The 70,947-nt window shown below is 48.8% G+C and overlaps 4 protein-coding genes across 5 annotated transcripts in view; 3 read left to right on the forward strand and 1 right to left on the reverse strand.

Moving 5' to 3' along the window:
• The window catches only part of nucks1a (nuclear casein kinase and cyclin-dependent kinase substrate 1a), a 14,739-nt gene extending 10,327 nt beyond the window's left edge, over positions 1–4,412 (forward strand). For both annotated transcript variants that reach the window (XM_084464352.1, XM_084464353.1), the window contains exon 8: positions 2,477–4,412. In XM_084464352.1, coding sequence (XP_084320478.1) covers positions 2,477–2,799 — 323 coding nt within the window. In that variant the 3' untranslated portion in view covers positions 2,800–4,412. The remainder of the gene's footprint in view (positions 1–2,476) is intronic.
• Positions 4,413–14,854: 10,442 nt separating this feature from the next.
• LOC311338292 (uncharacterized protein) lies at positions 14,855–17,457 on the forward strand. Its single transcript, XM_084463515.1, has 4 exons — positions 14,855–14,959; positions 15,444–16,174; positions 16,238–16,836; positions 17,260–17,457. Exons 2-4 carry the CDS (start codon positions 15,500–15,502, stop codon positions 17,426–17,428), a joined length of 1,443 nt encoding a protein of 480 aa, XP_084319641.1. The 5' UTR covers positions 14,855–14,959; positions 15,444–15,499; the 3' UTR covers positions 17,429–17,457.
• A 5,432-nt stretch (positions 17,458–22,889) lies between these two features.
• elk4 (ETS transcription factor ELK4) lies at positions 22,890–51,279 on the forward strand. The gene is made up of 6 exons (XM_084464248.1): positions 22,890–23,044; positions 31,161–31,376; positions 40,674–41,510; positions 44,927–45,142; positions 48,563–48,682; positions 51,154–51,279. Exons 2-6 carry the CDS (start codon positions 31,170–31,172, stop codon positions 51,250–51,252), a joined length of 1,479 nt encoding a protein of 492 aa, XP_084320374.1. The 5' UTR covers positions 22,890–23,044; positions 31,161–31,169; the 3' UTR covers positions 51,253–51,279.
• A 4,323-nt stretch (positions 51,280–55,602) lies between these two features.
• The window catches only part of slc60a1a (solute carrier family 60 member 1a), a gene marked incomplete at both ends in the record, with an annotated part of 25,794 nt that continues 10,449 nt past the window's right edge, over positions 55,603–70,947 (reverse strand). The window contains 8 exons of the mRNA XM_084463516.1: positions 55,603–55,739; positions 56,477–56,597; positions 60,254–60,324; positions 62,511–62,658; positions 64,861–65,034; positions 65,707–65,822; positions 66,793–66,934; positions 68,375–68,629. Of these exons, the coding sequence (XP_084319642.1) occupies positions 55,603–55,739; positions 56,477–56,597; positions 60,254–60,324; positions 62,511–62,658; positions 64,861–65,034; positions 65,707–65,822; positions 66,793–66,934; positions 68,375–68,629 (1,164 nt within the window). The remainder of the gene's footprint in view (positions 55,740–56,476; positions 56,598–60,253; positions 60,325–62,510; positions 62,659–64,860; positions 65,035–65,706; positions 65,823–66,792; positions 66,935–68,374; positions 68,630–70,947) is intronic.

The following is a 70,947-nucleotide window of genomic DNA, read 5'->3' on the forward strand; positions in this document are numbered from 1 at the left end:
GTTGTTGTACGTTAGTGGTGTTGTTGTGTTATGTTAGTGGTGGTGTTGTGGTACGTTAGTGGTGGTGGTGTTGTGTTACGTTAGTGGTGTTGTTGTGTTACGTTAGTGGTGTTGTGTCTGCTAGAGGCCACTGGTACGTTAGTGGTGTTGTTGTGTTACGTTAGTGGTGGTGTTGTGGTACGTTAGTGGTGGTAGTGGTGTTGTGTTACGTTAGTGGTGTTGTTGTGTTAAGTTAGTGGTGTTGTGTCTGCTAGAGGCCACTGGTACGTTAGTGGTGTTGTTGTTGTACGTTAGTGGTGGTGTTGTGGTACGTTAGTGGTGGTGTTGTTGTGTTACGTTAGTGGTGGTGTTGTTGTGTTACGTTAGTGGTGGTGTTGTGTTACGTTAGTGGTGGTGTTGTGGTACAGCATCTTACTGTAACACATCATTACTGTAACACGGCATCATTACCGTAACACGTCATTACCGTAACACAATCATTACCGTATTACTGTAACACAGCATCATTACTGTAACACAGCATCATTACTGTAACACAGCATCATTACCGTAACACTGCTTCATTACGTAACACGGCATCATTACCGTAACACGGCATCATTACCAAAACACTGCATCACCACTGTAACACTGCATCATTACCGAAACACTGCTTTGAGTCACTGGTCAGTAAGGTGCTTTGAGTCACTGGTCAGTGAGGTGCTTTGAGTCACTGGTCAGTAAGGTGCTTTGAGTGGTCACTGGTCAGTGAGGTGCTTTGAGTCACTGGTCAGTAAGGTGCTTTGAGTCACTGGTCAGTGAGGTGCTTTGAGTCACTGGTCAGTAAGGTGCTTTGAGTGGTCACTGGTCAGTAAGGTGCTTTGAGTCACTGGTCAGTGAGGTGCTTTGAGTCACTGGTCAGTGAGGTGCTTTGAGTCACTGGTCAGTAAGGTGCTTTGAGTCACTGGTCAGTAAGGTGCTTTGAGTGGTCACTGGTCAGTAAGGTGCTTTGAGTCACTGGTCAGTGAGGTGCTTTGAGTCACTGGTCAGTAAGGTGCTTTGAGTCACTGGTCAGTAAGGTGCTTTGAGTCACTGGTCAGTGAGGTGCTTTGAGTCACTGGTCAGTGAGGTGCTTTGAGTGGTCACTGGTCAGTAAGGTGCTTTGAGTCACTGGTCAGTGAGGTGCTTTGAGTCACTGGTCAGTGAGGTGCTTTGAGTGGTCACTGGTCAGTAAGGTGCTTTGAGTCACTGGTCAGTAAGGTGCTTTGAGTCACTGGTCAGTGAGGTGATTTGAGTGGTCACTGGTCAGTAAGGTGCTTTGAGTCACTGGTCAGTAAGGTGCTTTGAGTCACTGGTCAGTAAGGTGCTTTGAGTCACTGGTCAGTGAGGTGCTTTGAGTCACTGGTCAGTAAGGTGCTTTGAGTGGTCACTGGTCAGTGAGGTGCTTTGAGTGGTCACTGGTCAGTGAGGTGCTTTGAGTGGTCACTGGTCAGTGAGGTGCTTTGAGTCACTGGTCAGTAAGGTGCTTTGAGTCACTGGTCAGTGAGGTGCTTTGAGTCACTGGTCAGTGAGGTGCTTTGAGTCACTGGTCAGTAAGGTGCTTTGAGTCACTGGTCAGTGAGGTGCTTTGAGTCACTGGTCAGTAAGGTGCTTTGAGTCACTGGTCAGTGAGGTGCTTTGAGTCACTGGTCAGTAAGGTGTTTTGAGTCACTGGTCAGTGAGGTGCTTTGAGTCACTGGTCAGTGAGGTGCGTTCAGTGGCCGCTGGTCAGTAAGGTGCTTTGAGTTACTGGTCAGTAAGGTGCTTTGAGTGGTCACTGGTCAGTAAGGTGCTTTGAGTCACTGGTCAGTGAGGTGCTTTGAGTCACTGGTCAGTAAGGTGCTTTGAGTCACTGGTCAGTAAGGTGCTTTGAGTCACTGGTCAGTGAGGTGCTTTGAGTCACTGGTCAGTGAGGTGCTTTGAGTCACTGGTCAGTGAGGTGCTTTGAGTCACTGGTCAGTAAGGTGTTTTGAGTCACTGGTCAGTGAGGTGCTTTGAGTCACTGGTCAGTGAGGTGCGTTCAGTGGCCGCTGGTCAGTAAGGTGCTTTGAGTTACTGGTCAGTAAGGTGCTTTGAGTGGTCACTGGTCAGTAAGGTGCTTTGAGTCACTGGTCAGTAAGGTGCTTTGAGTCACTGGTCAGTGAGGTGCTTTGAGTCACTGGTCAGTAAGGTGCTTTGAGTCACTGGTCAGTAAGGTGCTTTGAGTCACTGGTCAGTGAGGTGCTTTGAGTCACTGGTCAGTAAGGTGCTTTGAGTCACTGGTCAGTAAGGTGCTTTGAGTGGTCACTGGTCAGTAAGGTGCTTTGAGTCACTGGTCAGTGAGGTGCTTTGAGTCACTGGTCAGTGAGGTGCGTTCAGTGGCCGCTGGTCAGTACAGCGTTGTATGAATGCAGTCCGTTGACCTTGAAGCCTGGCGTGGAGGTGCATGTGGCCCTAACCGCTCCCCGTCTCCCCACAGTGACCCCCAGCCCCCTGAAGGGCAAGGGGAAGGGACGCCCCAGCGCCAAGGCCGTGGAGAAGAGCTCGCCCAAAGAGGAGGAGGACGAGGAGGAGGAGGAGGAGGAGCCCGAGAGCCCCCTGGAGGAAGAGGAGGAGGATGAAGAGGAGGTGGTGAAGGCCAAGCCGGCGGAGAAGAAGCCGGCCAGCTCCCCGGCCCCCAAGAAGACAAAGGAGGCCCCGGCGCCCGCCGCCACCGCCACCGCCGCCGCCGGAGAGGAGGACGAGGAGGACGACGAGGAGGAGGACGGCTCGGAAGAAGAGGCGCCCTCCGGAGAAGACTAGAGGAAGCCGACGACTCCGCCCTCCAGACCCCCCTCCTCCCTTTTTCTCAGCCCCCCCCCCCCTCCTTCCTTCCGGTTTTGTTTTTGTTCCTTTTGTGTTGAGGTTTTCTTATTTGGTAACCGTTCTGTGTGTGGTGGCCTGGCTCAATGGTTTGGACTTCATGCTATTTTTTGCCCTCTCTCCCTTCTACTATTACTGGAAAGAAAAAACACAAAAAAAATTATCCTGAGTATGCAAAAAAAACCAACTGACCATGGTAGCTAAGGACAGTGCGCTCATGATATCATGCTGCGAACGAAACAGGCTTTTTATTACTCTCTTTTGTATTTTGTCAATGCCCCCCGCTCTCCCCCTTCCACAGGGCCCCCCCCCCCCCCCCCCCCCGCTCAGATACTGTTACACTTCATCTTACTATCGCTAGCGATCCGTCCTGAGCCGTTGCCTAAATAGTGCTTGATCTCCACCGGCTTGGGTGTGGCTGTGTGTACGCTTTACTTCCTTTCATATTTGTTCAGGTTAGTTTCTGTTCTCGTTGAACCCGTGGTCCAACAGCGCTTGGCTTCAGTGAGGCGGTGCCGTGCCCCAGACCCGTGTGTGTGTGCGCTTTAACACCGTATTTCTTCTGGCTTACAGATTCTTCTATTGTAGGTTCATGATTTTTAACAGGACCCATGAAATTGTTTTTTTTAAATAAATGAATTCCTTTAGTCAGACCGGTGACTATTGGGTTCCTGGGGGCCCCGGGCCCCATGTGTGGTCTATGGCCCCCATGTGATCTACAGCCCCCAGGCCTCATGTGATTAGGGCCCCCAGGCCCCATGTGGTCTATGGCCCCCAGGCCCCATGTGGTCTATGGCCCCCATGTGATTCGGGCCCCCAGGCCCCATGTGATTAGGGCCCCCATGTGATTAGGGCCCCCAGGCCCCATGTGATTAGGGCCCCCAGGCCCCATGTGATTACGGCCCCCAGGCCTCATGTGATTAGGGCCCCCAGGCCCCATGTGATTAGGGCCCCCATGTGATTCGGGCCCCCAGGCCCCTCTGCTTGTTGAGCTCCAGCTCTTGTGTTAGCCACTAGCTGCTGCTGCTGCATGTGAATCAGCGACCTTTGTAGATTTGTTACGGTTAAAGTCGTGTTAGAGCTCTGGTGGGCGGGGGGCTGCAGCGGTGTCCACCACAGACACCCGGCCTTTATGAATGTGTGCGTTTTTGATAAGTGTGATTTTTCGGGTACGCGTTTTACAAAGTGTTTGTGCATAGTTTTTTTAACGTCGCTTTCGTCCGCTGCTTAGCCAACTTAGTTAATGTTGTGTGTTGTTTTAAAGCCCAACATACATACTCTTGCATGGCCAATGCAACTCCTCACCGTTCAGACCTTAGCGCCAGGCATCCCTGTTCTGTTCTTATTATCAAACATTAACCAGCTGTTTTATTTTTGTTTTTTGGTTTATTTTTTGAAAGTCCAAAAGAAAATGAATGTTTTATTTTTTTCCCGTACTTTTTAGTTTTGGTTTATTGTTCTAATTCTCTATTCAGATTTTTTTTTTGTAATGTTTGTTTTTTAAGAAAAAAAATAAAATGTATCTTGATTTTAAAGAGAAAACTGGAACCCTATCCAATGTGTCCTGCTGGTCTGACTGGAGCTCCGGGGCCGCCGTCCCGTTTCCTCTCATTTCCCCCTCGTCGTTCTCATCACGAAGGAGCTGGCCCCGTGCCAACCGTCTCATGTTGGCAGCGCTGTCAGACGTCCATCCACCCCCAAGGCCCCGTTCACTGGTCCACGGCCGTCATGATTGCGTGTGTATATATTTATATTTTGACAACCCTGACATTTTTCATTCTAATGTGGTTCTGAGGTACAGGAAGGAGTTATGTTAAACCTAAAAAGGGCAGCTCTGTCTCTACCCCAGGGATAACTCAAGGGTTTCTCCATCTTGTTTTTTGCCTTAAAGTCTTGGTTGTCTTATTCCAGTGCAGGCCACCGTAGTTCACCGCGTTGTCCGCGAGCGCCGCTGTGAGAGAGGCTCCAGAATGTAATCTATCCTATCTTTTTTAGGCTGCCAAAAAGTGGGCTGACATGTTGAGGTATGAGTAGATTGTCCAAAGCCATCGATGAGCTGGACCCCGGTGGATCTGAGGCCAGGTGTAGCTCATCGGATGGACAGTCTTTTTTATACTGACCGGTGTTGGAGCGGTTAAAAAGAAATATCCAAAATCAAATCTTCTCATCTATTAAAAGTTTCCCAACAACTGCGATTTCTAAAATGTTCCATCCCTTTTGAAATACTCGTGTTTTGGTTCCAAAGCACATTTACACGTCCCTCTCCAGTGGGGTTGTGGATTCTGTCTCTTACTGCCCCTCTGGAGGACCCCTCTGGAGGAGCTCCTCCAGAGGGGCCCCTGGAGGAGCTCTCTGGAGGGCCCCCGGGCGGACCCCCCTGGAGGGGCCCCGTCCCCTAGCTGTTTTATACCAACTGAGGGCTACAAACGTTTTGGGTCAAATGTTACGGGGACAATAACACATGAATGGCCCACATTATAAACCTATCATTGCTCAAATATCAAAATGAATTATGCATAGGTTATTATAAGAATCAACATTAAAAGTTTGTTTCTGTTCAAGTTCTTCCAAATTTCTCTTCAGAGGCATAGTATTAGAACTAAAAATGAATGAACTGAAAGCAAATTACTTCACATGCATTAGTAGCAAACAACATTTTGAAATGTTGGCATTCCTCGATTTATTTCAAATCTTCCAATTAGTTCAATAACATGCATAATTCAAGGGCTTTGTAATGACCTATTATAACGAAGTGGAGTTGTTCTTCAGAAGCCCGTCTCATGTCGGTTAGTAAGGATGCCTCTTAAGGCCTGATAGGTGTGTTGGTGTCGCGGCGGGTGGGATAACGCCGTGTCTTAGAGCCACGTAGGCGTCAGTAGTCCAGTGTCACGTGACCGTTTCCTTTGCTTTCTGGTAGTGAGTGGTGGATGATCTTCAGGGTGCAGTTGGAGTTGAGGGTGTGCGGTCGGTAGATATCACCCTAAGGTCAATACCGCCCCGTCCATGCTGTCATCACACTCGAGGCACGCAGCCCACCAAGCTATGGGAAACACTGTTTCCTCCATTGTAAATTCATTTTTATTAGATTGACTAGTTTTTTTTTCTATGTACCTTGAATTGTACTGGCAATGTAAATGTGAGCAATGGTGTGAATCCAGGCGGACCGCAGGAGGGCAGGAGGGGCTTTGGTCAGTTGTGTGGATAACAACGCTGAACTATTCAATTTGTTTTGCATGTCGTTGGGCGGGGGGGGGGGGGGGGGGGGGGGCTGATTAGAAGTGATGAAGATGATGATGATGGTGATGATAATGGCAATATTGTGGTCTTTGGAGAAAAAAAAGTATTACTGACAACAATGTTGATAATGTTTTGGTTTCCCGGCTTCTAATAAAGGCAACCTACTTTTTATACAGATTTAACTACCTGTTCTGTGGCATTCTGCTCTCTGTTCTGCATTAGATGAAAACAGATGCAAACCCTAATGAGTGCACAGCACCAAACCCATTTCACAGTGTGAGTAAAAGAAGTCAATGTTAGAAAATAGAGTGGTGTCCATGGTGTAGAATGTGAATGTAGACCTTATATATTATATATTACATATGTATATTCTACATTATTGACAGTGTTACTTCCATGTCCATTGCGCTCATAGTGCAGTGCAGCCCCTGGTCGCTCTGTACCCTACAGGGGAGAGCAGATACGGCCACAAGTAGTGACATGTACGAAGGTCCAGGTGTAGACTCTAGAGGTAGGCTGGAGTCTGTAGACTCTAGAGGTAGGCTGGAGTCTGTAGACTCTAGAGGTAGGCTGGAGTCTGTAGACTCTAGAGGTAGGCTGGAGTCTGTAGACTCTAGAGGTAGGCTGGAGTCTGTAGACTCTAGAGGTAGGCTGGAGTCTGTAGACTCTAGAGGTAGGCTGGAGTCCAGGTGTAGACTCTAGAGGTAGGCTGGAGTCTGTAGACTCTAGAGGTAGGCTGGAGTCTGTAGACTCTAGAGGTAGGCTGGAGTCTGTAGACTCTAGAGGTAGGCTGGAGTCCAGGTGTAGACTCTAGAGGTAGGCTGGAGTCTGTAGACTCTAGAGGTAGGCTGGAGTCTGTAGACTCTAGAGGTAGGCTGGAGTCTGTAGACTCTAGAGGTAGGCTGGAGTCTGTAGACTCTAGAGGTAGGCTGGAGTCCAGGTGTAGACTCTAGAGGTAGGCTGGAGTCCAGGTGTAGACTCTAGAGGTAGGCTGGAGTCCAGGTAGACTCTAGAGGTAGGCTGGAGTCCAGGTGTAGACTCTAGAGGTAGGCTGGAGTCCAGGTAGACTCTAGAGGTAGGCTGGGGTTCAGGGGGAACGGTGTGACAGTAGAGGAGATTATCATCTTCAGCGAGAGGCTCTGCCAGTGTTCACAACCACATCATTGTAAGACTTTGTGGAGGGATCCAGAACATGTTATGGAGTAGTGGACTAATTCACGCCTCAAAGCATCTCAGAGTAGGAATCTGTAACACTTCTCTACAGTGAGGAGCTCAGGAGTTCTGTAACTATTAACTGGAATGCAGGAACTCAGGACTGTGTTATAAAAGACAATAGGAACAGTTGATAGTGTAACTACTATATAGTAGGTTTCCAGTGTTGGATGGATTTGGGTTTGATACCTTTAACCAGGTTGTCGGTGTGACTCCCAAAGTTACAAAGACCTATTGCTATCTAATAACTGCAATCATATAGTCAGCCCATCTGTTGAAACTGGATGGGCTTTGTAACCCTGAGTATACGTTGTATATGTTTAAACTACATCCTTATCAACTTTCCAGAGGATAATTATTTATACATATTTTCCAAAGACTATCCTTAAACTATCCAAAGACTCATCAATTCTCAGGTTGTCTAGTATGCGATTGTGGTTGTATTGTTTCTTGCCGTTGAGTATAGAAACACATCTTAAGTGAAATGAACAGATGTTCTTACCCACCAACAACACAGAACAGTTTACAGAGTCAACATGAGATGGCCCATTGCCTCACAGCTGAATGGAAAGAGTTTTCTCTTCCCTCCTTATGTTTACAGGGAAACCAAACCGTTCTTTGTGCCTTACACCTCGAACCATCCCATCCATACCAGCAGCATTCCAATGAACAGTAGACCTAACCCTGACCCACAGTCAGGGTAAAGCGTGACTCTGGATATGAAAGCATCATGCGTTTTGCTGAGCCGAGTTGGGGCTGTTTGCATCAACAGGATGAAGATCCGACTCACACAGGTATGTGAGCGGGGCCCTTCTCACTGATCTGTGGCCGTTGTGAACCTATGCTGAGACGAATGAATGATGAATGGTCCCTGTTCTATACACTAAGCAGTCCTCTGTCTATCAAAAAGAATTGATTTAGGGCTTTTAATAGTTGTTTAACTATTTATTTAAAATGATAACAGTTTCAGACTTTCTGAAAGCTTTAAAGTTATTGAAAGACAAAAGATATGCAATTGTAAAAGTGGCAGAGTGAATGTGGTGGTTACAGCATCAGCCACCTGTGACACATTGAGCAGCCCCCAGCCTCGTCTGGAGGCGGAGTCCTCCACAATGCCATCTCAAGTGCACGATGCAAACCCACCCTACCCTATGTAAGAATATCCTGCTATCATACACTGAATATGTCATCTCTATCCATGTATGTGGATGGTGCATTTCTATCTATGTTCATTGTATCTATATCATTTCATGGTTTACTACAACATAAATGATTTATTATAGTAATGTGTCGCTAGATGACAGCTTCATGCGGTCTCAGTGGCTTGGCAGGCTCCTGCTGTGTACAGTTGCTAAGGAACCGTTGTAGAGCTGCGCTCGTGCCCCTTATGTGCTGCAGTATGCTACAAGCAGCTCATCCATATGCTCTGCTCGGTTGTCAGGGAGTGCCTGCACCACTTGGTAACACGTCTACAATGTCTCAATGTTCCTCTATAATTAGATAGATTAATTAATTCAATAAAAATGAATTAACCAATATAGCATATATGCCATCAGAATGCTGAAATCATTCAACAAAGTAATTGGCATGCTCATAGGTGTTCGGAATGCTATAGCTATTTAAAATATAATTTTTATTGATATATTGATCTTCAATTGAACATTTACGATATTTCCAAGGATGGACGTTATATATCGCTATAGGCTTCCATTGTCCAATATCAGACCATTGAGACTTATTTTTCTTATTTTATTTGACACATTTTTACAGGGCATTTTATACAGATTGATTCAAATCAAAATCATTGCAGAACCTGAGGTTTTAAAGAAGAGAATAATATGAATATTTACATAATTATATCCAGGATGAGCGTGTGGATTTTGACTTGGACTCTTTGACCACAAGAGGTCCCCTTTTCACCACAAGAAACCCTTTTACAACAGCATGGCTGATCCAGCGCTGCCAGGACGTTTTCCCTTCCCTTCGGCGCTTTGGTGAGTAGATTACACTTTTAGAAGGCTTAGATGTACAGGCCATCTCACCGTACTGAAGGCTACTGAAGGTACTAGAAGGCTACTGAAGGTACTAGAAGGTTTAGATGTACAGGCCATCTCATGGCCTTACGCTGGATAGAACTATGACATGCATCTTTGCAAGAGATTTAGGCCTACTTTGTAGAAACCACAAATATTTACAAAACAACATGCATAATAAAAACCATATGGCTACATACATGCACTACATTTATATAGTCATATATTTACAGTCATATATTTATTCAGTCATATATTTAGCCTTAAAAATGTTTGACTGAGAAAAGAAGAAAATATGGAGTAAATCAGTATAATTATAAACCAAATATAATCAATAATTAACATGATATATGTAATGATACATAAAACAAAAGTGTGTGTGTGTGTGTGTGTGTGTGTGTGTGTGTGTGTGTGTGTGTGTGTGTGTGTGTGTGTGTGTGTGTGTGTGTGTGTGTGTGTGTGTGTGTGTGTGTGTGAATGATGTCATTCATTCTTGCTATCCTGAACACAATGTGACCAATTAAATGTTAGCATGTGAAGGACGTGGAGGAGTATAATATAGGGTTCTGTTCAAGAGACCGTCTAGAGGAGATGAGGCTCTGCACCCCCCCATGTTATACACCTAATCTAACGTGTAATCACATCATGGATGCAAAGACGCTCATGTATTCTTCATGTCCTTCATTGGTTGAGATCCTGTGGTCCGTTGAAGCAGAGAGGACATAGAGGCTGAACCCCAACGCTTTAGTGTCATCCGTCTATTCACCAGTATTACACCTACACCTTCAGTGTATATACCATATAATATAATAATATACCATATAACAGTGTCCACATAGGGAATAATTAACATACAATATATAGATCACATTTCATTTTATTTGACAATTCTTTCATAATGCTGAACATGAATCTGCTGGTAGTTGTTAGAGAGAAGTAGGCAGGATGTAGTGTCAATTTGATATTACACAACCAGATGTTTGCCTATCATCAAACTAAATGAAAGATATTTCCAGTTCCAGGCCAGTTTGTTTAATCCTTATTTTAAAAGGTTGCTGATTTGAGGTCTGCTCTAAGGAATCTTGGCAATGTTGATCAGGCAGGAATGTTGGTCAGGAAGTTGGTTAACGTTCAAGAGCAGCTCTGTTTAGATACATTAGGAGCAGGCAGACTCTCACTGTTTGAAGGGCAGGGGCGAAAAAATAAAAAGGGCACATTGTGCACAACATGGGGGCCCCACCAGCACGCCTCATTAACATCAGCAAAGTAATTAATGATATTGACAATTAAAATATAACCACACCTCTATGATAAAACCACACAATGTTTATTCAGTAAGTAAAACACAGAGGGAACTATTAACATTTGTTTCACTAACACACAGGCGTGATAATGTCGATGAGAAAGTACTCTTGTTAAGTACTGTTTCCCCACCATCGCCCGACTTATTTGCAAAATCATCAACTCCTCCCTCAGCTTTCCCTCCGTTCCCCCTTCACTCAAACTAGCTGCTGTCACCCCCATCATCAAAAAACCCGGTCTAAACCCTGACATCATGAACAATTTCCGGCCCATTTCCAACCTCCCATTTCTGTCAAAAATACTGGAACGCGTCGTTGCCTCTCAAATCAAATCCCACCTCAACAATAATGACCTCTTTGAACAATTTCAATCTGGATTCCGCACCCAACACAGCACCGAAACCGCCCTCCTCAAAATCACAAATGACCTCCTTCTCTCCTCCGACTCCGGCCTACTCTCCATTCTCATCCTCCTTGATCTCTCCGCCGCCTTCGACACCATCAACCATTCTATCCTACTCTCCCGCCTGAAATCCCTTCTCAACATCACCGACACTGCCCTCACCTGGTTACACTCCTACCTCACTGACAGAAAACAGTTCATCTATGTCAACAACTGCTCCTCCACAACTGCTCCCCTGTCCCAAGGCGTCCCCCAGGGTTCTGTGCTTGGTCCTCTCCTCTTCATCGTCTACCTCCTCCCCCTTGGCCAAATCATCCGTCGCCCTGGTATCCATTTCCACTGCTACGCTGACGACATCCAACTATACATTTAAACAAAATCCATCACCCCTGTAACCCACTCCATCCTGTCAAACTGCCTTTCGGAAATTAAAACCTGGATGCAAGAAAACTTTTTACAACTAAACTACGACAAATCTGATATGATCCTCATTGGTCCAAATTCCCTCACCCAAACAGCTCAAGATTTCCACCTCACTGTCAACAACTCCACACTGTCCCCCTCCCCCCTCTGCCGCAAGCTTGGTATCATCTTCGACAATAACCTCAGCTTCAACCATCACATCAAACAAGTCACCAAAACAGCCTTCTTTCACCTCAAAAACATCTCCCGCCTCCGCCCGTCACTATCTTTCACTGCCGCCGAAACCCTGATCCACGCCTTCATTACATCCCGCCTCGACTACTGCAACAGCATTTTCTATGGTACAACCTCCAAACTCCTCCATAAACTCCAATACATTCAAAACTCCGCCGCCCGTCTTCTCACTCACACCCGTTCACGCGATCATATCACCCCTGTCCTCCAGAACCTCCACTGGCTCCCCGTCCCTCAGCGTATTCAATTCAAACTCCTCCTTCTCACCCACAAAGCCCTCCACAACCAGGCCCCCTCCTACCTCACTGACCTGCTCCACCACTACACCCCTCCCCGTCACCTCCGCTCCTCTGATGCCAACCTCCTCACTGTCCCTAAAACCAAGCACAGAACCTGGGGAGACAGAGCCTTCTCCGTTGCTGCCCCCACCCTCTGGAATTCCCTCCCCAAACACATCCGTGACTGCAATGACCTCATACTATTCAAATCACTACTCAAAACACACCTGTTCCACTCTGCCTATAATTCTTAACCACCACTTTCCTAATTCTGTTTTTGTTCTGTCTGACTGTTGTATTGTGCTGTTCTATTTACAATGTATCTACTTTTCTGCGTTTTCTTGTGTTTCTGTGTTTTTAAATGTATTTTAATTACTTATTTTTCATCTGTAAAGTGTCTTTGAGTGATTGAAAAGCGCTTACAAATAAAATGTATTATTATTATTATTATAAAGCTATGATTTGGGAGCTTAGTAGTCAGGGGACGGAGATGGTGGGTGGTGGAGTCATAGCAGAATTCTTCTTTTGGCCATGTGTTTGTATGTCAATGACCTCGTTATGGTCAATTGGGAGATCAGAGAACGATCGCTCTACTGCAGCAGTTGTCACCGGGATTGTAGTAATGTCAGACTGATTCCATATCGTTGTCTTTTAGGCACCTTAGCACAGCTTTCACATTGCTGGATGGAAGGGGCCCTATGGCGCGTTTCCACCAGCGGGGGCGCTTCGGCCCAGCACGCCTCAGCCCAGTAGTGAAGGTGCGGTTTGGCCCAGCTCAGTTATGGCTCGCGTTTCCACCACCGACAGTACCCTTATGGTGGGCGGGGTTTAAGACAGTACCCTTATGGTGGGCGGGGTTTAAGACAGTACCCTTATGGTGGGCGGGGTTTAAGACAGTACCCTTATGGTGGGCGGGGTTTAAGACAGTACCCTTATGGTGGGCGGGGTTTAAGACAGTACCCTTATGGTAGGGCGGGGTTTAAGACAGTACCCTTATGGTGGGCGGGGTTTAAGACAGTACCCTTATGGTGGGCGGGGTTTAAGACAGTACCCTTATGGTGGGCGGGGTTTACGACAGTACCCTTATGGTGGGCGGGGTTTAAGACAGTACCCTTATGGTAGGGCGGGGTTTAAGACAGTACCCTTATGGTGGGCGGGGTTTAAGACAGTACCCTTATGGTGGGCGGGGTTCAAGACGGATGGCAATAGCCACGGCAGCTACGTAGGCATGGTGACCTCATAGCAGCCGACACAGTGTAGCCTGCTAATAAATCCAAGGAAGAAGAAGAACGCGCACAACGAACAAAGAGCAACAATGTAGGACGTCCAAGAAGGACGGCAAACTTTTGTGCGTTTGTGTGTTTGTTTGTTATTATCCCCCGGTCGCACGGAAGGGACGATTCTGTCGACCAATCAACGGACGGCGTGTGTAGCTCAAACTTACCTGTGTTACACCGAATTCTGCGACCCACCGAAAAGTGTGACCCCCAGGGGGCGGGTCTTTCTTCTGACCCCAGGGGGCGGGTCTTTTTTTTCTTGATACAAACGTTAATTCTAGACAGCATTTTAAACAGTAGCCTATAACAGGAAATGCTCAACGGTCAATCAACGTCATTAACCACTGACTGCAGCATTTTATGGGGAAAGAAGCGACGGTGGTGGACCGACCAAACCCCCATCCATTGTGTGGGTCTGTAAAATGCTAATCAAATCAAATCTATTTATTAAGCACATTTAATAACAAGGTGAGGGGTGGGGGGAGATCTTGTGTTTTATTTATGTTGTTGTTATAATGCACACCGTTTTTTCGACTTCATGCCTGTCTACTTCAAACTCGTGCTGCGTGCATGTTGCAGAAAATGTGCAACAGCGCCCCCTGGGGTCACACTTTTCGGTGGGTCGCAGAATTCGGTGTAACACCTGGACCCTTTCGCCGCACCTTTGCAGACTGAACCGACCCGCACCCTGCACCCCCCCCCCCCCCCCCCTTATAATTGTGGGGGGGGGGGGGCCCTTATAATTGTCATAACATTTCCTCCCTATACGACGGTGCTGGCCTTCACTGTGCGCTGCAGGGGCTTGCGGTTGGAAGCAGCGCAGCTCCCGTAACACACAGTGATGCCGATCAGCTGCTGAGGGGTGTTGGATGCTGAACTAAAGTCTGTACAGCATTCTGACGCATTAGTTGTTGGTGTCCAGGTGGGTGGGGGCCGGGTGGAGATCCTCGGTGGATCTGTTACCTCGGTATGCTGACTGGTAGGGCTCCAGGGTGGCTTAATGTGGACCACGACCATAGCCTTTCAAAGCACTTGATGCTGATGGGGGTCAGTGCCACGGGACGATAGTCATGGAAAGTGGATGGTGAGGGCTTCTTTGCATTTCCAATGATAATTGCAATTAATATGTTTTGGTCCAATGTTTAGGCTAAATGTTGAAATTGGTCATATTTTCTGGATTACCCCATTAATGTCTTTCGATTACATGTAGGGTACCTTTCAGGTGGGATACTGTACTGCATGCTTCCCTTAGAGATAATTGTACACTACATTACAGTAGTTTAAACCCATTCCCATTGACATTCACTGCTTTCCTCGCTGTTGGCATTTCAAAATAACATAATCTATTATCGCCTATTAAACATATGAAGCTCGCGTTAAATCAAATCGAGGACAACTATGCAACATTGTATCCCGCGCTGTGATTGGTAACATTTGTAACAACACGAGGAAAAACAGAATTTATTGAGCGGTGACCAATGAAAACGCTGTATTTAGGGCGAGCCTCCGTTTGCTCGTCCAATCACAGAGGCCGAATGTGATCCGTGCCTCCGAGTGTACAGCGATGCGGTCATGTGACGGAGAATGCCAACATGGAGCCGCGTCAAGGACGGACTGGCGGTACACTGCTGTGAGACGACGAGGACCAACTTATTCCACGCGTTGTGCGGGTTTACTGGATTCTATTGCGGTATTATAAACGGTAGGTAGGGGGATCGGGTGTAGACAGCATGTTTGGGTCGTTTGGAGATATTTATAAATGGATTCGGATCCAACCCGAACTTGAGACTCGAACATTCCTGTTTTGGTAGTTAATTTATGTAGATCGCCATGTGATCCATGCACCATACGTGTTACTGAACACGCACAAAGTGTGATTCTCGCAGCGCACTTGTGGCTAGTGTGCTTCCCATGTGGGGATTGATCGCATCCCGTCGGGCCAATGTTTACGCTGCGCCTTGTTGTTGTGGTGCCCAGCGTCGGGCCTCCCGGACGTGTGCGTGGATGCGTGGTCGAACGTGGGTTCTCGCTCGGGAAAAAAATGGTTGCAATAATGTACTTTACGAACATAGACCACTATTTCCTTTAGTCTTAATTATGATTTAAACACTTGTGTCACGTGTACGGCCTGTGTGTTTGTGTTCATCTGGTGATTATGGTGTACTATGTACCATTGCTCGTGTCAGGGTTTCCTCGCCTGCCGTCTCCCTGCCGTCCTCTGTGCTGCCTCCGGCCTGGACCAATGGTGTCCGTCAGCAGCAGAGCGCTGGCTCTGGACGCTGAGGTGTTCGGCCCGTACTCCCTGGGCCTGGGCCAGGGCCTGGGCAGCGATGGGGGCAGCTCGGCCTCATGTTACAGCCCCGAGGCCGGGGAGCTAGGAGCCATGCTCAGCTCCAGCCCCGGGGAGCAGGAGGAGGAGGAGGAGGAGGAGGAGGAGGAGCAGTACATGGAGGAGGACGACGGCTCCAGTCTGCATATTTTTCTTGGCTCGGGCGGCGAGGAGGAGGAGCTCCAGGCGGCGGGCCAGGAGGCCGGCCTGCCGCAGTTCCCCCTCCGCCTGCCGTCGCCCTTCTCCCCCACCCTGGAGGACATCGAGGAGTTCCTCCGGGAGAAGATGGAGCTGGTCCGGGACGGCCTGCTGGGCGCGGAGGAGCCGCCCCCCGCCTCCGTCTGCAGCAGCAGCAGCAGCAGCGAGGACCCTCCGTCCGTCAGCGAGCACCGGCTGGCCGTGTCCCCCTCCCCCCAGGCCACGCCGCGCGGGGCCCCGGCCTGCACCTCCTGCCGGGGCCCGGCCAGCCCTCAGACCCCCCCGCCAGGGCCCGGCCCGGCCCTCCCACCTCCTGCAGCCCAAAGAAGGTCCTCAACTCCGGTCACATCCGTAGCCAGCCCCTCCTCCACCCCCTCCTCCTCCTCCTCCTCCTCCTCCTCCTCCTCCACCCCCTCCTCCTCCTCCTCCTCCTCCTCCTCCACCCCCTCCTCCTCCTCCTCCTCCTCCTCTTCCTCCTCCTCCACCCCCTCCTCCTCCTCCTCCTCCTCCCCTCCCACTGCCTCGGCCCCCTCAGTGGTGCTGGCCTCTCCCTTGGTGCTCCAGCTGCAGTCCCTGCCTCTGGCCCCGCCCCACGCCCACGTGAGTTCCCCCGCCGCCGCCGCCGCCGCCGGCGCCGCCCCCCCCACGGCGGTGCGCCTGGCCCACCTGGTGCTGGGGCTCCACGGGCCCTCGGGGCCCAGCTTCACCCTGCTGTCCCCGCCGGGTGGCTCCGCCCACCACGCCGCGCTGCTGGCCCTCAGCGGCACGGCGGACCAGAAGTACGTCAAGATCGCCCCCCTCCCCATCACCATGAGAACTCTGGAGATCACCAGCATCGCGGGGCTGGGGGGCTCCGGCGGCGGCAGCCTGCTGAAGGCTGTGGCCCCCAGGGTGGCCAGAGTGAGCAGCATGTCAGAGACCCTCAGGGTCCACAAGTGCTCGCACCCGGGCTGTGAGAAGATGTACACCAAGAGCAGCCACCTCAAGGCCCACTTCCGCCGCCACACCGGGGAGAAGCCCTACACCTGCAGCTGGCCCGACTGCGGCTGGAGGTGTGTGTGTGTGTGTGTGTGTGTGTGTGTGTGTGTGTGTGTGTGTGTGTGTGTGTGTGTGTGTGTGTGTGTGTGTGTGTGTGTGTGTGTGTGTGTGTGTGTGTGTGTGTGTGTGTGTGTGTGTGTCCAACATAAAGATGTGTTTTTTTGATATGAAGAAATATGTTGTGAAGAAAGTAGCCTAAATTATTTTAACTTATCCAGATGGTAGAATGAACAATGAATGTGTGCTTGTTTTGTATTCATTATTTATACAATATCATCCATGTTCCTCAAAAATCTAGAAAATGATTTCAACTTTTCTTCCTTCACTGTTGTCCACATGGCAGCTCCTCCCAGTGGAGGGGAGTCTCTACATTTGGTTGTTTCCACGCGTTGGAGTGACTCAACAGTACCCCCCCACCCCTCCTCTCCTCTTCCCAGGTTCTCCCGCTCCGACGAGCTGTCCCGCCACCGCCGCTCCCACTCGGGCATCAAGCCCTACGAGTGTGCGCTCTGCGAGAAGAAGTTTGCCCGCAGCGACCACCTGTCCAAACACACCAAGGTCCACCGCAGCGCCCGGCCCGGCCGCGTCATCAGCTCCACCCTGTGATGCCTTCACCCCCCCCCCCATCACCTACCCCCCCCCATCACCTACCCCCCCCCATCACCTACCCCCCCCCATCACAGGGTGGACCCTGTGACGCCTTCACCCCCCCCATCACCTACCCCCCCCATCACCTACCCCCCCCCATCACCTACCCCCCCCCCATCACCTACCCCCCCCATCACAGGGTGGACCCTGTGACGCCTTCACCCCCCCCATCACCTACCCCCCCCATCACAGGGTGGACCCTGTGACGCCTTCACCCCCCCCCCATCACAGGGTGGACCCCGAGACGTCCACACTACGCCCCCCCCCCCCCCGAGACGTCCACACTACGCCCCCCCCCCCCCCGAGACGTCCACACTACGCCCCCCCCCCCCCCCCCGAGGCGTCCACACTACCCCCCACTCAGCTCTTTGACTCTGGGCCTAAAGAGAGCAGAACTGAACGGTGCTGAACCTCAATCTCTCCGTCCCGCCTCCACTCCCCTGTGACGCTCCTCCTCACCTGTCATTGGTCGCTTCCATGGCGGGTGTTTTCCAAGCAGACTTTTACTATACCATGGCGCTATAACAGTAAGCTAGAGAAGGAGGAACCGAGCCAAGCTGAGAATTGATTTGATGGCCTTTGATGGCCAGTCACGATGTTACTAGCCTATGGATATGATGTCCATCAGAGCAGGATGTCCTTCAGTACAGTCCTAAGAACCCATTGCGTGCACTAGATATTTTCCCATAGTACCCAAATGTTACTTTTGAAAGGCCACTTGTCCGTTTTGGCAGTGGCATCACTGAACATGATGATATTCATTTAGCATTAGCAAGGGTTGTATATCAGTATATCATCAACTTACAAAAATAAGCTGAGCTATATATATTTATATATATCTTTGTTTCCTACTCTCAAAAGTGAGAGAAAATTTGTCCAGTTTTTGCATATCTTAATGTGCTCAAAATCCTTCCTACAATTTGTGCATACAATACAAACCATAACCTTTATATGCACTTGTTCAATCATGATCAACCGTTGAAGCCTATTGCCTTTCATCAATGCAGATATCCATTGATGCCTTTTGACCATCGGGGGAGTCGGAGGAGATCACCTGATCCTAATTCACAACAACTACGACTGCTCTTATTTAATTGTGGTGCATGGGAGGGGTTGGCCAAACCTGTAATCCTTGTTCTGGTGAGCGTGTAAAACACACTCCCGCTGGGTGACCTACCATTCTTGGCAGTGCTTTGTGTGTTTTTGAAGTCACATCGCTCCCCCACAGCTAATGTCACCCACCCTCTCCATGGCACACATATGTTATATACTCAACTGTGTAACGCATATTTACAGCATTGAACCTTAAGTACTGTAAACATTTAGTTTCATAGTTTTAGTGTAACAGCAAGACAAGCTAATGTTTTACAGACCTGGAAGGGCAGCTAATCTCAAATCAAAACATCAGTGGTCGCCTGTTCCCAGTATCATGTCTACCCATATAAGTGACTCATATTAACCATGTACAGAGCTAGTATAGTCGCCCTCAAATACATGTATTGAATAGGACGTTTTCAACCAGTGCATTAAGCTATTGAGCGTTGCTTTCTGGCCACCTCTTGGGTCTGTGAGTGTGATTGTAGCGTCGCCCGGGTGACTGAGGGTCTCACGGCCGGTGGGCTTTTGGACTATGCCCTCTACCCTCTTGTACATTACAACCGTAAGAGATTAATCTGCTGTTCTCAAGTGCATTTTTATTTCCCTTTCATTTTCATTCACTGAAAATGCGAAGTGCGGCAAGGCACTCAACCGATTATCTTCCACCAATTTACCAGAGTGAAGAATCTGAACGCTAAATGCCAAAATGTTTTTTTATTTTTATTAAAGCATGTCCATGTTGCTATCACCGATGTACCCCATGAAAAAACATCCAAGAGGGACAATTCTTCTTTTCCCAATTATCTGTGTTGTGAGCAGCAGATGCAATCTTAACCATCCGTACAATATAATTATATTGTTGTCTAAACCCACATTGAAAACAAGTATAAAAGCCATTGTTGCTGTTGTTAAGAACATGACAGGAAACATTTTGTAATGCAAAGCTACTGTACATAATGTGGGCTTAAAGTGCTTTTGAACAGCAAAAGTAAAAGTTGTATGAGTCCCTTGCTAAACAGTAGTAGATGGACATGATTGTTGTCTTGTCTTGGGGAATGTTGGCAATGTAGGTCATGTTTTTTAATGTTGAAATTAATGACAATTAATTTCAATGACAATGAAGCTAAAGGTATTGGTTTGACGTTCAATCTGATACATGGTGCTTGCTGACTGGTGCTTTCACTGACATGAGTTTGGACACACTATACTGACATCAGTAAGGATACCTGCAATAGCTGTGTGACTGCAGCGCCTCAGAGAGCTGTGTGTGTCCAGGGCTCCACTACACAACCGAGTGCAGAGCGTTGGACTGGCAGACGCCCATCCAGCTGCTGCGGCTCATTCCCACATTGATGATGTCCGCTAATGTCCGTCAGCTAATGTTCTGCAGGTTTTTTTGGCCTCTCGCTGTCATTTTGAGCATCTGTATTTTAATTTGTTGAAAACATGTTGAAATTCATTTGAAAGGATGGACAGGCAGATGACCGACGTGTTTATGTCTGAACCAGTAATGTTTGTCTGAGCCTCCCCAGGCTGCTTCCAATGACCTACATCCGAGCCTGCATTCCATTATTCATTCTCTCTCTCTCTATCTCTCTCTCTCTCCGTCTCTGTCTGTGTGTGTGTGTATGCGTGTTCTGCCCGTATTTCAGTAATACAGGCACTTTTTTTGATTACCAGAAATGCTATTTTCCTATTCACAAAATAAAGTTTGCAAAGAGCATAGTATGCATTTTGTCAGTCTCGCCAGTTAAGCAATGAGAAATCAGCATTTCCCAGTAAATGCATGTAGAAATAGGTCTCCGCTGTTATACCAGGCAGGTATATTTTCATAATCTGACATCCATGATCTTCATGAAACGGACTATACACTTAAAATAAGGTGGTTGTGTTTTAGAGAAGACACAACAATGAGCTGCAGCTGGCTACATGGACGGTTAAGGCATTCCTCTGTTACACGTTTGGCCTGTGCCAGAGCGTATTGCGTGTCTGAAAGGGAATAAAAAGCCGAGAGTTGCAAGAGGAAATTGCTGTGCTGTCTCGTCACAGGGGCCTGGAATACCCACACATTGTTGCTTAGGACCACGGGCCATGCCCTCACCTACTCCACAGTGACAGTGCAACTGAGACACATTTCATGTGTGGTAAAATACACACTCCTCATCCACTTTCCACTGTCAAGACATAGTGATATATGAGAAGAAGGCCTCAGTGAAATGTAGCCATTGGCTATTATGTAATACAAGTTGTTGACAAGTAATTGTGAACAGAGCTATCTTTGGGCCCAGGTCAACAACTTATTATTATTTATTCGAAAATAAATAATAAACTTTAAACTAACTAAATTACAATTTAGTGACGAAGAGCAGACATTTTGTTATTTATGCATAGCACACATTGAATGGCAAGTGATCACGATTTACAGGGACCATTTTCTTCACTTCCTGGGTGTTATGATTTTAGCATCGTATTGATCTATTAGCCTTACCCTTAATGATTTATTTTTCTTATTTTTTTTTCTTGAGAGAACATTGTAAATTGTAAAATGCTTGAAGGTTGCAAACAGGGGGTTCACTTAGACTTTAAACTGTTCTATTTATTTTTTATTGCAAGCCGATAGCTGATTGGTATCAGCTGTTACATTCATGTTGTTACTGATTGGTATCAGCTGTTACATTCATGTTGTTACCGATTGGTATCAGCTGTTACATTCATGTTGTTACTGATTGGTATCAGCTGTTACATTCATGTTGTTACTGATTGGTATCAGCTGTTACATTCATGTTGTTACTGATTGGTATCAGCTGTTACATTCATGTTGTTACTGATTGGTATCAGCTGTTACATTCATGTTGTTACTGATTGGTATCAGCTGTTACATTCATGTTGTGTTACTGATTGGTATCAGCTGTTACATTCATGTTGTTACTGATTGGTATCAGCTGTTACATTCATGTTGTTACTGATTGGTATCAGCTGTTACATTCATGTTGTTACTGATTGGTATCAGCTGTTACATTCATGTTGTTACTGATTGGTATCAGCTGTTACATTCATGTTGTGTTACTGATTGGTAACAATAACGATAACAAAACGATTAAAAAAAACAATAACATAGACCTATCACATACCAAAAACGTAACACTCACATAACAATAACGAAACAATCAAATAACAATAACATCACAATAACATCACAATAACAACACAATAACATAACATAACGATAACAATAATATAACGTAACCATAACATCACGATAACATTACATAACCATAACATAACGATAACAATAATATAACGTAACCATAACATCACAATAACGTAACGATAACAATAATATCACACAATAACATCACAATAACATACCATTACATAACGATAACAATAATATAACGTAACCATAACATCACAATAACGTAACGATAACAATAACATAACATAATGATAACCATAATATCACACAATAACATCACAATAACATAACATTACATAACGATAACCATAACATCACAATAACATAACCATAACATCACAATAACGTAACGATAACAATAACGTAACATCACATAACGATAACAATAACATCACAATAGCATAACAATAACGTAACCATCACATAACGATAACCATAACGTAACCATCACATAACCATAACGTAACCATCACATAACGTTATGTGATGGTTACGTTATGGTTATGTGATGTTAACATCACATAACCAAAACGTAACCATCACATCATCATGGTTACGTTATGGTTATGTGATGTTAACATCACATAACCATAACGTAACCATCACATAACCATAACGTAACATCACATAACAATAACGTAACATCACATAACCATAACGTAACCATCACATAACAATAACGTAACATCACATAACAATAACGTAACATCACATAACCATAACGTAACATCACATAACAATAACGTAACATCACATAACCATAACGTAACCATCACATAACAATAACGTAACATCACATAACAATAACGTAACATCACATAACATAACGTAACATAAAATAACAATAACGTAACATCACATAACAATAACGTAACATCACATAACCATAACGTAACATCACATAACATAACGTAACATCACATAACGATAACAATAACGTAACATCACATAACCATAACCATAACGTAACATCACATAACATAACGTAACATCACATAACCATAACCATAACGTAACATCACATAACATAACGTAAGCAGAGGAGCGCGCCGGGCTCCGCAGCAGCAGCGCATGAGGAAGTGATCTCAGCATGCTTTAATTTCCTGTTCGACGCGCCGTCGGGACCACGGACCGACGGGCAGAGGCCGTGTGATCCGGCTGTGGACGTCTGGAAGATGCCCGTTTGTGGAGCCGTGCATTGAGGACTGAACATGTGTTACTGGGACCGTTCCGCCGCGGGGGGAGAAGCCTTCAGATCTGCGACGACGAGCGGCGACGAGGTAACGCTAGCACGCTAAGCTAACGCGTAACTTCAGCCCCAGCAGCAGACAACTATCGTTCCGCTGCTTGTTGTGGATGTGGTGGACTATGTGGAGGGTGTGGACTATGTGGATGTGGTGGACTATGTGGAGGGTGTGCATGTAGTTCAGGCGTTGGCTCGGCTCGTGGGGGTCATGGGTTGTGTGGTGGTTCCTGCCTGGACCCTGGCAGCTGGTGGTAGTTCCTCCAGCAGTGTGACAGGGCTGCACCGCGGGCACACCGACCACCACGGCTCGGTGCTAATGGACTGCTTTCATACTTTATATGATATTATACTTTTAGAACCAGTGGCCACTCAAAGCGCTTTACGATATTGCCTAACATTCACCCATTCATACACCCATTCATTCAGACATCCATGCACACATTCAGGGTGAGCACCATGCAGGGCGACAGCCAGCCCTTCAGCGGCAGTCAGGGTGAGGGGTCCGCTCAGGGACCGCTCCACCTCAGCTAGGAGGAGCAGTCAGGGTGAGGGGTCCGCTCAGGGACCCCTCCACCTCAGCTAGGAGGAGCAGTCAGGGTGAGGGGTCCGCTCAGGGACCCCTCCACCTCAGCTAGGAGGAGCAGTCAGGGTGAGGGGTCCGCTCAGGGACCGCTCCACCTCAGCTAGGAGGAGCAGTCAGGGGGAGGGGTCCGCTCAGGGACCCCTCCACCTCAGCTAGGAGGAGCCGGGGATCCAACCAGCAACCCGCACTACCGCCTGAGCCACTGCCGCCCAAGTGGTCTGAGGCTCCACCGAGCCTCGGGTCAACCCGAGCACCACTGCTGGGTTGTGGTGGTCCAACGACCAGTGCTGGGTCGTGGTGGTCCCACAAGCAAGCACTCCTTTACATTCCTCCTTACTCTTTTAAGTGTTTGTACTTTTCCCTCAAACTAAGCTCTGTGTAGATATACCACTAAACAAAAACAGCTGTTTCCAGATAGAATAGTCATTTACCACATTAACAATGTCTAGACTGATTTTCTGGCGAATTTAATATTATCTTCACTGAAAAAAACAGTGCTTTTCTTTATAAAATAAAGACATTTCTAAGTGACCCCAAACTTTTGAATGGTAGTGTACCTGTGTGGGAATATTAGACGTCACATGGTTTGGGTTTTTGTATTTCCTTGCAGCAGTGAAACCATCTTTTTTTGTTCTGTTTTATTGAGCTTCATATAAATCCGCTGTACATGTGTTTCTGCGTTGTGCGATGGGACAGATTGTGAGTGGGGAGGAGTGTGTGTGTCTGCAATCCAGCTGGTCTGGATGAATCAGGGCAGATTGACTCTCCTCATAAGAAGATTACATGGCATGCTTAAACACACAGCAAAAATCAGCACTCTGATCTCTTACATGAAGATGATTGCAATGTTCATTGTCGACCCATAATATGGTTGTCTGATAAGATCAACAGTTGGACCTGCGTTTAGAGTGCTGTGCCACGAATAAGTCAAATGTGCACAAACGCTTTACTAACTCCTTACACAGGCGTGGATGTTGGCTTTTGATTCCACCCATATTGTTATTGAATTGATATGAAGGCGTTTCCATTTTTGTTCTTCAAAAGGTCAAAGAACGTGTAAACATTATTATTTTAATCTTCAGTAAGCCTAAACAAATCAGTGTGTAGTTGTGTGGCTTCAAACAGGCTGCATGATGCCTTTACAGGTTCAATGAGAGCGGCAGATATGGGAGCCTTTTACAGTTAGAAACAAGTAATATTATTATTAGATTATATCTTGCATTGTAGATCTGAACAACACATCGAAGTGTGTGACCCATTGTGTAATTTGCAAAATGAGAATAAGGTGTACGCTGCAATATCTATCCTGCATTTTTGTCCCTGTCATAAAATGGAGAGGTCAAACAAAAAATAACAGAAAAATGCTATTCAGGACTGCAGGCCAAGATAGATATAGGTTGGGTGTCAGATAAACACATTGAAAAAATAAAATGTGGTCAAAGACGAAGGCATCTAGTCATGCTGAACTAGAAATGTATGGTGTCGGTAATGAGTGACCAATCTAACCACTGAGACGGGCCTGTTAAACCTACCTTTTCTGATTGGGCCAATTGGTGTGCCAAGTTAACTTGCCACACAAGATATGGCTAGTACCTTCAAACGACAACTAATTTACTACTAACAGTATTTTTTCCAGAAAGTGTACTACAAAGTACAAATGTCATTTCAGCAGCAAGTCACACGTGTTTTTATTGTCTCTTGGTAAGGGCAGCTCTCATTCAAAGTCAGGTTGGATAATTATTACATGCGATTGCGTGTGCCAAGGGGCAATTGTTCTAAGTTCAATGCTTAAAGGCACAGCAGTTATTTCTCCGATTATTTTCACATAGAAAAGTAGGCTGAATGGATTTCCAGGAGGACCTGCTACTAGTGATGCTCCAATCTTTATCAGATGATATACGCCCTAAACACATGATCTGCCAAATAACTACAGATTTGCAGATTGCAGGAGCTGATCACGTGACAAGACCAACCAGCAGCCTATCTTGTTTTTGTTGCACATTTTCTGAGTCGTATTCAGCTTTCAAGTTGCTAGAATCCATCCCATAATCAAAACGTCTAGTCGTAGACCAATTGTTAAGTAATAGCATGCACAGACAAAGACCAACTATTTGTTCTCTCGTTACCAAGGACATGCATAGCGACACGTAAACCCGATGCAGAACCATAAAGGTAATAATCAGCCCTTAAGGGCCCTGCAAACAAAGACCGGGTCAAACAAAGACATGTCTCTCTGGTCCTCTTCAGGGGACTGCTGCAGAGGCCTCCCCAGCCTAGCTATGTGTAGGCCTGTCACCATAACACATTCTGCTGGGCCATAAATTGTCCCAGAAATGATTGTGATAAGCGATAATATTGCTGTTTTGAGACCATTTTCAACTAATATATTGATAATGGCATAATAATGCAAGTACAACCTTTCAAAGATCAATTAACTGTTATTTCTAAAGAATATTTAACACTGGAACTGGCAGACATTTTAAATAAATAAATAAACAAAACAACCAAAAACAATAAATACAATTGAAATAAAACTACATGAAGCGAACTACAACTGTCAGCGTCGACTAAACGCCCCAGTGACTGTGGACTGAAGACGGAGACGTCCCATGATCTGTTGTATTTTTTTTTCGCAGCTGGGAAAACAGCATCTGATGATGATGCTTTAGGTGTAGATGCATGTTTGTTGTATTGGTGCGTTTAGTTGCTACCGTTTTACAACAAATGCAATGTACCGGCTCGCACAGGTTAAATGGTTCACCGCGGTCATTTGGTTTGAACCCCAAGTGCTCCCACATGGCAGCTGTCGCGTTCAGCTTTGAAACCATTTCCATCTTTGTTTTTCATTCCTCCAAATCTCAACGAGCGTTTCCTCTCCTCGCTGCTCCTCACGGGGCTCTCATGCTGCACAGAGAATGTCTAGGAAGACGGGCAGAAGACGGGCGTATAGCCGGGCTCTGACTCTGTAACGCCAGGGCTCTGCCTCCCCACACAGAGAGCATGCGGCTGACCAGTGACTGACCAGTGACTGACCAGTGACTCGAGGGTTAACTCCTCATTAAGGGTTAACTCCTCATTAAGGGTTAACTCCTCATTAAGGGTTAACTCCTCATTAAGGAAGCCAGAGGGGTCTGTGCAGACCGACGCTCCGGAGTGAAAACTCTTGTCATCCAGTCTCTTTGATAGAGAGAGACACGAGAAAAAAGAAAATGGAAAAAAAGCTTATTTATCATTTTAATTTATCGTGCGATTAATTGATTTATTGCTTATCGCGACAGTGCCTAGCTATGTGCCTTACCTCAATCATCGTCAGGATGTCTAACCCGAGACAACCCACCGAGGATCCCCTGCTCGGTGCTGCAACCCAGCCAATCTGCGCTGCCCAACGCGCTCTACCTTCACTGACCTGGAGTGGTGGGGGGGGACTGCCAATCGGCTGACTAGAAGGTGAACCCCATCTGAGCCTACGCCTCCCTCTTGACTCTCCACTTCCTGGCCCTTACAGAGACTTGGATCACTCCAGAGAACTCTGCCACTCCAGCCGCCCTCTCCACCGCCTACTTGTTCTCACACACCCCAAGACCATCGGGGCGAGGAGGAGGGACTGGACTCCTCATCTCGCCGAAGTGGTCCTACCAGGTTCTTCCACTGGAACACTTGACAGATCTGCATTCAAACTTCATGCTGTCACTGTCACCCTGCCTATCAAGCTCTACATTGCGGTTATCTATGGTCAACAAGGACCCTTCCATTATTCCCCCCCCCCCGGCTGTCCGAGAAGCTGAGGGAAAATTGAGGAGATCAGACTGTCCTGATGATCTCTTTCGCAACCTTCTCCTCCCCTCTGACTTCACCTCCACTGTGTGAACAGCGTAATCTGCCTTCGAGCAGACCTAAAACTCCTCTGCCTCCAACGCCAGGAGACTTTTTTTTCCATGTTCTCTTCCCTCCTCACCCCCCCTCTCCCTCCCCTTCCTCCCTCACAGCTGATGACTTTGTGACCTACTTTACCCAGAAGGTGAAGGACATCAGCTCATCCTCCCTCCCCCTGACATTTTATTCCTCTCTCCTCAGAATAGTCTAACCTTGATCCGATCCCCTCCTCCCTTCTCCAAGCAGACTCCAGCGACAGCATTCCTCACCACCCTTATCAACTCTCCCTCTCACCAGCCTCCCTCACTTCAGGCCTTATTCCAGCATCCTTCAAGACTGCTACAAATCAAGAAGCTCCTTAAGAAACCTACCACCGCCGACATCCCGAACTACAGAACGCTCAGCATCTCCTGCCTTGACTTCTGCAACTTGCTTCTGGCTGGACTCCCTGCGTCTGTGATCAAACCTTTGCAGCGTATCCAGAACAATGCAGCATGACTCGTGTTCAACCTACCTAAATTCTCCCATGTGACCTCCACTGGCTCCCTGTAGTAGACAGTTGACCACAAGGTGGTCAACTGTCTATCTACTGTCTATCTATCTCCAAGCTCTATTCAGACTGCACACCCCAGCTCGAGCGCTCTCTCTCTCCATCACTAAGAGTAAGCAAAGGTTGCAAAACAAAGTAACAACTCTTCTCTGTTTTGGCACCACAATGGTAGAACGAGCTCTATGCCGCTCACCAGCTTCCACAGAAGACTCAAGACTCACTTGTTCAGAGTACACCTGGGGCCTCATTTATAAAACTCTGCGTAAAACATTGCGTATGCCCAAACCTCAGAATGTGCGTACGCACAAAAATATTCAGATTTATAAAACCGTGCGGCGCACACCTGTACGCACTCTTCTCGTTATAAATACCAACTTGCGTTGAATTTGGCGTTCGTGCACGAGCGCTCGTCTCCGGACTGGAGATCACTGTTTGAAAAACTTTGCGGGACCTTTACTCCAGGGTGAAAGGATGCGTAGAACTGCGCACTCTTTTCCGCAAGGAATTTTTCTATAAATCACGACGTTGGCGGTAAAAGATGCGTACTCACATTTCATCCCTGTTTCCGCAACATTTTCGTGCGCAGAGACCTTTATAAATGAGGCCCCTGGACTCTGCATAGCCTCCCCCCTTATCCCTCTTCTCCCTTACTCACCTAAAAACACCCCTCCTACGCACTTATTATGTTTGTATGCCCTGGCACTTAATGTACCCACTTATTGTATGTTTGTATTTCATGGCACACACATTGTACTTTTTGTATGCATTTTGTAGTGTCTTTGTTGAACACAGGTAATAGGTTAACCTAGTGATTGTAAGTGCTTGGCACTTGTTCTATGAACAGCCTTACTCTACCGAGAGCAATATATTGTTTCTCTTTCTTTTGACAAATGTACTTTTGCTTTGAATAAAAGCGTCTGCTAAATGTAAATATAATTCTCCCTGCTTATTCTTTCTGATTTAGTTGGACTAAATGGCTACTCCACTGCTTTAATTGAAGATGAGCAAGGGGGAGTTCTTCATTAATTCTGTCTAGACAACATGAATGAAGCATAATGCTGCAAACAAGGCTTTTGTGAAACCTAGACGTTCCAATTTCAAAGATCTCCCAAAGCCGGGCTATATTATATTATGTGAAAGTTACATGTCATGACATACTTTTATGGTCATTGTGGCTCAATTTATTTGTCCAAATGATAGATTCTTCAACTTGATTTCAACTTGTTTTTGCGTACAAAACTCCTTCAATACATCCCAGTCAATATTGAATGAAGAGTTAATGCTACATTGGTTAAAGGTTGAAGGGGCTGGAGTTCTAAATGTCATCCTAACCTGACTGGATTTATGTAAAACCATAACAGACATGCAGCCTCCTAGTGCAGCCATACATGGGCCTATCAGACACCCCGGAGGCAAACGTAAAGAAATATCTGCTATCACCCATGTCCGTTGCCAGATCAAGTTACTTTTAATGAGACAATACATCTATTAATGTTCCACTTATGGCATTTTTTGTAACTAGAAAGCCAATGAAAATAACATGAAAAGCAGGTCTGAAAACCTAGGCTGAATAATGATAATTAAATATGTATTATATTTGTGGAGGATAATCTTCATTATCCTCCACAATAAGGTGATATGTTTTATAGGGGATTTCTGGGGCAACACTGGGTTTATTAGCCAGGCTGCCCCAGTTGAAAGTCATTTGTAAAAGAAACAGAACCATATTTCACAGTGAAGGAATCGGATTGGTAGCAGATGGGCTTATCACATATAAGGAAATAGGTGCACAGCGTCGACGGTAAACTGATCTGTCCATTCCCTCTTCATACTCAATTCATAATCATATCCTTTTTGTAAAGTAAAAAATCCCAAACAAGTGATCTGTAAAGCATCTGAATTGTTACTATTGCATTTATCGGTTTATCCACTTTATAAAATGTGTACTTGCGTTCCAACTTCCAAGCTTCCAAGCTCAACGTTTTTTTTGCTGCTTGTTTGACATTAGTGCCGGTCTCTCTGTTTAGTAAGTAATAGTTAGTCTCTATTTGTGAATATCTGTGACATTGTACAGAGTCCAGAGTTCCTCCATAAGGAGAGGGGGAAGAAGGCACACAGGAGGATCACTTTGTAGGTTGGAGCTCTATCTGAAGCAGTCCTTCTTATGAGGATGTCTGAGCCACGCAACGACGGCTGTGTGTGTTCCTGGCTCCCTGTAGCTCCTCGTTTATGTTTACTCATTAAGCTTCCTGCTATTCTCATCCCTACACAATGGAATTAGTATATTCCTATCTTCGTGTATATGAAAGCATTCTTGAGTAACATTCTGAAAACAATTGACATCAAAGGTACAACAAAGTATCCTAGTTTGTATACTTGTGTCTTTTCTTTGTTGCTCTCCTCGTATCACATACTGTTCTAGATATAGCTTATATAAGATGTATATATTGTCTTATTTTGAAGCAACGGTAACTATTTTAGCCTATTTTGCTGCATGAGATGTAAGGCGGTAAAGGTGACATGAAAATTCAGAATCAGAGAATAGCTGCTGATTGTGAGTCAGAAGAACTGAGCTCACCCATATCTGGGGTTTCCATCCTTGACCCCTCTTTTTTTTAATCCATCATTTCAAGTGTTGCATAGTTTTTAGGTTTCCAAACGAATAAACAAATATTCGGTGGAGAAAACAAGAAAGAAACAACGTCCAGTCTTAGTGTTTATCTTTCAGTGCCTGTAAGAGTAGCAGAGACCACTGCTGCACAATCTGGTTTTTAGCAACAGTTTTTCTTGAAGAAGAAAGAAAGAAATGTTATTTTAATAACACAAAAAAGCTACATCACGTCAGTGGCTTTGGGATCCACTCATCAGCCCGACTTGGTAGCGGCAGAGCGTCACTGCAGCCTAACACAGTTTACACAATAAGAGAGGACTGACAATTACCACAAAGTAATCAGGTGGTTTGAATTAAATAATAAGAAACAAAGCATTCGAATACTAAACTGAGATTTGACCTACCTAACGAAATAATATTCAAATATTCAGACTTTCCATCATTTTCCATCTGAGTGACTTTATTGAAATAGATTCAGGTTGAAACACGTCAAAGTTGTCCTTTTCAATGAGCTCTTCCACGTGGGTCCACAGTGACGGCCGATGGACAGCTCGGTCACCCTGTGGCAGTTCCTGCTCCAGCTGCTGCAGGACGCCAGCAACAAGCAGCTCATCTGCTGGACCAACGAGGAGGGCGAGTTCAAGCTGCTGCGGGCGGAGGAGGTGGCCCGGCTGTGGGGAGCCCGCAAGAACAAGCCCAACATGAACTACGACAAGCTCAGCCGCGCCCTCCGCTACTACTACGACAAGGTACTGCCACAAGGTGCCGCGTGTGCACGTGTGCGTGTTCTGCGTGGTGCGTTCTCACAGTCGGATCGAGGAAGACTTAAAGATGTATTGTCTTTACTGAAGTTTTAGTGTATAAAAATAAAGAAATTTGTCCTTCTTTAGTAACCATTTTTTTCATCTCCTAGTTTGATTTTCAGTTGCTTTTCAGATTGGGCTCTGCTTCAATCTGCAGATTAGTAGATAATCCCCCCCAGAGAGGGCATGGAAATCCCCAATACCAACGTAAACACACAGTAAATGGTGTACATTTGCTTGAGAAGATGCATGCTCTTTGTAGGCTTTTTGCAAACAAGCAGCCGTTGTTCCCCACTCGAGTTGCCATATGAGTGTCCTTATGGTGCTGTGTGTGTCTCTCTCGCTGTGCCATAGTCTGCCTCCCACCCGGCCTGTGGTCCTGGCACTAAATGCAGCCTCCTTCTGTGGGCGTTCAGGGCTGGGTCTGCTCCCTGGTATGTTTGGCAGCAGCAGAATTGTCTGCCTAACGTTCACACAGGCAGGAAGGAGTGAACTTGCTTTTGAAGCTCTCCTACACTTTGTGTGTGTGTTGACTCCCTGCCGCACAGGACAAATCGCAGGTCCTAAAAAGAAAAAGAAAAAGTGATTGAATCTCTTTTTAAATGAAGTTCAAACCCTAAAACAACTAGTTTAAGATGAAATAGGATTTAGTGGGTTACATTGTACTACTGCTATGGAATGATCGTGTTCCAATTTGCAAGTTCCTTGCACAAAGTTGAGTTTACTTAATAATATGCAGTACTATGCATACTCCAATTGCCCTACAGTATTTGGGTGTAATGCATGCTGTTGAATGCATTCATTGTTCCAGGCAGTTTAGGGTTACCGAGTTACCTTGTGGTTACACCCCCCATCAATAGGACAGCAGCCAGTGGAGCGGCCCTGAGGCTGATCCTTCATAACAGACTTCAAAGAGCCATACCTGTGTCATTCTACTATTTATTGCCTTGACTGAAGACGAGTCCAAGTAGCCGTCACCGTGCCTCCTATTAAAGCAGACGCCTCTCATTAATCTCTTTACTGCCATTCATACATGAGCAGCGGGTGGGCCTGAAGCTCCAGCACTGGAGGCTGCTGTCCTTGTGAATGACAACGGGCTCCGGTTCCACATTGACACACCTTCAACTAATTCCACAACCGTCGGTGGAATGTTGTTTATTTTGGATTGGTTGAGCTGTTTTTGCCCAAACCTGTCGACAACACTACAGTCATTCTGTCATTGACTGAATTGTCATCAAAGCAAACATATCCTACTACTACGCTACTACATATTAAGGTTTTTTTTCATAGGTTTGATCTCTGCCTTTCTTATCTACATTGTTGAAAATAGTAAAAAAAAAAACAGCTAAAGTAAAACAATCTAGTAATGTATTTAGTGTTCATCTTCTTCTGTCGTATGTCCTTAGACCTTCAATTCTGTTGAGGCGAGCCAGTCCAGCGTCCTATAATCAAGGTCAATTAGACCACTCTCGCCGTTCGGGGGCCGGTGTTTGGGGCAGCTGGTTAGGATGTGTTCCACAGTTTGTATTGGGTCTCCACACTCGCATTGGGCACTGTCTGTGATGCCCCAAAAGTTAGTTAGTTAGTAAAGTTTAGTGTTCAGAGTCAACACAAAGTCTTCCTCCACCCTTCCGTCCGTCCCTGGTGGAGCTGCTCCTCCAGCGTGGTGCTCTGGTGTCTCCTTGTTGTTGGAGCTCCTCCTCCAGCGTGGCGCTCTGGTGTCTCCTTGTTGTTGGAGCTGCTCCTCCTCCAGCGTGGCGCTCTGGTGTCTCCTTGTTGTTGGAGCTCCTCCTCCAGCGTGGCGCTCTGGTGTCTCCTTGTTGTTGGAGCTGCTCCTCCTCCAGCGTGGCGCTCTGGTGTCTCCTTGTTGTTGGAGCTGCTCCTCCTCCAGCGTGGCGCTCTGGTGTCTCCTTGTTGTTGGAGCTGCTCCTCCAGCGTGGCGCTCTGGTGTCTCCTTGTTGTTGGAGCTCCTCCTCCAGCGTGGCGCTCTGGTGTCTCCTTGTTGTTGGAGCTGCTCCTCCTCCAGCGTGGCGCTCTGGTGTCTCCTTGTTGTTGGAGCTCCTCCTCCAGCGTGGCGCTCTGGTGTCTCCTTGTTGTTGGAGCTGCTCCTCCTCCAGCGTGGCGCTCTGGTGTCTCCTTGTTGTTGGAGCTGCTCCTCCAGCGTGGCGCTCTGGTGTCTCCTTGTTGTTGGAGCTGCTCCTCCTCCAGCGTGGCGCTCTGGTGTCTCCTTGTTGTTGGAGCTGCTCCTCCTCCAGCGTGGCGCTCTGGTGTCTCCTTGTTGTTGGAGCTGCTCCTCCTCCAGCGTGGCGCTCTGGTGTCTCCTTGTTGTTGGAGCTGCTCCTCCAGCGTGGCGCTCTGGTGTCTCCTTGTTGTTGGAGCTGCTCCTCCAGCGTGGCGCTCTGGTGTCTCCTTGTTGTTGGAGCTGCTCCTCCTCCAGCGTGGCGCTCTGGTGTCTCCTTGTTGTTGGAGCTCCTCCTCCAGCGTGGCGCTCTGGTGTCTCCTTGTTGTTGGAGCTGCTCCTCCTCCAGCGTGGCGCTCTGGTGTCTCCTTGTTGTTGGAGCTGCTCCTCCTCCAGCGTGGCGCTCTGGTGTCTCCTTGTTGTTGGAGCTCCTCCTCCAGCGTGGCGCTCTGGTGTCTCCTTGTTGTTGGAGCTCCTCCTCCAGCGTGGCGCTCTGGTGTCTCCTTGTTGTTGGAGCTGCTCCTCCTCCAGCGTGGCGCTCTGGTGTCTCCTTGTTGTTGGAGCTCCTCCTCCAGCGTGGCGCTCTGGTGTCTCCTTGTTGTTGGAGCTGCTGCTCCTCCAGCGTGGCGCTCTGGTGTCTCCTTGTTGTTGGAGCTGCTCCTCCTCCAGCGTGGCGCTCTGGTGTCTCCTTGTTGTTGGAGCTGCTCCTCCAGCGTGGTGCTCTGGTGTCTCCTTGTTGTTGGAGCTGCTCCTCCTCCAGCGTGGTGCTCTGGTGTCTCCTTGTTGTTGGAGCTGCTCCTCCTCCAGCGTGGCGCTCTGGTGTCTCCTTGTTGTTGGAGCTCCTCCTCCAGCGTGGCGCTCTGGTGTCTCCTTGTTGTTGGAGCTGCTCCTCCAGCGTGGTGCTCTGGTGTCTCCTTGTTGTTGGAGCTGCTCCTCCTCCAGCGTGGCGCTCTGGTGTCTCCTTGTTGTTGGAGCTCCTCCTCCAGCGTGGCGCTCTGGTGTCTCCTTGTTGTTGGAGCTGCTCCTCCTCCAGCGTGGCGCTCTGGTGTCTCCTTGTTGTTGGAGCTGCTCCTCCAGCGTGGCGCTCTGGTGTCTCCTTGTTGTTGGAGCTGCTCCTCCTCCAGCGTGGTGCTCTGGTGTCTCCTTGTTGTTGGAGCTGCTCCTCCTCCAGCGTGGCGCTCTGGTGTCTCCTTGTTGTTTGAGCTCCTCCTCCAGCGTGGCGCTCTGGTGTCTCCTTGTTGTTGGAGCTCCTCCTCCAGCGTGGCACTCTGGTGTCTCCTTGTTGTTGGAGCTCCTCCTCCAGCGTGGCGCTCTGGTGTCTCCTTGTTGTTGGAGCTCCTCCTCCAGCGTGGCGCTCTGGTGTCTCCTTGTTGTTGGAGCTGCTCCTCCTCCAGCGTGGCGCTCTGGTGTCTCCTTGTTGTTGGAGCTCCTCCTCCAGCGTGGTGCTCTGGTGTCTCCTTGTTGTTGGAGCTGCTCCTCCTCCAGCGTGGCGCTCTGGTGTCTCCTTGTTGTTGGAGCTCCTCCTCCAGCGTGGCGCTCTGGTGTCTCCTTGTTGTTGGAGCTCCTCCTCCAGCGTGGCGCTCTGGTGTCTCCTTGTTGTTGGAGCTGCTCCTCCTCCAGCGTGGCGCTCTGGTGTCTCCTTGTTGTTGGAGCTGCTCCTCCTCCAGCGTGGCGCTCTGGTGTCTCCTTGTTGTTGGAGCTCCTCCTCCAGCGTGGCGCTCTGGTGTCTCCTTGTTGTTGGAGCTCCTCCTCCAGCGTGGCGCTCTGGTGTCTCCTTGTTGTTGGAGCTCCTCCTCCAGCGTGGCGCTCTGGTGTCTCCTTGTTGTTGGAGCTCCTCCTCCAGCGTGGCGCTCTGGTGTCTCCTTGTTGTTGGAGCTGCTCCTCCTCCAGCGTGGCGCTCTGGTGTCTCCTTGTTGTTGGAGCTGCTCCTCCTCCAGCGTGGCGCTCTGGTGTCTCCTTGTTGTTGGAGCTCCTCCTCCAGCGTGGCGCTCTGGTGTCTCCTTGTTGTTGGAGCTGCTCCTCCTCCAGCGTGGCGCTCTGGTGTCTCCTTGTTGTTGGAGCTCCTCCTCCAGCGTGGCGCTCTGGTGTCTCCTTGTTGTTGGAGCTGCTCCTCCTCCAGCGTGGCGCTCTGGTGTCTCCTTGTTGTTGGAGCTGCTCCTCCTCCAGCGTGGCGCTCTGGTGTCTCCTTGTTGTTGGAGCTCCTCCTCCTCCAGCGTGGCGCTCTGGTGTCTCCTTGTTGTTGGAGCTGCTCCTCCTCCAGCGTGGTGCTCTGGTGTCTCCTTGTTGTTGGAGCTCCTCCTCCAGCGTGGCGCTCTGGTGTCTCCTTGTTGTTGGAGCTCCTCCTCCAGCGTGGTGCTCTGGTGTCTCCTTGTTGTTGGAGCTGCTCCTCCTCCAGCGTGGCGCTCTGGTGTCTCCTTGTTGTTGGAGCTGCTCCTCCTCCAGCGTGGTGCTCTGGTGTCTCCTTGTTGTTGGAGCTGCTCCTCCTCCAGCGTGGCGCTCTGGTGTCTCCTTGTTGTTGGAGCTCCTCCTCCAGCGTGGCGCTCTGGTGTCTCCTTGTTGTTGGAGCTGCTCCTCCTCCAGCGTGGCGCTCTGGTGTCTCCTTGTTGTTGGAGCTGCTCCTCCAGCGTGGCGCTCTGGTGTCTCCTTGTTGTTGGAGCTGCTCCTCCTCCAGCGTGGTGCTCTGGTGTCTCCTTGTTGTTGGAGCTGCTCCTCCTCCAGCGTGGCGCTCTGGTGTCTCCTTGTTGTTTGAGCTCCTCCTCCAGCGTGGCGCTCTGGTGTCTCCTTGTTGTTGGAGCTCCTCCTCCAGCGTGGCACTCTGGTGTCTCCTTGTTGTTGGAGCTCCTCCTCCAGCGTGGCGCTCTGGTGTCTCCTTGTTGTTGGAGCTCCTCCTCCAGCGTGGCGCTCTGGTGTCTCCTTGTTGTTGGAGCTGCTCCTCCTCCAGCGTGGCGCTCTGGTGTCTCCTTGTTGTTGGAGCTCCTCCTCCAGCGTGGTGCTCTGGTGTCTCCTTGTTGTTGGAGCTGCTCCTCCTCCAGCGTGGCGCTCTGGTGTCTCCTTGTTGTTGGAGCTCCTCCTCCAGCGTGGCGCTCTGGTGTCTCCTTGTTGTTGGAGCTCCTCCTCCAGCGTGGCGCTCTGGTGTCTCCTTGTTGTTGGAGCTGCTCCTCCTCCAGCGTGGCGCTCTGGTGTCTCCTTGTTGTTGGAGCTGCTCCTCCTCCAGCGTGGCGCTCTGGTGTCTCCTTGTTGTTGGAGCTCCTCCTCCAGCGTGGCGCTCTGGTGTCTCCTTGTTGTTGGAGCTCCTCCTCCAGCGTGGCGCTCTGGTGTCTCCTTGTTGTTGGAGCTCCTCCTCCAGCGTGGCGCTCTGGTGTCTCCTTGTTGTTGGAGCTCCTCCTCCAGCGTGGCGCTCTGGTGTCTCCTTGTTGTTGGAGCTGCTCCTCCTCCAGCGTGGCGCTCTGGTGTCTCCTTGTTGTTGGAGCTGCTCCTCCTCCAGCGTGGCGCTCTGGTGTCTCCTTGTTGTTGGAGCTCCTCCTCCAGCGTGGCGCTCTGGTGTCTCCTTGTTGTTGGAGCTGCTCCTCCTCCAGCGTGGCGCTCTGGTGTCTCCTTGTTGTTGGAGCTCCTCCTCCAGCGTGGCGCTCTGGTGTCTCCTTGTTGTTGGAGCTGCTCCTCCTCCAGCGTGGCGCTCTGGTGTCTCCTTGTTGTTGGAGCTGCTCCTCCTCCAGCGTGGCGCTCTGGTGTCTCCTTGTTGTTGGAGCTCCTCCTCCTCCAGCGTGGCGCTCTGGTGTCTCCTTGTTGTTGGAGCTGCTCCTCCTCCAGCGTGGTGCTCTGGTGTCTCCTTGTTGTTGGAGCTCCTCCTCCAGCGTGGCGCTCTGGTGTCTCCTTGTTGTTGGAGCTCCTCCTCCAGCGTGGTGCTCTGGTGTCTCCTTGTTGTTGGAGCTCCTCCTCCAGCGTGGCGCTCTGGTGTCTCCTTGTTGTTGGAGCTCCTCCTCCAGCGTGGCGCTCTGGTGTCTCCTTGTTGTTGGAGCTCCTCCTCCAGCGTGGCGCTCTGGTGTCTCCTTGTTGTTGGAGCTGCTCCTCCAGCGTGGCGCTCTGGTGTCTCCTTGTTGTTGGAGCTGCTCCTCCTCCAGCGTGGCGCTCTGGTGTCTCCTTGTTGTTGGAGCTGCTCCTCCTCCAGCGTGGTGCTCTGGTGTCTCCTTGTTGTTGGAGCTGCTCCTCCTCCAGCGTGGCGCTCTGGTGTCTCCTTGTTGTTGGAGCTGCTCCTCCTCCAGCGTGGCGCTCTGGTGTCTCCTTGTTGTTGGAGCTCCTCCTCCAGCGTGGCGCTCTGGTGTCTCCTTGTTGTTGGAGCTCCTCCTCCAGCGTGGCGCTCTGGTGTCTCCTTGTTGTTGGAGCTCCTCCTCCAGCGTGGCGCTCTGGTGTCTCCTTGTTGTTGGAGCTCCTCCTCCAGCGTGGCGCTCTGGTGTCTCCTTGTTGTTGGAGCTGCTCCTCCAGCGTGGCGCTCTGGTGTCTCCTTGTTGTTGGAGCTGCTCCTCCTCCAGCGTGGCGCTCTGGTGTCTCCTTGTTGTTGGAGCTCCTCCTCCAGCGTGGCGCTCTGGTGTCTCCTTGTTGTTGGAGCTCCTCCTCCAGCGTGGCGCTCTGGTGTCTCCTTGTTGTTGGAGCTGCTCCTCCAGCGTGGCGCTCTGGTGTCTCCTTGTTGTTGGAGCTCCTCCTCCAGCGTGGCGCTCTGGTGTCTCCTTGTTGTTGGAGCTCCTCCTCCAGCGTGGCGCTCTGGTGTCTCCTTGTTGTTGGAGCTGCTCCTCCTCCAGCGTGGCGCTCTGGTGTCTCCTTGTTGTTGGAGCTCCTCCTCCAGCGTGGCGCTCTGGTGTCTCCTTGTTGTTGGAGCTGCTCCTCCTCCAGCGTGGCGCTCTGGTGTCTCCTTGTTGTTGGAGCTGCTCCTCCTCCAGCGTGGCGCTCTGGTGTCTCCTTGTTGTTGGAGCTGCTCCTCCTCCAGCGTGGCGCTCTGGTGTCTCCTTGTTGTTGGAGCTCCTCCTCCAGCGTGGCGCTCTGGTGTCTCCTTGTTGTTGGAGCTCCTCCTCCAGCGTGGCGCTCTGGTGTCTCCTTGTTGTTGGAGCTCCTCCTCCAGCGTGGCGCTCTGGTGTCTCCTTGTTGTTGGAGCTGCTCCTCCTCCAGCGTGGCGCTCTGGTGTCTCCTTGTTGTTGGAGCTCCTCCTCCAGCGTGGCGCTCTGGTGTCTCCTTGTTGTTGGAGCTGCTCCTCCTCCAGCGTGGCGCTCTGGTGTCTCCTTGTTGTTGGAGCTCCTCCTCCAGCGTGGCGCTCTGGTGTCTCCTTGTTGTTGGAGCTCCTCCTCCAGCGTGGCGCTCTGGTGTCTCCTTGTTGTTGGAGCTGCTCCTCCTCCAGCGTGGCGCTCTGGTGTCTCCTTGTTGTTGGAGCTCCTCCTCCAGCGTGGCGCTCTGGTGTCTCCTTGTTGTTGGAGCTGCTCCTCCTCCAGCGTGGTGCTCTGGTGTCTCCTTGTTGTTGGAGCTCCTCCTCCAGCGTGGCGCTCTGGTGTCTCCTTGTTGTTGGAGCTCCTCCTCCAGCGTGGCGCTCTGGTGTCTCCTTGTTGTTGGAGCTGCTCCTCCAGCGTGGCGCTCTGGTGTCTCCTTGTTGTTGGAGCTGCTCCTCCAGCGTGGCGCTCTGGTGTCTCCTTGTTGTTGGAGCTGCTCCTCCAGCGTGGCGCTCTGGTGTCTCCTTGTTGTTGGAGCTCCTCCTCCAGCGTGGCGCTCTGGTGTCTCCTTGTTGTTGGAGCTGCTGCTCCTCCAGCGTGGCGCTCTGGTGTCTCCTTGTTGTTGGAGCTGCTCCTCCTCCAGCGTGGTGCTCTGGTGTCTCCTTGTTGTTGGAGCTCCTCCTCCAGCGTGGTGCTCTGGTGTCTCCTTGTTGTTGGAGCTGCTCCTCCTCCAGCGTGGCGCTCTGGTGTCTCCTTGTTGTTGGAGCTGCTCCTCCTCCAGCGTGGCGCTCTGGTGTCTCCTTGTTGTTGGAGCTGCTCCTCCAGCGTGGCGCTCTGGTGTCTCCTTGTTGTTGGAGCTGCTCCTCCTCCAGCGTGGCGCTCTGGTGTCTCCTTGTTGTTGGAGCTCCTCCTCCAGCGTGGCGCTCTGGTGTCTCCTTGTTGTTGGAGCTGCTCCTCCTCCAGCGTGGCGCTCTGGTGTCTCCTTGTTGTTGGAGCTCCTCCTCCAGCGTGGCGCTCTGGTGTCTCCTTGTTGTTGGAGCTGCTCCTCCTCCAGCGTGGCGCTCTGGTGTCTCCTTGTTGTTGGAGCTCCTCCTCCAGCGTGGCGCTCTGGTGTCTCCTTGTTGTTGGAGCTCCTCCTCCAGCGTGGCGCTCTGGTGTCTCCTTGTTGTTGGAGCTCCTCCTCCAGCGTGGCGCTCTGGTGTCTCCTTGTTGTTGGAGCTGCTCCTCCAGCGTGGCGCTCTGGTGTCTCCTTGTTGTTGGAGCTGCTCCTCCTCCAGCGTGGCGCTCTGGTGTCTCCTTGTTGTTGGAGCTGCTCCTCCAGCGTGGTGCTCTGGTGTCTCCTTGTTGTTGGAGCTCCTCCTCCAGCGTGGCGCTCTGGTGTCTCCTTGTTGTTGGAGCTCCTCCTCCAGCGTGGCGCTCTGGTGTCTCCTTGTTGTTGGAGCTCCTCCTCCAGCGTGGCGCTCTGGTGTCTCCTTGTTGTTGGAGCTCCTCCTCCAGCGTGGCGCTCTGGTGTCTCCTTGTTGTTGGAGCTCCTCCTCCAGCGTGGCGCTCTGGTGTCTCCTTGTTGTTGGAGCTGCTCCTCCAGCGTGGCGCTCTGGTGTCTCCTTGTTGTTGGAGCTGCTCCTCCTCCAGCGTGGCGCTCTGGTGTCTCCTTGTTGTTGGAGCTGCTCCTCCTCCAGCGTGGCGCTCTGGTGTCTCCTTGTTGTTGGAGCTGCTCCTCCTCCAGCGTGGCGCTCTGGTGTCTCCTTGTTGTTGGAGCTCCTCCTCCAGCGTGGCGCTCTGGTGTCTCCTTGTTGTTGGAGCTCCTCCTCCAGCGTGGCGCTCTGGTGTCTCCTTGTTGTTCACTGAGCCTCCGTCTGTCCCCCGGCCACACAGAACATCATCAAGAAGGTCAACGGCCAGAAGTTCGTCTACCGCTTCGTGTCGTACCCGGACATGCTGACGGGGGACATCGTCGCACGGATGGCGGGCGGCGAGGCGGCGGCGGCGGCGGCGGCGGCGGCGGCAGGCCTCACCCCGCTGTCGGAGCCGGGGGGGGGCGACGGCGGCGCCCCGCTGGACGGCGAGCTGGGCGACCGCGACCAGAGGGCCAGAGCGGCCGGCCAGAGCTCCGGCGGGGCCAGGCAGTCCAACCGCAACGACTACATCCACTCGGGCCTCTACACCTCCTTCACGCTCACCTCGCTGCAGAAGGGCCGGCAGCTCTTCAAGTCCGTCAAGATGGCCGACCCGGGGGAGAAGACGAGCGAGCGGAGCGCGGGGGGCGCCCCGACCCCGGCCCACGCCGACCCCCCCGGTCCCTCCCCCCCCTCCCCCCCCACGTCGCCTCAGCAGCAGCCGCCCGCTGTGTCGCCGTCCGTCATCCGCTTTGGAAACGCCCAGCCCAGGCCGGCCGCGCCCTCGGACACGCCCCCTCCGCAGGGCACGGCGGAGCCCGGCGCCTCGTCCAATCACACCATGTATCCCCTTCAAGCCCCTCCCCCGAGGGCGGATGACATCCTGGCACACTCGGCGGCGCTCCCGTCTCAGGCTGTGTTCTATCTGGAGCAGCTCCGCCCCTCAGAACACCACCACCACACCCCTCAGCAGCACGTCAGCCTATCACAGCTGGCCTCCCGGAGCACCTCCCCCCACCTGCTGCCTGACTCCTCCCAGGAGCTGGTGATTGACAGTGACCTGGAGTCCATATCCTCTCAGTCCCAGGAGATGAAGGTGAACAATACGAACCACACACACACTAGCTGCTTGTCACACACTAGCTGATTGTTACACACTAGCTGATTGTTACACACTAGCTGATTGTTACACACTAGCTGATTGTCACACACTAGCTGATTGTTACACACTAGCTGATTGTTACACACTGATTGTTACACACTAGCTGATTGTTACACACTAGCTGATTGTTACACACTAGCTGCTTGTCACACACTAGCTGATTGTTACACACTAGCTGATTGTTACACACTAGCTGATTGTTACACACTAGCTGATTGTCACACACTAGCTGATTGTTACACACTAGCTGATTGTTACACACTGATTGTTACACACTAGCTGATTGTTACACACTAGCTGATTGTTACACACTAGCTGATTGTTACACACTAGCTGATTGTTACACACTAGCTGATTGTCACACACTAGCTGATTGTTACACACTAGCTGATTGTTACACACTAGCTGATTGTTACACACTAGCTGATTGTCACACACTAGCTGATTGTTACACACTAGCTGATTGTTACACACTAGCTGATTGTTACACACTAGCTGATTGTCACACACTAGCTGATTTCTTACACACTAGCTGATTGTTACACACTGATTGTTACACACTAGCTGATTGTTACACACTAGCTGATTGTTACACACTAGCTGATTGTTACACACTAGCTGATTGTCACACACTAGCTGATTGTTACACACTAGCTGATTGTCACACACTAGCTGATTGTTACACACTAGCTGATTGTTACACACTAGCTGATTGTTACACACTAGCTGATTGTCACACACTAGCTGATTGTTACACACTAGCTGATTGTCACACACTAGCTGATTGTTACACACTAGCTGATTGTTACACACTAGCTGATTGTCACACACTAGCTGATTGTTACACACTAGCTGCTTGTCACACACTAGCTGCTTGTCACACACTAGCTGATTGTTACACACTAGCTGATTGTTACACACTAGCTGATTGTTACACACTAGCTGATTGTCACACACTAGCTGATTGTTACACACTAGCTGATTGTTACACACTGATTGTTACACACTAGCTGATTGTTACACACTAGCTGATTGTTACACACTAGCTGATTGTTACACACTAGCTGATTGTCACACACTAGCTGATTGTTACACACTAGCTGATTGTCACACACTAGCTGATTGTTACACACTAGCTGATTGTTACACACTAGCTGATTGTTACACACTAGCTGATTGTTACACACTAGCTGATTGTCACACACTAGCTGATTGTTACACACTAGCTGATTGTCACACACTAGCTGATTGTTACACACTAGCTGATTGTTACACACTAGCTGATTGTTACACACTAGCTGATTGTTACACACTAGCTGATTGTCACACACTAGCTGATTGTTACACACTAGCTGATTGTTACACACTAGCTGATTGTCACACACTAGCTGATTGTTACACACTAGCTGATTGTCACACACTAGCTGATTGTTACACACTAGCTGATTGTTACACACTAGCTGATTGTCACACACTAGCTGATTGTTACACACTAGCTGATTGTTACACACTAACTGATTGTTACACACTAACTGATTGTTACACACTAACTGATTGTTACACACTAACTGATTGTCACACACTAGCTGATTGTTACACACTAACTGATTGTTACACACTAACTGATTGCTACACACTGATTGTTACACACTAGCTGATTATTACACACTGATTGCACACTGATTACACACTGATACACGCTGATTGTTACACGCTGATTGTTACACACTAACTGATTGTTACACACTAGCTGATTGTTACACACTGATTGTTACACACTAGCTGATTGTTACACACTGATTGTTTACACACTAACTGATTGTTACACACTGATTGTTACACACCGATTGTTACACACTAACTGATTGTTACACACCAGTTGATTGTTACACACCAGTTGATTGTTACACACTGATTGTTACACACTGATTGTTACACACTAGCTGATTGTTACACACTAGTTGATTGTTACACTGATTGTCACACACTAGCTGATTGTTACACACTAGCTGCTTGTTACACATTAGCTGATTGTTACACACTGATTGTTACACACTGATTGTTACACACTAGCTGATTGTTACACACTAGTTGATTGTTACACTGATTGTCACACACTAGCTGATTGTTACACACTAGCTGCTTGTTACACATTAGCTGATTGTTACACACTGATTGTTACACACTAGCTGATTGTTACACACTAGCTGATTGTTACACACTAGCTGATTGTTACACACTAGCTGATTGTTACACACAGATTGTTACACACTAGCTGATTGTTACACACTAGCTGATTGTTACACACTAGCTGATTGTTACACACAGATTGTTACACACTAGCTGATTGTTACACACTAGCTGATTGTTACACACTAGCTGATTGTTACACACTGATTGTTACACACTAGCTGATTGTTACACACTAGCTGATTGTTACACACTAGCTGATTGTTACACTGATTGTCACACACTAGCTGATTGTTACACACTAGCTGATTGTTACACACTAGCTGATTGTTACACGCTGATTGTTACACACAGATTGTTACACACTAGCTGATTGTTACACACTAGCTGCTTGTTACACACAGATTGTTACACACTAGCTGATTGTTACACACTAGCTGCTTGTTACACACTAGCTGCTTGTTACACACTAGCTGATTGTCAAGAAAGTGTGATTCAAGACTCGCCAGAGAAAACCATTTTGGATGTGTGTATGAGAACTTTAACCACTAACAAGTCCACTGTAGCACGATACTAACAAACTCTCTTCTTAGGCAGATCGTGCAGACATGTTATGGGCCCTGATCTGATGTCATCATATTGCACCCCTCTATATCCCAGATGTCTGTTGTTGACATTAAAGATCCCATATCATGCTTTTTTAGGGTTAATAATTGCATTTGGGGGTACTAGAATAGGGTTACATGTCTGCATGTTAGAAATACCCCTTATTATTCTGACACTGTTCATTTCTGCAAAAACTATCTTTCAAAAAACGGTCTGATTTGTATCATATTGCTTTAAGGCCCCCCTCTCGAATAGCCCAGTCTGCTGTGATTGGTCAGCACGCTCACTCTATTGTGATTGGTCGAACGCTTTGCACGTGTGTCAGCAAATTCACGCCCCCGAGAAATTGTCAACATTGCAGCTCGCCAGGAGGCGGGACTTCTGCTCTTCAGCACCGCCCACTGCACTGTCTGACGTCACATACTCCCCCTGGCTCGGACTTCGATTGTTCTATCTTAGCAGACGTAGAACATGTATACAGTACATGAGGCATATAACAGTGGAAGAAGCATGACATCACCCCTCTAAACACGACTCTTTCCCCCCCCCCGCAGGCGGACAGCGGTGGCTCCGTGTCGGGGGGAGACGCCGACAGCAGCATGTCATCCATCTGCGGGGGCCCCGCCTCTGCCGCCGGCAAGACGCGCAAACCGCCCAAGGTCCTGGAGCTGAGCACGCCCACGCTGCTGGTCACCGCCTCCGACTTCTCCCCCATGAACATCTGCAGCCCGTCGCTGCCCACCGCCACGCTCACGCCCGCCATGCTGCAGGTAGGCCCGCGCCCGTCACGCTGCAGGTAGGGCCACGCCCGCCACGCTGCAGGTAGGGCCACGCCCGCCACGCTGCAGGTAGGGCCACGCCCGCCATGCTGCAGGTAGGGCCACGCCCGCCACACTGCAGGTAGGGCCACGCCCGCCATGCTGCAGGTAGGGCCACGCCCGCCATGCTGCAGGTAGGGCCACGCCCGCCACACTGCAGGTAGGGCCACGCCCGCCATGCTGCAGGTAGGGCCACGCCCGCCACACTGCAGGTAGGCCCACGCCCGCCACGCTGCAGGTAGGCTCACGCCCGCCACGCTGCAGGTAGGGCCACGCCCGCCACACTGCAGGTAGGGCCACGCCCGCCATGCTGCAGGTAGGGCCACGCCCGCCATGCTGCAGGTAGGGCCACGCCCGCCACACTGCAGGTAGGGCCACGCCCGCCATGCTGCAGGTAGGGCCACGCCCACCATGCTGCAGGTAGGGCCACGCCCCCCACACTGCAGGTAGGCTCACGCCCGCCACGCTGCAGGTAGGGCCACGCCCGCCACGCTGCAGGTAGGCCCACGCCCGCCACGCTGCAGGTAGGCCCACGCCCGCCATGCTGCAGGTAGGGCCACGCCCGCCACGCTGCAGGTAGGGCCACGCCCGCCACGGTGCAGGTAGGGCCACGGTGCAGGTAGGGCCACGCCCGCCATGCTGCAGGTAGGGCCACGCCCGCCACGGTGCAGGTAGGCCCACGCCCGCCAGGCTGCAGGTAGGGCCACGCCCGCCACGCTGCAGGTAGGGCCACGCCCGCCACGCTGCAGGTAGGGCCACGCCCGCCACACTGCAGGTAGGGCCACGCCCGCCACGCTGCAGGTAGGGCCACGCCCGCCACACTGCAGGTAGGGCCACGCCCCCCACGCTGCAGGGGGGCCTGTCCAGGAGCAGCGGAAGCTTCCGGATCGGGCGCTAAAGTTACAAAATTGTTGATCTTCGACCGACAAGTAAAAAAACTAGATATAGAGGGAACGGTTGTTGGGAGCTGTTTCATTCATGCTTGTTGAGGGTGGGGGGGGTTAGTGGGTTTTTACTCGATTCTCACTGTCAATGTAAAGGATATCTTCATTGTATCTCCTAATCCATACATAAGGCTGCACGATTAGGACACAAATACTGTATGTAATATTCTGTGGGGCCGACTGTATGTAAAAGAAGCAAATATAATCAATTGCAATACATGAGTTGTTCATAAAACAACCTTTCAGAATTAGCTACTTGTCGAGGCCAAGATCGTGATTAGGATTAACATGCATCAATTGCACATTGTTGTGCTCATCTTTAACACACAGTTGATTATGGGTATATGTAAGTAGCGCACTATTTAGCAAAGCAGACTTGTACACACACACGTTTCGGACAGCCCTAAAAACAGTGACGCACCAAATACATATTTGATCTGGGCTGCTGTTCCGCCCTGTACTCGTACTGTTAAACCATGAGCCACATGGCTTGTTTACTTATGACTCTGGCTGAGACAGGACCTTGGTGGGGATATGGGATGAGACAGGACCTTGGTGAGTGGGTATATGGGATGAGACAGGACCTTGGTGAGTGGGTATATGGGATGAGACAGGACCTTGGTGAGTGGGTATATGGGATGAGACAGGACCTTGGTGAGTGGGTATATGGGATGAGACAGGACCTTGGTGAGTGGGTATATGGGATGAGACAGGACCTTGGTGGGTATATGGGATGAGACAGGACCTTGGTGAGTGGGTATATGGGATGAGACAGGACCTTGGTGGGTATATTGGATGAGACAGGACCTTGGTGAGTGGGTATATGGGATGAGACAGGACCTTGGTGAGTGGGTATATGGGATGAGACAGGACCTTGGTGGGTATATTGGATGAGACAGGACCTTGGTGAGTGGGTATATGGGATGAGACAGGACCTTGGTGAGTGGGTATATGGGATGAGACAGGACCTTGGTGGGTATATGGGATGAGACAGGACCTTGGTGGGTATATGGGATGAGACAGGACCTTGGTGGGTATATGGGATGAGACAGGACCTTGGTGGGTATATTGGATGAGACAGGACCTTGGTGAGTGGGTATATGGGATGAGACAGGACCTTGGTGAGTGGGTATATGGGATGAGACAGGACCTTGGTGGGTATATTGGATGAGACAGGACCTTGGTGAGTGGGTATATGGGATGAGACAGGACCTTGGTGAGTGGGTATATGGGATGAGACAGGACCTTGGTGGGTATATGGGATGAGACAGGACCTTGGTGAGTGGGTATATGGGATGAGACAGGACCTTGGTGAGTGGGTATATGGGATGAGACAGGACCTTGGTGAGTGGGTATATGGGATGCGGAGGTAAACCGTTCAGTTCCATTCAACACAGTATCTGAAGGGTTAGGATCTGTGAACCTGATTACAGATCATGGATAGTGTGTATCACGTAGGTGATGCACTGTTAAATACCCTGTTAAAATAATCCATACACACAAATATCCCCATGAATAGCCACCCCCCTGTCTTCCTCCTGACCTATGCCGAATTATATGTACTCTATGTGTATGCATGGAGATATGTTTACAGGAAGGCTGTTTAGCCTGCTGTGGTTGTGTGTAGCCCATACACCTTCACTAATAACATGACTCCAGCTATACTGCACTGGTTGATTCATTAAAGATGGTTATTCATACAGCCTCCGGACTAAACAGGCCAGTGAGTTAAGTTGGAGGGTGCCATAGCACCTGGGGTGTACTGGGAAGGAAACTCCCAAAGCCCTGGGCCCGGTACACCACTGCTCACACTCTCTCCCCCCTCCAGGGGGCAGTGGTGTTGTGTGGCAGCGCTGTCCAGCTCCGCTGAACACAAACATCCTGTTTACACAAGGTCTATTTGCTATTGGGTGGCAATAAAGACCACATGACTGCTTGTGCCCCACCCGTCAGGCCTTCATTAACTCGCTCCGCTCTCGTTCCCCCCCGCTCTTTGTGTGGTTGACAAAGGGGGGGGCCAGCTCACTGCATTTGTTTACGAGATGTGACCACACAGCTGTCTTCACATCCAGGCCTTTTGCCAAGAAGTTCTCCTGTTTAGCGTTTTTAAAGATGATCCCGGAGCAGGCGAGCTCAGTCCTACAAACCCTGACTCAGGGAAAAGGTGGCTGCCGGTGTCATCGCTTTAACTGATGGAACAATGGTGGTACGTCAAAGGCCTTTCTGCCTGCTCCACGCGTCACACAGCCCACCTCGAGGTTACCAGGGCCTCATCTTGTTATCATCTCATCAACACCTGGCTCTTGGATATTGGAGATATTCAAGTTGGGAATTAGAGTGAATAATCTGTCAATAATAGCTTCTCATCTAGAAAAGTGCCTGTGTAACTGAGTTTAGTTCTTAGGTTTGTTGATGTCTCTCCCCCCAGACCCCCACCCTGCTGCTGACCCCCAGCCCCCTGCTGTCCAACATCCACTTCTGGAGCACCCTCAGCCCGGTGGCCCCCCTCAGCCCGGCCACGCGGCGCCAGGGGGCCCACCTGTTCCAGGTCAGACCCCCACTGCTGCACTGCACACTACACACTACACACTGCACACTGCTGCACTGCACACTACACACTACTGCACTGCACACTACACACTACACACTGCTGCACTGCACACTACACACTACACACTGCTGCACTGCACACTACTGCACTGCACACTACACACTACACACTGCTGCACTGCACACTACTGCACTGCACACTACACACTGCACACTGCACACTGCTGCACTACACACTGCACACTACACACTGCTGCACTACACACTACTGCACTGCACACTGCACACTGCACACTACACACTGCTGCACTGCACACTACTGCACTGCACACTGCACACTACACACTGCACACTACACACTGCACACTACACACTACACACTGCACACTGCTGCACTGCACACTACACACTGCACACTGCTGCACTGCACACTACACACTACACACTGCTGCACTGCACACTACACACTGCTACACTGCTGCACTGCACACTACACACTGCACACTGCTGCACTGCACACTACTGCACTGCACACTACACACTGCACACTGCTGCACTGCACACTACACACTGCACACTGCACACTGCTGCACTACACACTACTGCACTGCACACTGCACACTGCTGCACTGCACACTACACACTGCTGCACTACACACTGCTACACTGCACACTACTACACTACACACTGCACACTCCACACTGCTACACTGCACACTACTACACTACACACTGTACACTACTGCACTGCACACTACACACTACACACTACCAGTACTACCAGTCATTGATTTTTCCACACAGATAACCACTTATTTTGGCCAATGTTCATGTAGTTGTTGTGTACACGGTGTAGGTTATTTTGAAGCACATGTTATGAACAGCCAACTTTAACATTTAGCAACATTTTAAAGAGGTACCTTTTATTGAATGAGTTGACTATGTATATTTCTTAATGGCACTCTGCTGTATAAAGGTGCTTCCATCCAAGCCAAAGGAAGTCAATGAGATGAGTTAGTTCAACCTGCCCCACTGACTTCTTCTGATCCTCCTTTATAGTCCAGTCATTTTAAATGACTGAACAAATTACAACACTAGCAAACTCAACTGTTTTGTATCCTCTATATGTCCTGAGTAAGGAGAAAAAAGCCCAGAAGAATCCCATTAGGGAAAAGTTTAGAAAAAGACCCAAATATATCCTATTCAGACGCCTAGTCATTCTTTTTCTCACGTGAATAGGGCAAAAAATGTAACATTTAGATATCACCATGAAAATGACTGAGTTTATTACTTACACCAAGACAAACAGAAAATAAATATTACAAGTTATTGGAAATTGTTTGTTAACATGGGCAAATGGTACATCATCTAATTATGTAAGTACTAATTTGCATAAGTACCACAACAGATCTAAACATTGGGTTAGCCAGGTGAAAATGTCTTGTTGACATCTTACAGTAAAAGACTATAGAAGCAAACAAAGGTCACCATAAGGGGCAGAGATTCAGTCATTCATTCAAGGTCCCCTCAACTGTCAATCAGCTGTCACTAGGCTGTCAGGTACGGCAGGTTGTTTGATCCAGACCCTTTATTGGACCTACCTTTAGTCTCATGCGTTCTCCTTACTCTAGTCTCCTGTTCTTCCCTCCTCCCCCAGAAACAGCCCCAGTACCTCCAGCCCCAAACCCAGTCTCTGCACAATATCAATAGGATATATTTGGGTCTTTTTCTAAACTTTCCCCTAATGGGATTCTTCTGGGCTTTTTTCCCTTACTCAGGACATATTGAGGATACAAAATGAGTTGAGTTTGCTTCTGTTGCAATTAGTTTGACCTTTTTTCATAAAATGACCGGACTATGAAGCATCGTACGCGTTGACTTGAGGTGTACGGCCAGCAGGTCAAATTACGTACAACATGTTTTATATTCTGGGAGTTGTCAGTTTAGAAAATTCAACAAACACTGTTGTCATGACTGCTCCATCACTTTAAAGGGCACTTTTGGAGGGGTTTGGGGGAGAGGTGGGGGTAGGAGGGGTTTGGGGGAGAGGTGGAGGTAGGAGGGGGAGAGGTGGGGGTAGGAGGGGTTTGGGGGAGAGGTGGGGGTAGGAGGGGTTTGGGGGAGAGGTGGGGGTAGGAGGGGGAGAGGTGGGGGTAGGAGGGGGAGAGGTGGGGGTAGGAGGGGTTTGGGGGAGAGGTGGGGGTAGGAGGGGTTTGGGGGAGAGGTGGGGGTAGGAGGGGTTTGGGGGAGAGGTGGGGGTAGGAGGGGTTTGGGGGAGAGGTGGGGGTAGGAGGGGTTTGGGGGAGAGGTGGGGGTAGGACGGGATCAGTTAGGAGGGGATTTGAATGATAAAATTATTGAAATAACAATTGATCAGCATTGATCCCTCTGCTCCCCCCCTGTCTCCCCCCCCTGTCTCCCCCCCTGCCCCCCCCTGTCTCCCCCTCTCCCCCCTCCTTGTGTCCACAGTTCCCGTCCGTTCACACGCCTCAGTTCCAGATCGCCGTGCACAGTCTGGACGGAACCAACACCCCCGGGCCCATCTCCCCGGACCCCCAGAAGACCTGAGGCCCCCAGAAGACCTGAGGCCCCCAGCGTCTCCCCGGACCCCCAGAAGACCTGAGGCCCCCAGAAGACCTGAGGCCCCATCTCCCTGGACCCCCAGAAGACCTGAGACCCCCACCCCGGACCCCCAGAAGACCTGAGACCCCAGGAGATCTGAGGCCCCCAGAAGATCTGAGGCCCCCAGAAGATCTGAGGCCCCATCTCCCCGGACCCCCAGAAGACCTGAGACCCCCACCCCGGACCCCCAGAAGACCTGAGACCCCAGGAGATCTGAGGCCCCCAGAAGATCTGAGGCCCCCAGGAGACCTGAGGCCCCCACCCCGGACCCCCAGAAGACCTGAGGCCCCCACCCCGGACCCCCAGAAGACCTGAGGCCCCCACCCCGGACCCCCAGAAGACCTGAGGCCCCCAGGAGACCTGAGGCCCCCACCCCGGACCCCCAGAAGACCTGAGGCCCCCAGGAGACCTGAGGCCTCCAGAAGACCTGAGGCCCCCAGAAGATCTGAGGCCCCCAGAAGACCTGAGGCCCCCAGAAGATGTGATACGAGACACTGATCTGAGCTGGGCTGCAGGAACTCAAATACCGCCATGCAACGCCTCCTCCTCCTCCTCCTCCCCCCCACTGGTGCTCTTAAGGTGGGAGTAAGCTACCCCACAGCAGGGCCTTTTGGAGACGTCCCGACGGACCAGTGTCCGTCTCCACCGCCGGGCCGCTGGGTCCTAGGACGGCGGCAGAGAGCTCACAGACTGGCCGTCACAGATTCATTCCCCAGTCTTAGTGTTGGATTCCTTTCTCCTTCTCATGGCTCGCCAGCAACAGAGAAGACAGGTCAGATGATCCGTTGCCATGGTCCGTTGTGATGGGGACACTGAGGTGGTTTAGGGTGAAGAACTCTGTTTGACCGTCATGGCCGTCCACACCCGAACCTCGCCATGTTGTTAGTGTGTTTGTGTTTATTGTTGATGTCCAGGTGGAGGCTGTCTGCGGAGAACAGCCGGCCCTCTCAAGCGTGTTCCCCGAGTTCAAACAAGAGGATCCTGTTGGTCTTTGTGGGACATGCAAGTTATGCTCATAATGCACCAAACAATCAACTCCATTCACAGCGACATTCAAGTGACATGACTTCATGTCATGAGTTTTTGGCTCCTTCCGATATTATTTTTATAATTGTGTTGTCGCCTAGTTCTGCTTTGGTTAAAATGCTTTTACCAGCTGACCTTAACCTTCCCACTATGCCCTGGCTCAAGGGCAGATTGTCCTACTTGGTATCTATGTACCTATGTATCCTTGTATGTACATAGTCTTTAATCTGAAGTTAAATGTCAAAACGTTGCCAAGGTTGGCTGCTTTCAGCACAGCAGTCAAAACTGGCCTCATATTCGACCATGGCCCAAATCCAGCTGATCTTGTACTAAAAGCAGTTGAAGATGCGTTATTCGTAGCACTTAAAGTCAATTAAGCAAGGAATCTAATTGACACCCTTATTCTCTCTCTCTCTCTCTCTCTCTCTCTCTCTCTCTCTCTCTCTCCTCTCCTCTTCTCTTCTCTTCTCTTCTCTTCTCTTCTCTTCTCTTCTCTTCTCTTCTCTTCTCTTCTCTTCTCTCTCTCTCTCTCTCTCTCTCTCTCTCTCTCTCTCAAATTAGCGTTTTTTTCAGTGAATACTCTCTGGTTTGCAACAAAGAATCTGTGGTGCAGCCCTCTTCTTAAGCACTTAACGATTCCACGCACCAGGAATCAGATCAAATGTAGTTGTTGCTGAGCTGATAGACGTGTTGTTGAATGCTCCCTGATGTACAGAACCTGTGTGTCTCTGGAGCTCTCAGGTATAAAGCCATAACCCCCACTACTCAACCTTAACCAAAAACCTGCAGAGCCCTGGCGGGAGCTCGCATCTCGACTGCCTAGCCTTAACCCCTGCCCCTCCCCGCGGGGGTCTTCAGCCCCCGCCCTGAGGACTGGTCCGCTCTCCGGAGACCCCTTTTGAAACGGTCTCCATGCCATTTGTATACCGGTGGATGTTATTGAGCCATGTGTCCCTTTCCCAGCGTCTGTCCTGTTTGTAGCGTGTTTAGCGCCGTCCGTGGCAGTCTGTTCCTGTATCTACGTGGTTGTTTACATGCAATGCTTGCACATGATCACACATGACCCTAAGCATTGATCCAGCCCAGGAAAACGATTACCAGCAACCATTTTCCTTCCTCCATTCTATAACCCCCCTTAAGCCGACCATCTGTCATCGGATGGGTGCCTTAACACTTTCTCCCAAAGCTAAACCCAGAAGCCCTAGACAGTGAGGTTCCTCTGATCAAATCGCCATGGAAGAAGAGTTTATTGACAACCTATATTTGTATATTAGTCCAGGGGTGTTCATGTGACACACACATGTTGTTGCTTCGACCAAACCAGAGCCAGTGGAGCTGGCCCCTTTCTCTGGTTCTTTCCAGCAGAAATAGTCCCTTACCTTCATACTAAATGTGTGGTGCACTTAAAAGATAAATTGTTCAGCAATATGCCTGCAGCATATTTCCATAATGAAGATTCATGTCCCTGCTCCCCTTATCTCCTGCATTTAACTGTGTGGTGATATATGTAATCTTTTTATTTTTTTAATATATATATATATATACTATGATTTCATAATAACGGTTTTTGAATCAAAATTGTGTTTGTATGTGTCTTGGTGTTTTGATTTTGTAAAGCCCAGCTAGTGAAGTGGTGCTCTGCAAGGGTTTCTGTTGCCAGTCTTAACTCTGTGATGGGGGCGTGTTCTCAGCTGGTGTAGAGGAGGTCTCCCAGGGCCACGACTCAGAGCTCTGTCCGTTTGTTCTGGCTCTCTCTCGACTGTTCTGATGCTGTCCGCTTGCTATCCTACATATTGTAAATGCAGCATTCGGAGCGTTTACACTTGATATTTTGGGATTCCTGTAGTATTGGATTTGAATCACTTTTTCTACAAGTTAAAGATTGTATTCATGTTAAACGATGCTGTTCGTAGATTTTGACATTGGAGCCAGAAGCATACCATCCAAACCAATGTAGGCTATAAATATGCACCAAGAACTTTATACGCTAAAGATAAACGTTCAAATTCAACTTTTTCTAAAAATGTTACCGTATAGATTTACATTGACACATTGTGTAAGGCCTGAAACAGCTTTTACCTATTTTATCTATTTAAATGAAATTGTTCGATTATATTGTACTTTTGCATTATATTTAAAAAGGAACTATCAAATAGCCGTAAGATGATTATACCTTTCGTCAATCCCCGTTCTGTTGTACAAAGTGCATGTTTAATTCAATAATATAGTTGACTGTTCATAATTCCGTGAACTTTTCCTTTTTAGATGTAAAAAACAAAAAACGTTTTACATTTATTGAAAAGAAACGACTTTTCATTACTTTTGTCCAGTTCTTTCTTGTTTTTAAATGTTTACCAGCTGACGTGCCATATTGACATGTGCGTGAAAAGGAGCATTTTGCTATGTCTACTCTATATGAGCGATTAAACACAAGTTCTCACCCACTGTGTCCCAGCACTACAATCTCCAACGTTAAAAGACCTCAAGAGATGAACATCAACAACGTCTTAAAGAGCTGCAACAGGAACCACATCTCCTATGTTGTAGTCTTCAAAGTAGATAATGAGTAGTCTGCATGTGCCAGTGTTCCTCTTGTTGAAAGCTTCCTGGTAGAGGATAGTGGACTGCTTCAGTGCCACTCTCCAGAGGTTCCTTGTTTGATCCCAATATCAGTCGGCCTGTAAACAGCATAGATTAAGCTGCAAAGCGCCTGGCTGCTCCTCAATGAGCAGCTAGGCCAATATCTCCTTTGGAGATATTCGTGTGCTGAATGAAAATAAATAGTATGTTTCGGTTAACCAGAACATGCATACAACCACGAGTTGTGGTTCGGTTCCCTTTTTAATATTTCTGGATTTTACAAAAATAACTTGGCATGGCCAATGAAGTTATTCTTAAGAGCTAAACCCGAATCCTGCCAGGCTAATTAATGACAATCAGACACTTCATATGTGACCACAAAAGTCCCTTCCCAGCTCCCCTTGAGATATGTGCACAAAGTTCAGCGACCTGAGAAAATAATGTGTGCAGTCATTTTTGTCAGGGATATTCTTCAGAGTCACAGAGTGGAATAAAACGCAACAATTCAATAAAAGTTGTTTTCACATTCCCGCCATCGATGACCATTTTGTATGCTGTATTACATTTATTACAAATAATGGGCAAGGAACATGGAAGATAACAACCTATGGGTTTGGTCTTGAGGACTTGGTGTCAGGGGCCTCCTCCTCTGGTTGTCAGGGTTCTCTGGGTGTCAGGGGCCTCTGGTTGTCAGGGGCCTCTGGGTGTCAGGGTTCTCTGGGTGTCAGGGGCCCGCTGACCTGTGGATGTCAGGGGCCCGCTGACCTGTGGATGTCGGGGGCCCGCTGACCTGTGGATGTCGGGCACGGCGATGTCTTTGGAAGGCTCTGTGAGGAGAAGCCAAGTGGACCTTCAGGACTCTAGCATTAATCTCCAGGAAACATCGGCCAGGGAAAGTTCCATACAAAGTTTAGCCTCTCCTGTACTCATCTCCACACAGGGAAGCTGACTTGTGAGACCAATGCTGAATAAAAAGAGGGTTAGGGTTAATTATTGCATTTAGGGGTACTACCAGAATAGGCTTACATGCCTGCATGTTAGAAATACCCTTAATATTCTCACACTGTTCATTTCTGCAAAACCAATTTCAGCATCTTTCAAAAACGGTCTGATTTGTATCATATCGCATTAAGGCCCCCCTCTCGAATAGCCCAGTCTGCTGTGATTGGTTAGCAAGCCCACTCTGGTTGAACGCTTCAGCACCGCCCACTGCACAGTCTGACGTCACACTTACAGAAGTAAAGTTTGAGGGCAAACAAGCCGTTTCACTCACTTATTGAGGGGCGTTCTCGGTGGGGGTGAATACTCCGCCTGGCTCGGACTTAGATTGTTCTAGCTTAGCAGACGTGATATCACCCCTTAATAGATGAATAAATAAAGGCTTTCCAAACAGTAGGCTAACCAAAGTGTAAGGAAAATTATCTCACATGGATTTTGAAAAAAAACATTTAATGCTATTACTGTTTTCTTTTACTGTTATTTCTCACATTGAGCTTTTTGGAATAAATCAATAACATTTCTAGCTGTTCAGAGGAGGTGTCTTCAAGGCAGGGGACTACGTTACCTTTCTGAGATTTGTTGTGTAGATGATGCGCGAAGAGGAGCAGTAGAAAAAAGCCAAAGGCCAGGATAGCTACGATGATGTTAGACAGCAGGAAGGCGTAGCTGCCCCGATGCTGGATCTCCTACATGGGGTCAGACACAAGCTTCATAAAAACACTGGGACCTCAAACACACATAAAGGCACATTCAGTACGCAGTGGTGCATGCATGCAGTACAGACTCCACAAATCACCCTGCAGCAAACCAGCTGCAGACCCAACGACATGACGTCATTAAGGTTAAGGGTTAAGGGTTCAGCCGTAGACACAGCACAAAGGAAGTTTTGCATAATCTGTTGAACCCAAGGTTGCCTACATCAAAACATGGCAACTTTTGCATTCCTGCTGTAATCACTAAGAGAGTAAACAAAGGGAAACTTGGACGCACTGCTAACCTCTCAAATCTCATACCTATTCCCTCCAAACCAAAATCAACCTTAAAGCCTATCAATAACACCATCAGGATGGGTCTACTTAATGTTAGGTCTCTTAATAACAAATCTTTTTTAGTTAATGATTTTATTACCACTTCTCAACTGGATTTTATGTTTTTAACTGAAACATGGCTAGAACAAAATAACAGTGCAACCGTTCTGATAGAGACAGCTCCTCCCAACTATAACTTTTTTGATGTATGTAGATCTGGAAAAAGAGGTGATGGGGTTGCTGCTATATTTAAAAATGTATTTCAGGGGAAACAGATGCTATTTGGTGATTTTCCATCATTCGAATACCTTTGTGCTGTTTTGAAATGTTCCCCCAGAGTTCTCCTATTAATTATTTACAGGCCACCCACATACGCTGCAAATTTCTTCGATGACTTTACAGAATTATTGTCTAGCATCTCCACGGACTTTGACTGTCTAGTTATAACTGGTGACTTCAATTTTCATACTGATGATTTTAATGATAAGGGTTAAAAAAACTTTTTACCATTTTGGACACATTTGAAATGTCTCAACATGTTAAAGAGGCTACTCATTGTAAGGGGCACACTCTAGACCTGGTTATCACAAAGGGTCTCAATGTTTCAGATCTCTCTGTGACTGATCCTTCACTGTCTGACCATTTCTGTGTTTTCTTTAATATATCTTTTATTCCCGACATACCGACAAAATCATATACTGTCAAAAAACGGTATATCAATGAACATTATAATGTACTTTTTAAAAAGGCCATCTCCTTGCTACCACCTCTCAACCCATGTTCTGCTGATGATCTTTTAGAAAACTTTAATTTGAAAATTTTGAAAGTCATAGATGTCATTGCACCTTATAAGGTTAAAACGATTTCTGGAAAGCAAAAGGCACCTTGGAGAAAAGCTGCTTTTGTAACAGCCCAGAAAAAAGAATGCGGGAAGGCTGAACGCATATGGCGTAAAACAAAACTTCATATTCACCATGACATCTATAAAGAGAGCCTCCGTGCTTACAATTTAGACTTAAAAAGTGCTAGAGAAACATTTTTCTCCAATATCATTAAAACCAATACTAATAATGCCAAAACCCTATTTGCAACTGTTGACAGACTGACCAAGCCCCCAACACAAATTCCACCTGACCTTCATTCCACTCAGAAATGCAATGAGTTTGCAGCATTTTATACTGATAAAATTGAAGGCATCAGACGCAAGGCATCAATGTCTCCACTTTAAACAAAAATGCTGGACTGCCACCATATTCAGGCAAAAGTAACGTGGCAATGACATGCTTTAATGTCAGACTCTAAAACTCTTGTGGAAACTGTGACACAACTGAAGCCATCCACCTGTTGCCTCGATACTTTACCTACCAACCACTTTAAGAATGTTTTTGACTGCCTAGCAATAGACATATTGCAAATAGTTAACAACTCTCTCCAATCAGGCACTTTCCCAAAAGCCTTAAAAACTGCAGTTATCAAACCCCTTTTAAAAAAGCGGAGCCTAGATGCCTCTATTATTAACAACTACAGACCAATATCAAATCTACCCTTCATAAGTAAAATCATTGAGAAAGTTGTCCTCCAGCAACTTAGTGACTTCCTGGCATCAACTGGTTGCTATGACACCTTCCAATCGGGATTTCGACCCCTTCACAGCACTGAGACCGCCCTTATTAAAGTTGTAAACGACATCCGTCTTAACACAGACTCTGGCAAAATCTCAATACTAATGCTACTAGACCTCAGTGCTGCATTCGACACTGTAGACCATACAATACTTTTGGACAGATTAGAAAACTGGGTGGGGCTTTCAGGCACAGTCTTAAATTGGTTTAGGTCCTACCTACAAAATAGGAACTACTTTGTTTCCATTGGCGACTTTGTCTCAGAATCAACAAACGTGACATGTGGAGTCCCACAAGGTTCGATCTTAGGACCCTCTCTATTCAACATCTACATGCTCCCACTAGGGCAAATCATGCAAAATAACAATATTGACCATCACTGCTATGCTGATGACACGCAAATCTATGTATCTCTATCACCAAATGACTATCAGCCCATAGATCTGTTGTGCCAGTGCATTGAGCAAGTCAAAGACTGGATGTGCCAAAATTTCCTTCAACTAAATGAGGACAAAACCGAGATAATTGTATTTGGTGCTAAAACTGAAAGGCTTAAATTTACCCAACACCTTCACTCTCTGTCCCTGAAAACCTCAATCAAAGCCAGAAATCTAGGGGTTATCATGGATTCAGATTTACATTTCGACAGTCACATCAAATCAGTTACAAAATCTGCATATTATCACCTTAAAAACGTAGCAAGACTTAGAGGGCTCATGTCTACCGAAGACTTACAAAAACTTGTACATGCCTTTATCACTAGCAAGCTTGATTACTGCAATGGTCTCCTTACAGGTCTCCCAAAAAAAACTCTAAGGCAACTACAGCTTGTTCAGAATGCTGCTGCTAGAGTTCTAACAAAGACCAAAAAATTTGAACATATTACACCAATTCTTAAATCGTTACATTGGCTCCCTGTATGTCAGAGAATTGATTTTAAAATCATGTTGCTAACCTATAAATCCCTGCTTCCTTCTCTGTCATTCTCAGTTCATCTGTGATGGTTCTTTCTCCAGAGCTGTTAAAGGGTTGTGTTTCTCTCTGGAGGCTGACCAGTGGGTTCCATCACCGGTTTTTGGTCAGTCTACTACCGCTGTTTGCTACTGCGGATCAAAATAAAACATTGGGTTGTTATGATATATTAGTTCCGGAAAGGCCGCCGAGACAGGATCGCTTTTAACTCACTTTATTGGGTTAAGGTGGTTGGTCTATTGTCTATCGTCTATGAAACAAAAGGAGAGGGATCGTATATAACACGCGCGGAGCGTCTCTAAGCTTTACATCTAATCGATACGCCGCCCAAGAGATTCTGCCTCTAAGATGGCGGAGTCCGAGTTAAATAGGCAGGTAGAGGTGGGCGTGTTCTGTGGCTTTAAAAAGCCCGCCCCCTTCATCTATGTATGATCAGCTGCTGCCCCCCCTTGTGGCTATGCGCAAGTGTTACAGCTTATTGGTTTCATGTACTCAGTACTGTGGCTATGGGAGAATATTATGGCTGAAATACTGTATGTTACAATAGTATACTGGTGCAGATGCAGCCCTGGCACGGGTACAACCCAAGAATATACAGCCTTCTTATAGGTTTCAATGGGAAGGCTGTGTCCCATTGTTTTTATATTCACACACACAGACAGACAGACACACACAGACACACACACACACCTGACTCCAAAGTGTGTGTGTGTTACATACCGAGCCTGCTATAACCTGCAAGACCATCTCTCCTGTGCCAGCACTGGTCACCAGCATGGTGGCAGCACACCCTGTAAGACACACAGCAGACAGACAGGCTCCTTCAACACACAGCAGACAGACAGGCTCCTTCAACACACAGCAGACAGACAGGTCGCCCTCCTTCAACACACAGCAGACAGACAGACAGGTCGCCCTCCTTCAACACACAGCAGACAGACAGGTCGCCCTCCTTCAACACACAGCAGACAGACAGACAGGTCGCCCTCCTTCAACACACAGCAGACAGACAGGTCGCCCTCCTTCAACACACAGCAGACAGACAGACAGGTCGCCCTCCTTCAACACACAGCAGACAGACAGGTCGCCCTCCTTCAACACAGAGCAGACAGACAGACAGGTCGCCCTCCTTCAACACAGAGCAGACAGACAGACAGGTCGCCCTCCTTCAACACACAGCAGACAGACAGGTCGCCCTCCTTCAACACACAGCAGACAGACAGGTCGCCCTCCTTCAACACACAGCAGACAGACAGACAGGCTCCTTCAACACACAGCAGACAGACAGGTCGCCCTCCTTCAACACACAGCAGACAGACAGACAGGTCGCCCTCCTTCAACACACAGCAGACAGACAGACAGGTCGCCCTCCTTCAACACACAGCAGACAGACAGGTCGCCCTCCTTCAACACAGAGCAGACAGACAGGTCGCCCTCCTTCAACACACAGCAGACAGACAGACAGGTCCCCTCCTTCAACACACAGCAGACAGACAGGTCGCCCTCCTTCAACACACAGCAGACAGACAGACAGGTCGCCCTCCTTCAACACACAGCAGACAGACAGACAGGTCGCCCTCCTTCAACACACAGCAGACAGACAGGTCGCCCTCCTTCAACACACAGCAGACAGACAGACAGGTCCCCTCCTTCAACACAGAGCAGACAGACAGGTCGCCCTCCTTCAACACACAGCAGACAGACAGGTCGCCCTCCTTCAACACACAGCAGACAGACAGGTCGCCCTCCTTCAACACACAGCAGACAGACAGGTCGCCCTCCTTCAACACACAGCAGACAGACAGACAGGCTCCTTCAACACACAGCAGACAGACAGGTCGCCCTCCTTCAACACACAGCAGACAGACAGACAGGTCGCCCTCCTTCAACACACAGCAGACAGACAGACAGGTCGCCCTCCTTCAACACACAGCAGACAGACAGGTCGCCCTCCTTCAACACAGAGCAGACAGACAGACAGGTCGCCCTCCTTCAACACAGAGCAGACAGACAGCAGGTCGTCCTCCTTCAACACAGAGCAGACAGACAGGTCGCCCTCCTTCAACACAGAGCAGACAGACAGGTCGCCCTCCTTCAACACACAGCAGACAGACAGGTCGCCCTCCTTCAACACACAGCAGACAGACAGGTCGCCCTCCTTCAACACAGAGCAGACAGACAGGTCGCCCTCCTTCAACACAGGGAGTGGACTTGTTGCCTCTCTGGGTGTGTACCTTTATAGTGTGGTAGCTCCTCGGTGTGTACCTTTATAGTCTGGTAGCTCCTCGGTGTGTACCTTTATAGTCTGGTAGCTCCTCGGTGTGTACCTTTATAGTCTGGTAGCTCCTCGGTGTGTACCTTTATAGTCTGGTAGCTCCTCGGTGTGTACCTTTATAGTCTGGTAGCTCCTCGGTGTGTACCTTTATAGTGTGGTAGCTCCTCGGTGTGTACCTTTATAGTCCAGGAGCTCCTCGGTGTGTACCTTTATAGTCTGGTAGCTCCTCGTGTGTACCTTTATAGTCTGGTAGCTCCTCGGTGTGTACCTTTATAGTCCAGGAGCTCCTCGGTGTGTACCTTTATAGTCCAGGAGCTCCTCGGTGTGTACCTTTATAGTCTGGTAGCTCCTCGGTGTGTACCTTTATAGTCCAGGAGCTCCTCGGTGTGTACCTTTATAGTCTGGTAGCTCCTCGGTGTGTACCTTTATAGTCTGGTAGCTCCTCGGTGTGTACCTTTATAGTCTGGTAGCTCCTCGGTGTGTACCTTTATAGTCTGGTAGCTCCTCGGTGTGTACCTTTATAGTCTGGTAGCTCCTCGGTGTGTACCTTTATAGTCTGGTAGCTCCTCAGTGTGTACCTTTATAGTCCAGGAGCTCCTCGGTGTGTACCTTTATAGTCTGGTAGCTCCTCGGTGTGTACCTTTATAGTCTGGTAGCTCCTCGGTGTGTACCTTTATAGTCCGGTAGCTCCTCGGTGTGTACCTTTATAGTCCAGGAGCTCCTCGGTGAGGGCCAGGACGCAGGGGAACACGCCGCTGATGCAGAGGCCGAGCAAACACGTGCCGACGAAAAGGAAAGCACTGCTGTAGTAGAAGATGAGCAGCAGAGACTGAACCACCACCACGCCCAGCTGCAGCACACACGCACACCACGCACACGCACACACACACACACACACACACACACACACAGTTACACAGACACAAGTAGGCCTACAGTTGTATATGAAAACGATGACAGCACAATGCCTATGGGGCCCCTTGTCACATCGATTGATTGAATGAATGGTTTTCAGTGTGTCAGGCTGCACAGACTCAAGGTTTCACCACCATCTCACCTGACCTCACATCTGCTTCAAATGCTTTATGATATCAGCTGATCCCTTGTGTCATCCGACTTTATTTAAACTACACACTATATGTATAGTGTGTTTGTCTGTGTGTGTGTGTGTGTGTGTGTGTGTGTGTGTGTTTGTCTGTATATGTGTGTCTGTGTGTGTGTTTGTGTGAGTGTGTTTGTCTGTATATGTGTGTCTGTGTGTGTGTGTGTGTGTTTGTCTGTATATGTGTGTCTGTGTGTGTGTTTGTGTGAGTGTGTTTTAGTCGCTCAAAATCGCTGCACATTGTCCCGCTTATTACACAGCTAAGAAATCAATCATTTGACAAAAATATAAGAAAAAAACAATGGCATTGCTATAAAATCTATAATATATATAGACTGTAAATGTATATATTGTTAAAAAAAAAATACTGCATTTGATTGGAGAGTTGGGAACAGTGTTCTTCCTACAGCATTTCTACAAGGCAGCAGCGTACACAGTAGAGCCCTACAGAGACAGTAGAGCCCTACAGAGACAGAGACAGTAGAGCCCTACAGAGACAGTAGAGCCCAACAGAGACAGAGACAGTAGAGCCCTACAGAGACAGAGACAGTAGAGCCCTACAGAGACAGTAGAGCCCTACAGAGACAGAGACAGTAGAGCCCTACAGAGACAGTAGAGCCCTACAGAGACAGTAGAGCCCTACAGAGACAGAGACAGTAGAGCCCTACAGAGACAGCTCAGCTCTACAGAGACAGTAGAGCCCTACAGAGACAGACACAGTAGAGCCCTACAGAGACAGACACAGTAGAGCCCTACAGAGACAGACACAGTAGAGCCCTACAGAGACAGCACAGCTCTACAGAGACAGTAGAGCCCTACAGAGACAGTAGAGCCCTACAGAGACAGTAGAGCCCTACAGAGACAGTAGAGCCCTACATAGACAGACACAGTAGAGCCCTACAGAGACAGTAGAGCCCTACAGAGACAGTAGAGCCCTACAGAGACAGTAGAGCCCTACAGACACAGTAGAGCCCTACAGAGACAGTAGAGCCCTACAGAGACAGACAGTAGAGCCCTACAGAGACAGTAGAGCCCTACAGAGACAGTAGAGCCCTACAGAGACAGTAGAGCTCTACAGAGACAGTAGAGCCCTACAGAGACAGACAGTAGAGCCCTACAGAGACAGTAGAGCCCTACAGAGACAGAGACAGTAGAGCCCTACAGAGACAGACAGTAGAGCCCTACAGAGACAGTAGAGCCCTACAGAGACAGAGACAGTAGAGCCCTACAGAGACAGACAATAGAGCCCTACAGAGACAGTAGAGCCCTACAGAGACAGTAGAGCCCTACAGAGACAGTAGAGCCCTACAGAGACAGACAGTAGAGCCCTACAGAGACAGTAGAGCCCTACAGAGACAGAGACAGTAGAGCCCTACAGAGACAGAGACAGTAGAGCCCTACAGAGACAGAGACAGTAGAGCCCTACAGAGACAGAGACAGTAGAGCCCTACAGAGACAGACAGTAGAGCCCTACAGAGACAGTAGAGCCCTACAGAGACAGTAGAGCCCTACAGAGACAGTAGAGCTCTACAGAGACAGACAGTAGAGCCCTACAGAGACAGTAGAGCCCTACAGAGACAGTAGAGCCCTACAGAGACAGTAGAGCCCTACAGAGACAGTAGAGCCCAACAGAGACAGTAGAGCCCTACAGAGACAGAGACAGTAGAGCCCTACAGAGACAGTAGAGCCCTACAGAGACAGAGACAGTAGAGCCCTACAGAGACAGAGACAGTAGAGCCCTACAGAGACAGAGACAGTAGAGCCCTACAGAGACAGACAGTAGAGCCCTACAGAGACAGTAGAGCCTTACAGAGACAGTAGAGCCCTACAGAGACAGTAGAGCCCTACAGAGACAGCTCTACAGCAGGCCTCCAGCTGTGGACGGCTCTGCTGGCCGTGGTGTGAGCCGTCCTCCCGTCCCTCCGTTGGTGCTCATCGTGTTCCTCCTACCAGGCTGAGCAGGATGAGGCGCACCGCAGGGAGCCGGTAGGACAGGTAGACGAAGGCCAGCCGGCCCGCCGTCACAGAGCCCCAGAACACGCTGGTCAGAGAGCTGGCGGCGTGGTGACGCATCTTCAGCGGGGACGACTCGGCGTACGTGAAGACGAAGGCAGTGTAGGCGCCCTGCACACACACACACACACACGCACGCACGCACGCACGCACGCACGCACGCACGCACGCACGCACGCACGCACGCACGCACGCACGCACGCACGCACGCACGCACGCACGCACGCACACACACACACACACAGAGACACACACACACACACACACACACACACGCACACGCACACGCACACAGTGATGGGAATCACCATATTTTGAAGAATCAACCAATCTTGACTTTTTATGAGCTCAGTTCTTTTTAATCCCCTAGCCTTCAGGTCACCCTATGCATTCTGGGAGGAACAGCGAAGTAACAGACTGATAATCAAACGCTTGCACGTGTATCCTTGAAATCAAAGGGCAAATGTAAAATATTCATTCACACGCGCAATCAATCAAACCTGCAAACACAATCTACACACTTCGCCCTCGCAAACGCACACCTCCTCTTGGTTTTCTTCATCAGTTCAATCAAATGACTTTAATGCCATGTGAGAAAAAACACCTAGCTGTTAGCAGTCTGCTATGCTATCATTCACAAGCATCCCAGCTGTAATGTTGTAATACTGTGTGTGTGTGCGTGTGTGTGCGTGTGTGTGTGTGTGTGTGTGCGTGTGTGTGTGTGTGTGTGTGTGTGTGCGCGTGTGTGTGTGTGTGTGTGTGTGTGCGTGTGTGTGTGCTCACTATAATGCCGTCGATGCAGAAGAGGACGGCTCCAGACAGGACATGCAGCAGGAAGAAAAAGAGGGGTCTGTCCCGCAGCTTGCTGACGTTGAAGCACCGGAACAGCCCCCCAGGACCTGGGGAAGGTCTGCATCTGTTACCATAGACCCCCTCACTGGGACCTCATCCAGGACCTGGGGAAGGTCTGCATCTGTTACCATAGACCCCCTCACTGGGACCTCATCCAGGACCTGGGGAAGGTCTGCATCTGTTACCATAGACCCCCTCACTGGGACCTCATCCAGGACCTGGGGAAGGTCTGCATCTGTTACCATAGACCCCCTCACTGGGACCTCATCCAGGACCTGGGGAAGGTCTGCATCTGTTACCATAGACCCCCTCACAGGGACCTCATCCAGGACCTGGGGAAGGTCTGCATCTGTTACCATAGACCCCCTCACAGGGACCTCATCCAGGACCTGGGGAAGGTCTGCATCTGTTACCATAGACCCCCTCACAGGGACCTCATCCAGGACCTGGGGGAAGGTCTGCATCTGTTACCATAGACCCCCTCACAGGGACCTCATCCAGGACCTGGGGGAAGGTCTGCACCTGTTACCATAGACCCCCTCACTGGGACCTCATCCAGGACCACACAGGGGAGCAGGAAGAGGACACTGATATGAGAGGATGTCTCACAGAGCTGCGGTTCCTCTAGGAGGAACCACAGCTCTGGAAGAGGACACTGGTATGAGAGGATGTCTCACAGAGCTGCGGTTCCTCTAGGAGGAACCACAGCTCTGGAAGAGGACACTGGTATGAGAGGATGTCTCACAGAGCTGCGGTTCCTCTAGGAGGAACCACAGCTCTGGAAGAGGACACTGATATGAGAGGATGTCTCACAGAGCTGCGGTTCCTCTAGGAGGAACCACAGCTCTGGAAGAGGACACTGATATGAGAGGATGTCTCACAGAGCTGCGGTTCCTCTAGGAGGAACCACAGCTCTGGAAGAGGACACTGATATGAGAGGATGTCTCACAGAGCTGTGGTTCCTCCTAGAGGAACCACAGCTCTGGAAGAGGACACTGATATGAGAGGATGTCTCACAGAGCTGCGGTTCCTCCGCTGGGCTCCAGGAGGAGGGGGACTCCTGAGGCGCTCGTCTGTCCAGCAGATGAGTGCCGGTCCTTGAGCAAGGCAGCAGGCGCTTTTTGTACATCAAGATGAACACTACTAGAGGGACAGGCAGCTGGATACACACACACACACACACACACACACACACACACACACACACACACACACACACAGGTATCTCAGTATTTGATATATGTCTAAGGGCACACATCAAACTCTCTTGGGCCATCCCTCTGACGCTCTGCCTTGTCTGTACTCCATAACTGTAACCGTACAAGTCATGAACAAAGGGATTCCCCTTGCTAGCAGGAAACTAATTGACACGCAAAAGGGATGTTATCTATGATTGGCAGATAATAAAGTTGTATTTCATTAATACACAGGATCAGATGTTATAATCCCTTAAAAAAATACATGGAAATCACATATTCAGAAGCCCCTGCCCAAACCAACCTTATAAGCACGCTGGCCACTAAGCTACCAACCAAAGGTGAAAACACAAGACAAATGGCCCAACTAACAGCAGTATGCAGCATTTCATTGGGGTTATCAAGTGGGCACCTCTTTCATCAATGTTTCGTTAAGATAGGCCCACAACACCTCCTGAGGGCTTAACAATGACACCAGCATCCTAGAGTCACCCCCCTCTATGCTGCCACCACATTGCCACATTTAATGCATCTAAATACTCTCTTTACTGCATCGTACCCCTAGCCCTACCCATAACCCTGACCAAACAAACACATTAGTCAGCTGGCTTACCTTAACTTGCACCCCAGGAAGTATGTTTTCTCCTTACCCACAGCCATTCACTTGCTCGTTCTGCTGCCAAGGACATGTTACTAACCGCCTGCCTCAGACTTCGTCCACAAATGCCCAGTTCAGACAGCAAGCTAATAGCAGATCTAGCCACGAACCCCCGCGCACCAATTTCAATAGGCCTTAGTGGTGTACTCCAGCCTTGCTGTGCTGCCTCTCCAGCCATGTCAGCATACTTTGCTTTCTTAAGCTCATTGGCTTCTTCAACTCTGTCTTCCCAAGGAACTGTAAGTTCAACGAAATAAATTCAGAATGTGAGTCAGAGTTCACCTAGACCCCTACGTATGTTGTACGTCCTGGCACTTAATGTAAACACTTATTGTGTGTTGTACGTCCTGGCACTTAATGTACACACTTATTGTGTGTTGTACGTCCTGGCACTTAATGTAAACACTTATTGTGTGTTGTACGTCCTGGCTCTTAACGTACACACTTATTGTATGTTGTACGTCCTGGCTCTTAACATACACACTTATTGTATGTTGTAAGTCCTTCCACTTAAAAATAGTACTTAGCATTGTGTAGCATCTTATCCTAGCTATCTGTGTTGTTTACGGGGAATGGGTTAACCTGGTGATGGTTAGTGACTGCACTTGGTTCTATGAACATCCTTACTGTACCCACAGATAATAGTTGTTTCTCTTACTTGGGACAATTGTACTTATTGTAAGTGGCTTTGGGTGGTAGCGTGTGCTGAATGCCCTCAATGTGTCTATGATCGCTCCTTCCTCACGTTGACCAGAGCCATGACCCAGAAGGCCAGGCCGCTGGGGCTGACGGCCGGGCCCTGGGCGGGGGGCGGCTGCAGCGAGGTGTTGTGTCTCCCGGCCGTCGCTCCCCCCAGGATGACGTAGGGGTGGTAGGGGCTGGGCGCCGCAGCGCTGCCGTTGGAGGTCCGGTTCTGGCCCAGGAAGCAGCCGTCAGACAGGAAGGGGTCCACCAGCAGAGGCACCACCAGGGCCCCCAGGCCCATGAAGAAGTGCAGAAACTGTGGAGGGAGGGATGATCACTATATCACATGTTATATATTACACATGTTATATGTAAACTGTGGAGGGAGGGATGATCACTATATCACATGTTATATATTACACATGTTATATGTAAACTGTGGAGGGAGGGATGATCACTATATCACATGTTATATATTACACATGTTATATGTAAACTGTGGAGGGAGGGATGATCACTTCTGTTATCACATGTTATATATTACACATGTTATATGTAAACTGTGGAGGGAGGGATGATCACTTCTGTTATCACATGTTATATATTACACATGTTATATGTAAACTGTGGAGGGAGGGATGATCACTTCTGTTATCACATGTTATATATTACACATGTTATATTTAAACTGGAGGGAGGGATGATCAGTTCTGTTATCACATGTTATATATAAACTATGGAGGGAGGGATCAGTGATCAGTTCTATTCTAGGTAAGGGAAACATATATCCCTCTATTGCATGTCCCTCCGTCTCCCTCTCTTCCCTCACAACTAAACAGCTCCCTGCAAAGCATGCTGGGAAGTCCCGGCACCTCTCTTTCCAAGGATGGTTTGATATGAGAGACGAGGTGACGAGGTGATGAGGTGGAGAGGTTGTTAGAAGAGCGGACAGCGCCCCGACAGCGGAGTCAAACAGAGTGAACTTCATGACTACCGCAGATCTGAAGAGCATTCTCAATGCTGATCGGAACTGAACACACGGGATTGTGAGTAGTGATTTAAAAAAAAAAGAAAATAAATGTTACGATTCACTTTGTAAGAACATTGTGTTTTGGCTAGTTTTACCATTTAAAGTTAATCAATAAGAAAGAACGGGTTATCCTCAGCCGAGGGGCTTTTCTTTCTTTTCTTCTCCCCTTCCCCATTAGGCCACATCATAGGCCACTGATCAGGCTATAGTTACAACAGCACTGAGCGCACCTGGAGAGACCGCTTACAACGCTCCTTGTGAGACTCATTCTATTTTGTTAGAACAGTCAGGCTTTTGGCAGTTTTTTTTTTCTTGTTCTATTTGTGTGTTCTTATTCTCCACAATGGTGGATGTTATATGTAATTCTTACAACTAAGCAGTCACATAAGGTGCTTCATAAACACAGGTATATATTTGGAAAATTCATGTTAACTCTGATGTTCAAAATGATTGGATACTGTTGTCCACATGGATAAACTGACCATAGTGAGTTATAACGTCCATGGATTAAACCATTCTATCAAAAGTGTCACGATCCTGCTGTTGGGTAATGTTAAGCTGGTGGGTAACTGGTTGTCCTGGTAACTGTGGGAGTGGCTCCCTTGATTGGCCTTGATACGGGTCACCTGGGGAATCCAAGATGGCTGAACAGACAGCATGGTGCCCACACTTGTTTCCCTAAACACCCTCTGAAAGAGGTGAAGGTTTTCCCCTTCTACAAGGACAGTACCAGGACTAGGTTCCTAAAGGGGGGACGTGACCACCCCCTTTGTCGTGTATGTTTGTCTAGTGTTTGTCTAGTGTTTGTCTATGTTATATGTCAAACTATAAACCAACCGGGACAGGCTACAGTTGGCTCCAACGCTTGGGCTATCCCTCAACACATCAAGGAAGGACAAATGCTCGCCAGGAACCAGGTGAGTCACTGCCCACGTGGCCGGAAGCGAGTTGCCTGCCAGCTGTGGGTTTTACCACTTATGTGTCTCGACTCCTGCCTAGACATAGAGCGGGTTCAAAACTAACAGTGGGGTCGTGACAAAAGGAAGAAAATATTCTCTCAGTTAAAAAAATGCAATGCTCAATTGCGTTATTACAAGAAACCCATTTACCAGAAAGCGAGCACATAAAACTAAGAAGGGAATGGGTTAATTTAGTATATAGTGCCTCAAATGGAAAAACTAGAGGGGTGGCTATTTGAATCAACAGAAATTTGTCTTTTTGTGCAGAGATGGTGATACAGGATAAATCAGGACGGTATGTCATGGTGATTGGGACTGTTGGAGGAACTGAGGTATCTATCTTGAATGTATATGCCCCAAATGAATATGACCCAATATTCTTTAGAGAAGTTGCCAACATAATAGGAGGGGACTTCAATGCAGTGCAAGATGGGGAAATAGATACGATACCCATTGAGAAGGGATCTCTATCGACCTTTTCTGTCTCCCCTGACAATACATAAAGTAATAGATGGTTCCATTGAACCTATAACTCTGAGCGACCATTCTTCTTCTTTTAGATACTGGAGGTTACACGTATCTCTGCTGAACAAGTCAGGAACAGTAGAAGAGTTAAGCAAATCACTAAAACAATATTTTGAGATC

Source organism: Micromesistius poutassou, assembly GCF_964030765.1.
Source record: "Micromesistius poutassou genome assembly, chromosome: 2".
Taxonomy (NCBI): Eukaryota; Metazoa; Chordata; class Actinopteri; order Gadiformes; family Gadidae; genus Micromesistius; species Micromesistius poutassou.

Excerpts from the sequence above, each read along its gene's own strand:
- LOC311338292 (XM_084463515.1), top strand. The coding sequence starts at position 15,500 with ATGGTGTCCGTCAGCAGCAGAGCGCTGGCTCTGGACGCTGAGGTGTTC. Across the intron at positions 16,175-16,237 it reads CCCCCTCCTCCTCCTCCTCC|TCCTCCTCCTCCTCCTCTTC; the intron begins TCCTCCTCCTCC and ends ACCCCCTCCTCC. Across the intron at positions 16,837-17,259 it reads TGGCCCGACTGCGGCTGGAG|GTTCTCCCGCTCCGACGAGC; the intron begins GTGTGTGTGTGT and ends TCCTCTTCCCAG.
- elk4 (XM_084464248.1), top strand. The coding sequence starts at position 31,170 with ATGGACAGCTCGGTCACCCTGTGGCAGTTCCTGCTCCAGCTGCTGCAG. Across the intron at positions 31,377-40,673 it reads TCCGCTACTACTACGACAAG|AACATCATCAAGAAGGTCAA; the intron begins GTACTGCCACAA and ends CCGGCCACACAG. Across the intron at positions 41,511-44,926 it reads CTCAGTCCCAGGAGATGAAG|GCGGACAGCGGTGGCTCCGT; the intron begins GTGAACAATACG and ends CCCCCCCCGCAG.